Genomic DNA, 72089 nt, shown 5'->3' with positions numbered 1-72089 from the left:
TCTCAATTTCAATCAGAAGTGCTGCAACATGGTCGAAACCAGCTTGCAGTTCATCAGCAACTTTGTTGTTCTCTTGTTTCATGTTCAAATTTCACCTTGGAATTTCACTGCTTGGTAACTTGTGAAGGTGAAGTCATCGTCTTCAGCACTTTCTTTCAAAGCCTTTGTTATCTCTTCTTCAATTTCACACAACAATGAAAACCGCTTCTTCAGTTCTTCTTTCAGTAATACACTGTTTTCCACCCAGAGATTCAATTCGTTCTGTATTTCTGACAGATGATTGTATAATGGTCGCGCATCTGATTTTATTGTAGATGTTCTAGCGGTACTCTCCTCGTGCTTTTGTCTTTCTGCAAGTTTTGATACCTCAGCCACTAAATTTCTGCACCTCATGAAATGCAGTGCTGAATCTAAACCAGAATTCCAAGTTCTCTTCTAGCAGTAAATCAATTTTCATCCTGAACTTTTCTTCAGTTGCCGAAGTAGCTGGAGACTGGTTAACTAGCATCAATCCAACATCTTCATCCTCTAGTGGCAGTGTTGTTGAGGTTTCAGTCACCACTGGTTTCTCGGAATCAGTACTGTTGTTTTCACCAATACTTGTTTGTAAAAGGCTTAATTTCTGACGTAAGGATCGAATCTCTTCATCTTTCATGGAAACAGTGCTCTTCAGTTCCTTTAGCTGCGACATAATCTCAAACAACATATTCTGGTTATTTTCCTCTACTTCCACGAACGTATTTTTTGTGTCCTTGTATTTACGAAGCGTCATTGTATATTCTGTCAATAGAGTCTTCTCTCTGTCTCCCATTCCTTTGGAGAACAACTGCTTCCAGTCTGGCTCATCTTCCTGCCCTCTTTCCTGTTCTTTTGATTCAGCTTGGGCAAGAGCAGCCACTATCAGCAAAGGAGCTTGCTTATCAGCTTTTTCCTCTGCTATCAAGTCTACACATTTCTCTGAAGGCTTACAAGTTTCATGGTGAACACCTTCATTTGTAGAAGTTTTAATAGAATCATGTTGTTCTGTGTCCTCCTTTTCTAATTTCGGGTCCTCTCGTGCTTCTGATTCTGTATCCTCACCCTTTGCACGACCGGCAGAATGAACAAGCTTTTCTCCTTCATCTTCTGATTCTTTTGGCAGTGCTACTTCAATCACAGTGTCCTCTTCTTTTGATAACGAATCCAAGGCAACAACGATTGCTTGATTTGCAGACTGCATATTTTTTAAGCCATCACTTGCATCCAGATTCCTCCTCTCTTGTTCTTCAGACTCTTTTGTGGATTTGACTTCAGCTGGAGAAGTATCCCTTCCTGATGCATTAGCTATCACGAACTCCTCGCCTGTTTTCACCTCCTTCGGGATTTTGTCATTATCTTCGATCACCTCTTCCTTTGATGATTTGGCTTCCACCTTATCCACAGAGTCCTCTTCTTTTGATAATGAATCTGAGACCACAACCATTGCTTGTTTTGCAGACTGCAGATTCCTCCTCTCTTGTTCTTCAGATTCTTTTGTTGATTGGACTTCGGCTGGAGAAATATCCCTTTCTGATGCATTAGCTATCATGAACTCCTGGCCTGCTTTCACCTCCTTCGGCATTTTGGCACTATATTCGATCTCTTGCTTTGATGATTTGGCTCCTACTGAAGAGCTATTCTCTCTTTCAAGCACCTCATCTGGCTTCATACTATGCGCCTTCTCTAACAGGTGATCAATATTACAATGTGCTTCATTAAAATGAGTTTGGAGATTGTTGTTTTGGTCTTTGAAATTCTGATTCAAAACCTGAATCCCACGAAAGTTCTCCTCCATCTCCATTAGCTTGTTCTTCAAATAATTTTTTCCATCAACCAATGTGGCCTTATCCACTTCCAGGGACTGAATCTGGGATTGAAGCTCATCAGTCTCTGCTCGTAGTCTCTGAGCGGTCTGAGATGAAATCGCATTTTCTAAGCCGATTACCTTGTTCACGAGTTCATCAACCTTCTGCACCATTTCTGTTACAGTCAAAGATTCGGAAAGGCCAACCTCAAATTGTGCCTTTATATTTTGGATAGTACCACTCGCTTCTTGTTCGAATATTTTGGTCTTTTCTGCTACTATTCCTGAATTATCTACATCCGATGGTTTCACCTGACCGGCTTCATTTAAGAGAAACTTGTTCTTGAGAGAATCCAGTTTCTCCCTGGCATGCTTGATCTTTTTCTGCTCCACTTCTGCTTCCAAGACTGATCTCTCCTGCTTCTCCTGCTTCTCCTGCATCCGAGCTAATGTCTCTCTGCATGATTGTAAAGCTGTCGCTACCATCATGGTTCGAGCTTCATCATCTTCAATGACCCTACCTTCACCAAATTCATCTTCGAAACTGTAAACTTTCTCTTGTAATTCTTTTATCTCATCGCACATTTCCCAGTACTTTGCTAGCCCACTCTCATAAGATCCCTTAACAAACTCTTTTTCAGTCTGCAATGCCAGGATTCGTTTATGAAGCCTATGAATCTCCTCAAGTCCCTCAGCCTTGGTCCAACAAGATTTAGGAACAGCATCGGTAGCGGCTACAGTCGATCTCTTCGGTTCCGTTTTCCTCGTAGCCGGTGTTATTAAACCCTTCAAATCTTTTACAGGAAGGTCCGGAACCTCGGGTACATAGCCTTCAGAGTTTGCTTGAGACTTCTTCGAGAATGTGGGTGGACCATCATCTTCTTCTTCATCATCCATTGAAAACTGAGCTTGCTCCGGACAAACAGAAGCAAGAGTATTGTTTGCACTCTGTAGCTCCGTCGATATGTGGTCGTACCGCTCGGCCAAGGCGCGGTAAGCTCTGTAAAATTCCTCCACAAACTGAATCAATTCTGGCCTCTTCTTGTAATACATCTCTGCTCTCTTGGCAAAGGAATCTCCATCTTCTTCAATCACTTTAAGCACTTCCTTTACCTTTTCCTCCATATCTGCGATTCAAATCGATAGTGTTTCAAAGCTAAACCCTAGTTCATCAAATATATCAGAAAAAAACAGGAAACCGATACCCAAATAATTCAACTTTCTTTCATAAATCAAAAAACCCAATCAAATAAAACAAAGATATCAGCCAGAATTATATGTTTTCAACATTTCAGTGAAAAAAAGGGAAATAAATAAAACATATAAATCACCTTTAAGGCTTTGCTCCATCCATTTTGACTGCTTGGTTCTGATATGGGCAGCCCACCACCATGAATAAGCATTGCTAGCGGCTCTTTGCAACAATTTTTGTTTTTCGAATCTTTTCCTCTTGAAGCAGGAAGAAGATAAGATATAATTTCTTTGCAGACTGCGTTTAACTAATTGCAGAACGAGGAGAAGACATGGGAAGCATTAAGGAAGAAAGAGAAAGGAAAATGGGTTGTTGGTTTTGACAGTTCATGAAGAACTGGAAAAGAAAACGAAATCAGGGTTTTGCTTCGATTTTGTTAAGGGGGATCATGGAGAGGAGCAAACTTGGGAAGAATATTTTGTTCCTTGTTCATATTAAAATAAGCCATGATAACCCCACTCTCATTGCCATTGTTTTCTTTTCAAGAAAATACAGTTCAAAAGCTTCAACCAGTGTCTGTCTCCACGCGGCATTCCCCCTTTCACCATAGTGGGTCTGGGCAACATACGTTATGTTATAAAAATAGGATAAATTACAATTACATTATTGTTCAATTAATTTATTTTTTTATTTTATTCATCGTAGTTTTTATTTTTTTTAATTTACTCACTAGATTGAATCGTTTTGTTCACTCTGTTGTCACCTCTCTAACGTTGTGATGACATGTAATTTTTTTATTTTTAATATAAAATAATTTAAAATATAAATGGTAAATTATATCGTTTCTTACTGAACTTTATTTTCTTTGCTATTTTGCTCACTCAACTATAAAAATAAAAATAGAAGGTGGTCGGATGCCACCGTCGACCGCCGTAGATGGTGACTGTTTAGTCCCAATTTCATGGGTCGCTTCACCTTGACACATTGACTCCGAATCCGACCTTCATTTTGTCAGAACTTGCTCGAAAGTCCACAAATTGGAGATTGAAAGTGAGGAAGTCGAAATATTTCAGTTGAGATTCACATATTTTGGGACATTTTAAGATTAAACAACCACCAGATTCATACTCAAGAGGTCGAGACGAACCGAAAAATGAATTTTGAGATCGAACGACCATAATCATCGATGGTATACAGTGGCCGGAATAAAGAATGATGTGGTGGCCGACAACGACAACCAGTCACCTTATTTGCAAAGTAAAGAGAAAATGGAGAGAAAGAAGAGGATTAGTGTATATTTGAGTTTTTCAAAACGACGTTTTGATGCTTGTGCCATATTATAATACCGTTAAAAGGTTAACGACATAGTGGGCAAAATGATTCAATATGTAAAGTTCAATGGGCAAATTAGAAAAATCAAAAGTACGGTGAGTAAAATAAGAGATAGATTAAAGTTCAATGAAGAACAATGTAATTTAGCCTAAAAATATAATATTTTCGATTGAAAAATAATTTAAAATGTTAGCTTTTTTAATATTTTTAGTTTAACTGAAAATATTATATATTTTTATACTATTTTAGATTAACAATCGAAAACATTATATTTTTTATAATATTTTCAGTTTAATCGAATATATTATAAAAAATAATATTTTAGATTAAAATGTTATATTTTTTTACTCTCTCCCTGTTTTGTCTTCCTTTTTCTTTCTTTCTTTTTTTCTTTGAGTTTGTATCGTTTTTATAAATCATATCAATTTTTTCTTCTTTGATTTTCTTTAGTCGGCGACGACACCGACTTTTATGTTGGTTGTCGACCGTCGGTTCTCTTTTTTCTTTTGTCTTTTAATAATAATTATTATATTTGTGTTGCACGTTTATCTCTTCATGTGTTACACGTTTATCTCTGTCTTTGTGGCACGTTTATCTCTGCCTTTGTGGCACGTTTATCTCACGTTTTTCAATTTTTTCTCGGTCGTTTGTCCTTTCTTTTATTTATATTTTCTCATGGTTGGATTTGAAGACGCCACGACTGATCAAGATGACGCTTATTCGGAATCTTGTTGATCTTTTATGCTATGAATCTTTGGATTGAATTTGGATGCGTGATTTTACATTTGTGGATAGTTTCTCACGACGTTCGGCTCTGATCTGTAGTTCTAGGTGGTCTTTCAATAACTTAATTTCCTTTTGTGGTTCGTTTGCCGATGCAATCATATTTATTCGTATCTATTTTAATCTCATGGTTGGGGTTTTAGTTTTTTTTCCATGTATGGTCCTTATATGATCTAAAGTGACTAGTTTCAATGTTATAGGAAACATCCAAGTTATGTATTTAATTTAAGATGATAGTTGTAAACTCTTATTATAACTTCGGATATTTTTACTTTTTTAATAATACTAGCAGCTTCTATTAAAAAATTTTGATATAATTTTACAATATTTTTAGTATTAGTATTTGATGTATAGTCATTATAATTATTTATACGTCAATTAAATATGATTGATGGATGATAAATTTGACTTTAGTAAGTCATGTAAATTTGTTAGAGATCAAATTAATAGGTAACAAAATTTAAAAAAAGTTAGATGTTCTCTTTATGTCTTCTAAAATTTTATATATAAAAAATATCTTTGAAAACTTTAGATTTTAGAACACATGTTTGAAAATATTATACAAAAAAATTTAGCGAAGGTGCAATAACATAGGTGGCTACCCAACGAGCGCAGATATGTTCGCGAAATAAGCTGTTAGGATTTATGAAGCTCGATCGATCTTCCTAAATATGCCAAGAGGGGGTGAATTGGCTTTTTGAAGTTTAGAGAGTAACGAATATAAAGATAGGAAAATTTGCTCAATGATTTATAGTGATTCAACCCCCTCAATGAATTCTACATCCACTACCTAAGCTCATCACTTAGGATTTTCCAACAAATCTATTAATTTTTTTATTTATTGGATAAAGAGATAATATTTACAAACTCCCGAGCTTTTCAAAGGCATAGCTAGAACCAAAACCACTTTACAAAGGAAAAAAAATTGTAAACAAGAAAACCTCTAAAAAGGAAGGTGTTTACAAATTAAAGCTCGCAAAAACAAAAATATGTACAAGAGAAATAAAATAAAGAATGAAAAGATTTTATCTTGTGTTTGAATGCTTGGATAGGTGTTGTGTAACCTTGTTTAAGTGTCTTGAACTTGTTGGTATATGTTGGAATGAGTTACTAGCCCTTTCTAGCAGTTTGGGAAGGTTTGGAGCCGTTGGAAGACTTTCTGCACACAAAGTTTCAAAACTCTTCGAAAGAGCCGTTGGAAAAATATGACCATTGGAGCCAAAGTATCGAAACTTTAGGGAAAATTTAGAAACTCTTGAGATAGTTTCTAAACTCTTGAAAAATATCGAAACCTTTTGGGAAACTGTCTTGGAAAAATTTTGAAACTCTTGTAGAAGTTTTGAAATTTTTGGTCAACATACTCATTTTAAGGTTTTGATTGGACTTTGAATTATTTTTGAAAACTTTGAATAAATTCAATTTAATCCAACAAACATTTTTTCCCTTATTTGTTATATCAAAAATATAAGTTTTTACAATCTCCCCTTTTTGATATAACAAAACATTTGAAAAATAGTTTTTGACAAAAACTTCCCTTTAATAAAACATTTAATGAAAAATAACAATATTTGGAAAATATTAAAGTTCCCCTTTTTCATTCTTGAAATTGAATTTTTCAAACCCATGCTCTTCCCCTTTTTGTTATATCAAAAATAATTTAAACATTTAGGTTCAAAAAAAATAAAATGGAGAGTAAGTAGAAATTTTACATTAAAGTTCATTTGAAAAAGCAAAAACTCCCCCTCAACAAATGCATTAAAAAAACACATTTTAGCTCAAAACTTAGACACTTCAAAAAGTATTGAATTTCCATAAATGAACAAATATGTTAGTAGCACATGAAATTCAAATATATCCAAATCTAACTACTTTATGCAATATCATAAATAAGACATTACAGCTAGTATGCATAAAGCATTTCAAAAAAATGTTATGCATTCAGTATTGACATCAATTGTTATAGAGATATCATAGACAATAGAATCACATGCATAAATAAGGTCAAAAATTAAAAAATTTAAAATGTTGTTTCAATGCCCCTTGAATGTTGGTATCCATTAGATTTTAAAATTTTAAAATCACATGCATAAATAAGGTCAAAAATTAAAAATTTTAAAATGTTGTTTCAATGCCCCTTGTTTTCACATGCATCAATTGTTTTCAATGCATAAAATTTTAAATTTTAAAAATTTTAAAATCACACACCTACAAGAGACATTTAATTAGATTTTGGTATCCAAATTGCTTTGGATCCTTGAATGTTGTTTCAATGCCCCTTGTTTTCTTAGGAACCCATACTTGTCTAATTTTAAAATGTTTTCCTTTCTTTAAAGGATAAGTATATTCCAAATGACCATGAAAATGACAATGTGAGCATTTTGTCATTTTTTAAACATAATGAGTTGTTTTTAGAAATTAATTCTTTTTTTTGTTAAGCATTCAAGCTTAACTTTCAAATCAAAATTTTCTTTTTCTAAATCATTGATTTTGATTTTTAAAAGCTCTAAATCATTTTTCAAAGTTTCATTTAGTTTTTCAAAATCAACGTTTGCTTTCAAAATCAAATCATTTTCAACTTTAAATTTTGAAATTAATTTCTTACATTTGGAATTCATGGTCTCAAATTCCAAATACAACTGATCATAGGCATCTTGTAACTCTTTAAATGAATAAGAATTTAAATCACAAGAGTTAGAAGTTACCATTGAATCTTTTTTTATGGCCATGAGACATAGATTGGCTACTTCATCATCATCAGAGTTTTCTTCATGAGTCCAAGCCGCCACAAATGCCTTCTTTTTTGCTTGATCCCTTCATCTTTAGGAGATGACATTTATACTTGACGTGTCATGTTCTTTGGCACTCAAAGTATATCGAGGGACCTTTCTTCTTGCTCGATTCATTATTCTTGTCTTATTTGGATGTCATGAATCGTTTAAATTTCTTGAAGAACTTGACTATTATTTCTTCTTCTTCACTTAAGGTGCTTTCATCTAGTAGATGATTTTAAGGCAACACCTTTTTCTTTCTTTTCTTATTTCTTCTCTTCTTGTTCTTCCTCATTTTCCATCATCTCATGAGTGAGAAGGAAGCTAGTAAGTTCATCAAGCGATAAAGTTTTTAAGTTCTTCACTTCAATGATCAATATCTTCTTTGATTGCCAAGATTTTGAAAGAGAATATATCATCTTCCTAACAAGCTTATCGTTAGGGATGATCTTTCCATATCCCTTGAGACCATTGACAATCACTAAAAATCTATCCGTCATAGATTTGATGTCTTCATCCGGTTTCATCTTGAAATTTTCATAGCTATGATTGAGAAAACCGATTTTTTCCCTCACTTCATCGGTTCCTTCATGAGTAACATGGAGCTTGTCCCAAATCTCATTGACATTTGAACAAGAGGAGACTCTTCCATATTCATCTGGGCCTAATGCACAAAACAAAATGTGCATAACCTTAGCATTGAGTTGGAACTCTTTCTTCTCTCTTTCTCTATTATGCCATAACTCTAGTTGGAGTAGAGTGATCAGTCAAGATAGAGCTCCAACCATCAATATCGGTAGCTTGAATGAAGAGCATCATCCTATTCTTCCAATAAGCATAATTTGCTCCATTGAAATATGGTGACTTATTAACCGGTTGAGAATCTTCGATGTAGTAAGCACCGGAGGAAGAAACCATCTTCTCGGTTGCTTTGGGAAATTGATATAGAGCTTCAAGAATCTTCACAAGGTTGTTAGACCTTCGATTTGTGATCCGCTATGATACCAATTGTTGAGAATTATGAAGCTTGATTGATCAATTGAAATATACCAAGAGGGGTGAATTGGTTTTTTAAAGTTTAGGGAGTAAGGAGTATAAAGATAGGAAAATTTACACAATGATTTATAGTGGTTCAACCCCCTCAATGAACTCTACATCCACTACCTAAGCTATTCACTTAGGATTTTCCAACAAATCCACTAATTTGTTCTTTCTTTTTCAAGGATAAAGAGATAACATTTACTAACTCCTTAACTTTTCAAAGGCTTAGCTAAAACCAAAAGCCCTTTACAAAAGAAAAGAATTGTAAACATGAAGACCTCTAAAAAGGAAGGTGTTTACAAATTAAAGCTCACAAAAACAAAAATATTTACGAGAGAAAGAAAATAAAGAATAAAAAAATTCTCATGTGTTTAAATGCTTGAATAGGTGTTGTGTAACCTTCTTTAAGTGTCTTAAACTTGTTTTTATATGTTGGAATGAGTTACTAGCCGTTTCTAGCTGTTTGAGAAGGTTTGGAGCCGTTGGAAGACTTTCTGCACACAAAGTTTCAAAACTTTTTAAAATTTTCGAAACTCTTCGAAAGGTCCGTTGAAAAAATATGACCGTTGGAGCCAAAGTATCAAAACTTTAGTTTCAAAACTCTTGAAAAGTATCGAAACTGTCTTGGAAAGTTTCAAAACTCTTGTAGAAGTTTTGAAAATTCTGGTCAAAATACTCATTTTATGGTTTTAACTGGACTTTGAATTATTTTTGGAAACTTTGAATAAATTCAATTTAGTCTAACAAATATTTGTTATATTTTAAGTAAGACTACTGATGAGGTTGGATCCTCTTCTAAGGAAACTCATTTGGCAGTTGCTGTTAATGCTACCATAGAAGTTACGGTCGAGGAGTATGATGACAAGATTGATGATGCTGAAATAAATGAAATACTTGAGGGTGATACTTGATGGATGAAGCGGCTTTGGCAATTACAATGGAATTATTGGGATTCATTGATGCAGGAGTTCGCTGCCATGATGAGTTTAGCAAACGATACTGGCATGGTGATGGAAATAGATAGTATGGATAAGACTGTGTCTGAACCACCTACTTCGGTCAAGAATGGTAATACTGGTTTGAGTAAGGCTAATGCAGACAATGATAGGAAGACTGGGAGCTCGAAGAATGACTCTGCAAATAAAGATGATTCTGGTGGTAAAACGTCTAAACGCCAGCTTCAAGACAAGTGCAAAGTTAGTAATCCTATCACCACAAAACGATTACAGGTGTCCTCTACTTTAAAAGTTGGGGTTGGGGCATCAGGAAAGAATAAATGGATATCGGAGGAGACTGCAGGGCAGCCCCGCCGGACGCCATAAATCTGCTTTGCTGGAGCTGTCGGGGTTTAACTAATGCTTCGACAGTTCATTCTCTTAGACATTTTTCTTTTTATCGTTCTTTTATTTTATTTTTTTAAGTGAGACAAGGCTTCAGCAAAATAAAAGTGATTGTATTAGATCTACTTTAGGTATGAAAGGGTGTTTTACGACAGATTGTGGTGAGCGATGTACTGGTTTAATGTTTCTTTGGAATAATATTATTACTATTTCAATTTTGTCGTACTCTAATATCCATATTGACACCATTGTTCAACATGGGCAAAATCAGTTTCGTTTTACTGGTATGTATGACCATTCACAAGTTAGTCTCAAGACACAAACTTGGTCATGCATCGATAACTTGAATGGTGTATCGAACACAAATCGATACATTTAGAGACGTATTATAACGTAATAATCTAATTATCTAAAACCTTCTAAAGCGTGGTTTACGTGGATGTATGGTGCGAAAGATAAAGAACCAATCTTTGAACGGTTGGATCGATTTGTTGCTTCCAAGCATTGGACTCAAGCTTTTCCATATTTTCGAGTTACTTCTGAGAGTGCGGATACATCAGACCATTGTTATCTGACTTTGGACATGAATTGGCATACACATTCTAATACTTACCTATTTTTAATAATTGTTTTCGGTTCGATACTTGTTGGGCATACGAAATAGATTGTAAGCAACGAGTCCACACAACTTGGAATTATACAAATGGTAATGCAATAAATAAAATTGAGGCTATTGGTGATGCTTTGAAAGATTGGCAACATGATCGCATCAGGGACAATTCTGCTCAAATTAAGGATTTACGGAGATGGGTAGATTTGGGCCTACGATTACAACTATCTAGTATACGCTTAAGTATTGGGAGAAACGGTCCCGAGTGTAGTGGTTAACACATGGTGATAGGAATACAAGATTCTTCCATGTAAGAGCCACACAAAGGAGGAAGAAGAATTGTATTGTCTGCCTGCTCAATAGTTAGGATCAATGGATGACGCATCCTGAGGATTTGAAGGATATAACTTACAAATATTTTGAGGCACTTTTCACTTCGTCTGATTCACCTCTTAATAATAGTGTCATTGATGCGATTGAGCCAGTGGTTACGAAGGCTTTGAATACATAGTTGGGTTTTCCCTTCTCAAAGGAAGAGGTATTTGTCACTCTCTGTGACATAAGCCCCCGAAAAGTACCATGTCACGATAGGCTACCAGTAAGCTTTTATCGCTTACACTGGGATTTTTCAGGGGTTGAGATCATCAATGTGTGTCTTCAACTTCTAAATGGCACTTTGGATATGGCGGTAGTCAACAAGACGATTTTAGTGTTAATTCCGAAAATGAACGAGCCATAACATATGAAACAACTATGATCGATAAGTTTGTGCACTATTGTTTATAAAATAGTTTCAAAGGTTTTGGTAAATCGTTTAAAGAGTGTTATGTCGCTATGTACTAGTGAGAATCAAGTTGCTTTCTTATCTGGGAGACAAATATCGGATAACATCTTGGTGGCGCATGAATTACTGCACTATTAAATTCATCCAAAAATGGTGTAAAGAAAGGTGCAACGTTGAAATTTGATATTGGAAAGACATATGATCGGGTGGAATGGAGTTTCTTGAGGAGTGTCATGCTTAAACTCGATTTTAATGGTGTCTTTGTACACATGATTATGCACTGCATAACTTCTGTCACGTTTTCGGTCTGAGTGAATGGTTTCCTTACTTTAGAATTTTCACCGTCTTGCGGACTTCATCAGGGAGACCTGCTTTCACCATTTCTTTTCCTGTTTGTTACGTAAGGTTTATCAACTTTACTTCATAAGGAACAAAGAGATGGTCGGTCCGAGGTATTCTAGCCTGTCAGGCAGGGCCATTTGTCACATATATACTTTTTGCATATGATAGTTTGGTCTTTATTCGTTTCACTACAAAAGTGAGACAACTTAAGGATATCCTACGGGTTTTTACCGATGCTTCGTGATAACATATAAATTTAGAAAAATCGTCCATATATTTTGACCCTAACATTGTTTTAGCACACCAATTACAATTAATGGATATACTTGGAATACAACAGGATGACTCGATGGGCCATTATCTTCGATTATCTATTGTTTTTGGCAAAAATAAGACGGCAGCGTTTGGCTTTTTAAAGGAGAAATTGGCAGCTCAGGTTATTGGATAGATGAAACATCTCATATCCTATGGAGGGCATGAGGTTTTCCTAAAATCAATCACTCAGGCACTACCACAATATGCGATGTCCTCTTATCTTTTGCTAGAATCTTTACTTAATGATATAACTTCTGAGGATGTTATTATTTGAGGCTATTATGATTCGGGTGTATACTCGGTTCGGTCCGGGTATTGGTGGCTACAACGTCAGCAACACTCACCGGGCCGCACATATCCTGTTTGGCAAGTCATTGCTGAATTACCGATTATTCCAAAAATATGTATATTTATGTGGTGCTTGGCGCATGATGGATAGCCTATTGGTAAACGTTTTTGGGAAGCAGGTTTAGGATTTGGATTGTGTCCTATGTGCCAAGCTGATGAGGAAACAACTGCGCATACTTTGCATGGCTTTCGGTATGCCCAGGCGGCCATGCAGGAGGCTATTTTTCTAGGGTACCTCGTTTCACACCCGGAGAATCTAGTTTAAGTTAGGTAGAAGCGTTATCGCAGTTGTTCGCCATTGAATGTTTCACTAACTTTGAGGTTCTACTTTGGAATATATAGAATGGGAGAAATACACTAGTCCATGAGGATAAACTTCAACCTCTGTGGCTTATAGCTTTAAATGCGTAAGTGCTCCAGAATGCGTTTAAATCAGCCAGGGAAATCCACTGTTTATGGAGCTGCACGCACAACTGCCGGAGTTCTATCGTGACAGGCGTTGACCAGTGTTGCCCAACAGAAGTGGCGTCCGCCTGACCCTGAATTTGTTAAAGTTAATGTTGATGGGGTTTTTGATCCGCAACGACGAATGGCGATAGTGGGTATAATAGCTCGTGATGCTGCTGGGTTACCCCTGAGGGGTATGGCAGTCTCAACACCATCTTGTAGGGAAGCTGGGATTGCTGAAGTACATGCAATTATAGCTGGTTTGCGTTTTTCTATCGAGAACCAAAAGATGAATGTGGTATTTGAGTATGATTCTGTTATTGTGGTGAACAAGATCTGGGATAGACCACCTGATGTTTCCACTACATGATTTCACATGAAGCCCGAAATTTGTTTGATTGTAATGCATCGTTTGTAATTCAGTTCATACGACGCGAGTGCAACAAGGTAGCACATACTTTGGCTACCTGGGCACTACGGTCGGGTAGTTGACAACCGCAATTCCGGAAATCATAAAAACTATAGCAACCGCGTAGGCCAACACATTAATCTTTAAAGCAACATTTATTTTATCATTTTTTACATCAAAAGATCAATTAGCATTGACACAAATGGTTGAGATTCAAGAACTTGAGTTTGTAAGGTCAAGTTCAAATCCTATCATCGTCACTCTTGGTGTGCAATTTATAAATTCTTATGTAAATCCCAATTGAGTCTTAGGTATGCCATCCAACTAGGGGAGCCATCCCTAACCTAAACTTTTTTGTACAAAAAAATTATACATAAAAAGTTTTATCATTTAACACGAACTAAACGATTTCAGTGAGATTGTTGTTATCTCAATAAACTTTGAATTTAAGTATGACGTCTGCAAAAATAGTTAAATCTTTAGAACAAATATTATGTTGTAATCAATTCAGACTTTTTAATACTCGAACAAAAATGGATCCCTACAAAAAATTAATTAATATAAGATAATATTTATTCAAAAGTAACCATCAATCATTTAATATTAAAATTTCACTTCTCTTACCAACAATACCAAGTGATGGCCATGTCACACCCCAGGGCCTAAAATTTTTCGAGGAATAAATTTATTTATTTATTCATAGATTCGGGAGCAAAGTGAAATTTTGGATTAATATTGGATTCAAATTCAAAGTATCAAAAGATTAAGAACCTATGGCATGCTTTTTTTATTTTCCTTTTTAAGGGTTTATATAACCCCAAATTTGACGAAATGTTAATGAATGATTTTTTTTCTCTTTCTTCAATAATTTCCTATTACAGAAGGAAACGTTTGATTGCCGATTCATCATTGATCATTGCTCCGTTTTCGACACTTCCCGCACCATCGTATTCATTGCGTCGTCCCGAGTTCACCGGTGCCCTTATTGTCTCCTTGCATCGAGAATTATGAACTGAGCTTGGTAAGTGTCTCAAAATCCCTTAAAATAATTTTAGAAATTTTTGTGGAATTTTTCCGACCCTCTAAGGCCGCCACCCCTAAGAGTGGGGAAAGTCCACCGCCTGGTGGATAAATTGAAATGGGTTACCCGGATACGACCCGCTGACCTGAACCGCTAACTTGACCCGCCTGATCGACCCGATATGACCCGGTCCAATGTTGACCGTTGACTGTTGGTCGTTGACCGCCGTTGACCGTTGACTTTAACTAAAAATTTAAATTTTTGAAAAGTTATATCTTATGTTTTTCGACGTCCTGATTCCGATTCCGAACTCCGTTTCGCTAAATTCAAACCAGGTAAGTTATTTTTCATTGATTTACCACCTGATTCGATAATTTTTTCGCAATTAAGCTCCTTTTTTTAATGAATTTATGTTGTTATGTATTTAAGGAATTATGAGAAGTTGAATTAAAGATCGAGAGCATTCTAATGGAGTTTAAATGGCCGATCATTATGACACAGAAATCGAGGTTATACTTTACTACCTCTTTGTATGCTTTATGGAACATGTGATAATGGAAAAATGCATGGATATATATGATTAGTCTATTATGTCTGTTTGATTATGGATGGACTCGAACCAATTACGGTTTAAGTGATGAATTAGAAAAGACATATTGATCCGATAATACTATTGATGTGTATAGGAAATACTAGTTTTGCTTAGAAAATCTGGATAACTGATTTATAACCCCAAGATGGCTTGTACAAGATACTAAAAATTTGATAAGGAATCATTTCAAGTTCATAGATTATCCGAGAAAGCAGTTAACCCTAGTATATCTAAATTATAATTATCTTTGTTAAGAATTTTAATGTTGAAATTACCAGGTTAAGAAATTACAAAAATGCCCTTTAGAGGTAAAAATAGTCCAAGTTGACCCTGAATGAGAAAGTACCCTGAGGATTCGTACTTAACCTGATAAATTACAGATTTAATTGTTAAGATCCTATTTTGGTACAAAAAATTTCTGATAATCCATTCGTAATATTTGAGAAGGCAATTGACCCGAAAATCTCTGAGTTAAGAGTAAATACATGAATAATAATTTATTGAGGGTGTTTTTTTGTCAGAATTATTTGAAATGACTGGAATATATGATAAGTTTGAATTAAATAATAAGATTGAATAGAAGGAAATGATTGAAGTACCATGTATCTGTAAAATAACCAAAATACCCCTAGAATGCAAATGACCCAAGAATTTTACCAAGCCTAAGAAGAATTGGATATCCTCAAGCATGAAATGACGGGAATAACATTGAGAACCAAAATAACCAAAATACCCTTATGACCTAGAATAAGTAAATGTCATGGATTAATTAAGTAATCAAAATAAACATGGATGATGTATTGTTCATATGGGTTATGAACAACAAATCAAGTACGTCGGCATTTCCTGATATTGTTGAAGTGTGAAAATGAAATAAAGACCAATGGAAGATCTATTCTGCGATGATTCCAAAGATTATCTATGGACAATAATTTTTAGTATTAAAGAGTGAATACCCTGGAAGGGAAATGAATTGACCATTCGAGAGACATCAGTTCTGAGAGTTGTTCAGCTCGAGTTGTTCGATAATCTGATAGATTGACACAAATTATAAGTGCCCCAAATCTTTGTTTCTCCCTTATCAGATCAAATCACTACGATCATATATGAAAACACAAGTAACTCATATGCAAAGGATTCTGAATACCCCATTTGGTTTAATTGGACTAAAATCTTATTAAATCAATACATACTCCCGAATACCCATATTGTTGGGTAACATAATCACTCTTAGTAAATCTGAATCTAGAATTATTTTCTATAAAATTTCCTGAACAATTTCCTGATGCACATGAATCATAGTGTGATTCTAAAGTATCAACCTTAAATGTCGGATTAGATCAGTTAGCAATTGATTCCCTTCAATAGGACCTCATTCCTGAAATTCGATCAAATTACATCAGTTTCATGTTATCCATTCTGATACTATCAAGTGTCTCTGAGAAATACTTGGATATCCTAGTGTGTTCCACTTGTACTACATAACGATTTTATATGCTTTTAAACGAGTTTCACCGAAATTATTGATTTATTGGTTTATGAACCATGACAACATGTTATATGTTTGCCGATTATGGTTTTCACCGAAAAATATGAATTATTCCTTATTTACGACATCATGAAATCTACTGGTTTTATGATCTATGGTTACCTGAAATATGTTATCGGGTTTTCCTGTTTTCACTGGAAAATATGATTCTGATAAATCATATACTGAATATTTTTATGAGACAATACCCAATGTTCTAAATACAGTTTATTTTGATATCCGATTTACCAAATATTTCTGATATGGTTTCTGGTTACGATATTTTTGTACCTGATTTCTAGATATGGAATATTTTTCATATTTTAATTGATTAATTATCGTTTTCAATCCAATATATACATGTTTATTATTGTCATTGGGGGTATGATTGGAGGAAGTATTTCAGGCTCATCTGCTATGCGCAAGGGTAAGTCCTTACAGTTTCCCCAGGTTCCTTTGCTGTGTACAAGGGTAAGCCTTACAGTTTCCCTAGTTTCCTTTACTGTGTGCAAGGATAAGCCTTACAGTTTCCCCAGGTTCCTTTGCTGTGTGCAAGGGTAAGCCTTACAGTTTCCTCAGGTTCTTTTGTTGTGTGCAAGGGTAAGCCTTACAGTTTCCTCATATTCCTTTGCTGTGTGCAAGGGTAAGCCTTACAGTTTTCCCAAGTCCTTTGTTGTCTTACAGTTTCCCCAGGTTCTTTTACTGTGTGCAAGGGTAAGCCTTACAGTTTCCCTAGGTTCATTTGTTGTGTTGAAGGGTAAACCTTATAGTTTCCTCAGGTTCCTTTGTTGTGTGCAAGGGTAAGCCTTATAATTTCCCCAGGCTCCTTTACTGTGTGCAAGGGTAAGCCTTACAGTTTCCCCAGGTTCTTTTGCTGCATGCAAGGGTAAGCCTTATAGTTTCCCCTGGTTCATTTGCTGTGTGCAAGGGTAAGCCTTACAGTTTCCCCAGGTTCCTTTACTTTGTACAAGGGTAAGTCTTACAGTTTCCCCATGTTCCTTTGCTATGTGCAAAGGTAATCCTTACAGTATCCCCAGGTTCCTTTGCTGTGTGCAAGGGTAAGCCTTACAGTTTCCCCAGGTTCCTTTGCTGTGTGCAAGGGTAAACCTTACAGTTTCCCCATGTTCCTTTGCTGTGTGCAAGAGTAAGCCTTACAGTTTCCCCAGGTTCCTTTGTTGTGTGTAAGAGTAAGCCTTATAGTTTCCCCAGGTTCCTTTGTTGTGTGCAAGGGTAAGCCTTATAGTTTCCTCAAGTTCCTTTGCTGTGTGCAAGGGTAAGCCTTACAATTTCCCCATGCTCATTTGCTATGTGCAAGGGTAAGACTTTACCGTTTCCCAGGCTCTTTTACTATGTGCAAGGGTAAGACCTTATCATTTTTGCATGCTCTTCTGCTTTGTGCACAGGGTAACTATGTTTTAAACTGCTAATGTTTTAAAATGATCTGTATCTTTTCACTGGTTTTGCGAGAACACACTAGATAACCTATTCTAATCTCCTGAACTCAGTCATCCGAAATATTTCCATCTGAACTGAAAACTTACTATCTGTTACTACCTGAGATATTAGTGGGACCTCAGCTTAGTCTAAAAATCTGTAGATGTCTGAACCAATAAGACAATATATGTCTATCTGTATTTGTATGTTCTTCATCATCATCTTGTAGTATTGTATTACTGAGCTTCCCAAAGCTCACTCTGTTACTCACCTTTTTAGGTTACAAGAATCATATCAGTGCATCTATCGACATTAGTATGGGAGTTCCTCCGGCGTTGCTTGCAGAGTATGGTACATGTGATTAGGGAGCATGTAGGTTGTATTTTGTTTTATATACGGGTCTAAAAATCTATTTTATTTCTGAATATTGGTAAATTTTACTTTTGTATTTATAAATGATTCTATGAGTTTACATGTTTTAATAAAAGTTTTAAATTTTCTGCTATTTTTATGGTGGATCGCTCTAGTGGCCTTAATGTGACACTCCAGATCGGATCGGGTTACCCGCATCGGTCTAAGGGGGTTACAGGCCACATACCTTCAGCAGAGCTAAGCAACCAGCCCAAGGGGCAAACAAATGCAGCCAATAAGCAATGGTTATGATGTTACCAAAAGGATATTATCTTATACGATAATCGTTTGAGATACGATATTCGTTTGAGACCATGAGATCATATTTTATCATATCTTAAACAATATATTAACATTTAACTCATATTGCCATCAATTTTTTAACATAAAAAATAAATTTGGAACATAATGAATAGTCGGATGACCATTTTATAATATTTAATAGACGGAGACTCAACAAAACAACATCTTATAATCGAATGATTATTTTGTAACTTTTAATAATCGTGTGATTGAACAAAATAGAATTTTATAATCGGAGACTCAATAAAGTAACATAAAATGAGTTGGCATATGTTTACAGTTAATTTATACCATAGGTTTTGTGGTAAAATCTATACTGATATTATAAAATAATTTAACAAATTGTTGAAGGAAATGAAGAGATAAAAGAGCCTGAAGTGAAGAATTAACAATGAGCACTACAAATTTCCATCAATGCTCTAACTAATTGTGCGGAGCTATACTATAGTCTCCCGATTATAGGATATTATTTTATTAAGTTCATTGATTATTAAAAATTATAAAATGATCCCTTGATTATAAAAATTTGTTTTATTGAGTCACTCAACTATTAAAAGTTACAAAATAGTCACTCGACTTTTCATTATGTTCAAAACTCGTCATTTTTCATTAAAAATACGATAATATTAGTTGAGCGTTAACATTGTGACTGAGATATGATAGTCTTTTAAGATTATGTGATCAGATTTTATCATATCTTAGTCAGCATGTTAACATACAATTTAGACCATCGTAAAAATTTTAACAGAAAATGATGAGTTTTGAACATAAAGAATAGTCAGGTGACCATTTTGGGCCATTTTAATAGTTAAGAGACTCAATAAAGTAACTCCCTGTAGTCGGAGAATCATTTTATAACTTTTAATAGTCGATGACTTAATAAAATAATATCTTATAGTCAGGAGACTATTTATATACTTTACCATATTATGGGTAAATATGATGTACAAGTGCACACTTCTATAATAAGTAATATACTAATAAGTGAGTTTCATCTCCATAAAAATAATGTTGATGACAAAGAGTAATGCAAATTGTAATCTAACAAAGAATAATATATTTTATTTTTTTAATTTTTAAAAATGCTTTTATATATCTAAATTAAAATCCACAAATAAATTATATTAATTTTTATGATATACTCAATATTAATACTTTAATAAAAATATTTTATGTATAAAAATATTAATTTATTCAAGTTTACTTTTAACAATAATATTAAATAATTAATTCTTGAATAACACCTTTTAAAAATCAAATTCTAAAATAAACCATTTTATAATCTAAAATCCTAGCCATTTTCTTCCTCCTCATCTCTTTTCCCTTTTTTTCTTCTTTACAACTTGTGTCAATTTTATTGATCAATCCAATTTTTTCTTCTTTAATTTTGTTTAACTGGCAACGACACCGATTTTAATTCTGGTTGTCGCTCATCTGTTATTTTGTTGAGTTAATCGATTGACTGAATCGGCCAAGTGGGGGGTGAATTGGCAATAAAAATTTTGGTGGAAGCTTTTGCAGAAAATTGAAAGAAATTGCACAGCGATTTAGAGTGGTTCGACTTTATCAACCAAAGTCTACGTCCACTACCTTAGCTATCCACACTAAGGATTTTCCAACAAATTCACTAATTTGTTCTTTCTTTTGAGGACAAAGAGATAACCTTACAACTCCCTCAAGAATATACCCCAATTCTTGAGAACACTCTTTTCTCAAAGAGAAATACAAATTTGCAAACTTACAAGAAAAACCTCACAAGGCAAATATGTTTGCACAATTCTAGAACAAAGAAAGAACACTCAAAAATAAATACAATTGAGCACAATAGGTGTTCTTGAAAGCAAAATGAATATTGAATGAAAAATAGGCTTGAAATGCTCAAACTTGAGGTTTGATGCTTTCTCTTTGATTCTCTCTTGATTCTAATTGCTTGATGTTTCTTTTTTTTGATCAATGGCTTCTAAGCTTGCTTAAATACACCTTGAATCACTTCTGAACGTTGGGGATAATTAGAGAAAATAATATATCCGTTTTAGTGTGAAAATAATTAATAAAACAGTTTGGAGCGTGGGGGGAATCGGTACCCCCTATGGGGAATCGGTTCCCTAAGTGTAAAATTCAAATATTTTGATCATTATACAAGGGGGAATCGGTACCCCCTGGGGGGAATCGGTTCCCTCCGAGCATACTGGAATTCTCGGAGCCAAACCATTCAGGGGGAATCGGTACCCCCTTAGGGGGAATCGATTCCCTCTGAGCAATCTGGAATTTTTGGCTTTGAAATGGTTCGAAATACTTTGTAAAATTATTTTGAAATTGTTTTAAGATTAAAACTTAATTTTACACTTTGAGTAAGGATTAAAAATGATCTTTGAAAGATTTGGAGTAATGTTTTGATATTTGAATAATTCTATCGAATATACTTAGAAAATCATTTGGAAAATATTAAAATTCATTTAACTTAATTTGTTATATCGAAATATCAAAATGTTTTCAACAATCTCCCCCTTTTTGATATAACAAAACATTTTAGTAATTTTAAGATTTTGAAATCAAGTTTTTTTTGAAATTACTCCCCCTTACTTTAACACTTCTCTCATTTATCATTTAAAAACACTTTAACACTTCTCCCCCTTTTTTGTTAAATCAAAAAGACATTGTAAAGAATTTAAACAAGGTTTTGAAATCATTTAGCCAATTGATTATATATAATATAAGCTGCTAAGATCACAAGCAAGAGAAACGTTAGCCATTAGTTTCATAATCAATATTCATAATTAATGTGAAATGGCAAAATTGGTCATATATCTAATCATGAAGTAAATGATGCAATAATGAATAAATTTAATTACACCAAATAGATAATTTCTAACCGTTCATAAATCCAAACAAATTCAAAGTCAATCAATCCACAAATTCAAACATTCCAAAAATATTCAAAATGTTAAAACAATAAGTTTGGAGTTCAAAGCAAAACATTGAATCACATATCCGGATCAGGAGGAGGAAAACGAGCTCGCATAGCGGCCATTTCGTTTGTGAGGTCATTAATACGTGCGTTGGTTGCTTCATTATTTGCACGCATTTCCTAAAGAATTTCTAATTGTTGAGCTCCCATTGTGGATAAATGGGACTCTATAGAAGTAAAGCGCGAATCCATAGTAGCGTATCGAAAATCGAATGTCTCCATAAATGATTGGAAATATGGAGGCATTGGATGCGTTTGTTGTGCTTGCTCTTCGGGCTGCTCAGGCTCATCTTCGGCTTAATCGATGTCTCGCATTAATTGCTCAAGCTCGAGATCTTTGTCAGCTTCGGGTGGAGCTTGTGAAGAACTAGCTCCCGGAGTATTTGCAGAAGATCGAACCCATTCATCGGTTTCCTTATCCTTAATCCATCCCGCTCTCGTTAAGGAAAGAATGTTAATTTGTTTCTTAAGGGGGAAAACGGCATCTAGACCGACTCTAAGCTCAGCTTTGGAAAACATATTACTCAAAATGCAACCGTAAACAAGAGATGAACAGAGTTTTTTGTTAGGAACAAGATTTACGGTTTCAACAATTTCAGCAAAAATAATCTGAGGTAGGTTGATTTTAATATTGTTTTCGAAACAATGTAACCACCAAAGATCTAAGGCTCTAAGAGTAGAATAACGACCTCCGGATGGTCGAAACCACCAAGAAATCATTAAATGAAGAAAACGTTCATGAAGGTCTAGGACACTTGCACTATCCCTTCTTTTATAACGAGATCCTAAAACATGTTTTTCATTTGAAATACCATCATTATCTAATCCGAATGTATTGGCTATGTAAGCTGAGTCAATATATAAGAATTGTCCTAGAAGGTAGGAACGAATTCCTATGGTTTCGATTTCAGTTTGGTTTTTAACATAAAAGGCATTAGAATAGAAAATACGAACAAGTTGATGGTAAACGATGGGTTCAAGGTCAAAGAGTTTATCAAATTTCCACTCTTGTAAAAGAGGAAGATATTTAAAATTGATAGCTAACATAGCTTGACGAGAAGGAATACGTTCTTCCCGGATTTTGTAAGAGTCGAAATATTGATAATACCAAAAACGATGATTTCTAGGACCAGGATGATTGAAACACGAATTTTGGATAGTCAAATTAGGATCAATGGGATTAGGATTAGAAATTGGAATAGGAGGAGGATTTGGAGGTGGATTTGGTTGACGGTGTGAACGACTAGATGAAGACCTAGAACGTTTAGGATTGGACATGGTTTAGGAAATCGGAATAGAATTGATAACCTGCAATTTAGAAAACACATGTTTGCAATTCAATCAATCCCAAAACTCAATTGAGTCCTCAATATTTCAAGGTTCTCTAAATCAATCCTAATGGTCAAAGTTTTTGAAAAACTTTTGAAAAATATGGTTTTTGAGAAACAATATATGTATAGTTTTCATAATAACAACATAATTTAACCAAAACACAATAATTTGAAAAAAAATTATTTCAAAAATTTAGAAAATTTTGAAAAAATCTTGTGTTTTTGATGAAATTAGTTGTAATATCTAGTTTCTAATCACTAAATAATCAATGCCCGATCAAAAATTCAACCTGGAACTAATTAAAACTAGTTCTATGTTCATAAATTGATAAAAAGAAGTTTTTGGAAAAATACCTTGAATGATTTCGGATTTGAGTGAGATTAGATGAAGTTTGCACGTTTTTGATGATTCCAACATGTTTAGAGGATGATATTTGAAGTGAATTCCGATTAAAAACGTTGATTTGAGGCAAGAATGGAGATTTGAGTGCTTAGAGGGTGAGAAACGGTGGAAGGAAAAAAATAGAGGGTTTTTGAGGATTTTGAAGGGTTCTGCCCGTGTATAACCAGAACCCCAGGGGGTATCGATTCCCCTGTGGGGGGAATCGGTTCCCCTTCAAAGGGGGAATCGGTTCCCTCAAGGGGGGATCGATTCCCTCTGCACCAAAATGCTAAAATCCGATTTTAAACACCCAAAATGCTAAATTAATTTCCTCTAGTGGTATTGGCAACTCATATATTGAAAATTAATCATGTTCAAACAATTCAATTAATCTTTAAACGATATTTGAATATAAAATTAATTTTTCATCAAGAATCATAAACTCCCCCTAACTAATAGTAATGAATGCAATCAAAAATTATTATTATAAGCATTTTTCATTTATTATTAAAAGTGCTAAAATTATTTTAAACACTCAGTGAAGATAGATTGGTCAAACCTAATTCTCTCATAAGTGTCCAAAATTGTTCCTTGTCTAAAGGTTTTGTAAAGATATCCGCTAATTGGTGCAAAGTATCAACAAATTCTAGAACTACATCTTCCTTAGTGACATGGTCTCTAATGAAGTGATGTCTTATTTCAATGTGCTTAGTTCTAGAGTGTTGGATGGGATTTTTAGCGAGACAAATAGCACTAGTATTGTCACACTTGATAGGAATGGTACCTACTTCAATTCCATAATCAAAAAGTTGTTGTTTCATCCATAAAACTTGTGCACAGCAACTACCAGCTGAAATGTATTCGACTTCAGTGGTAGATAATGCAACACAATTTTGTTTCTTTGAAAACCAAGAAATTACCATATTTCTAAGGAATTGGCAAGTACCGGAGGTGCTTTTCCTATCTAATTTGCATCCTCCATAATCCACATCAGAAAAAGCATGCAAGCTAAAGCTAGAGTCTCTAGGATACCAAAGTCCTAAACTAGGAGTGTCTTTAAGGTATCTAAAGATTCTCTTAACAGCTAGTAAATGTTATTCCTTAGGACATGATTGAAATCTAGCACATAAGCAAACACTAAACATAATATACAGTCTACTTGCAGTTAGATAAAGTAGAGATCCAATCATTGAACTATATAATTTAACATCTACACATTTACCTCCTTCATCTAAGTCAAGCTTTGTTGAAGAGCTCATTGGAGTGTCATGAGGTTTCCCATTTTCCAGTCCAAACTTCTTGAGCATATCTTTGACGTACTTAGCTTGATTGATGAAGATGTCATCTTTTCTTTGCTTGATTTGGAGTCCCAAGAAAAATGAGAGCTCCCCCATCATGCTCATCTCAAACTCACTTTGCATTAGCTTAGAAAATTCTTGGAAAAGAACATCATTAGTAGAACCAAATATTATATCATCAACATAAATTTGAACTACTAATAAATCTTTACCTTTATGCTTCAAAAACAATGTAGTGTCAACCTTCCCTTTTGAAAAACCTTTTTCAATTAAAAATTTGACAATCTTTCATACCAAGCTCTAGGAGCTTGCTTTAAACCATAAAGAGCTTTTGTCAATTTTAAAACATGATCCGGAAAATTTGAATCTTCAAAACCTGGAGGTTGTTCCACATACACTTCTCCTTTTATAAAACCATTTAAAAATGCACTTTTAACATCCATTTGATATAATTTAAATTCATTGAAACATGCAAATGCTAATAACATTCTAATTGCTTCCATCCTAGCTATGGGAGCGTATGTTTCATCATAGTCTATGCCCTCTTCTTGAGTATACCCTTGAGCAACAAGTCTAGCCTTGTTTCTCACTATATTACCACTCATCAAGCTTATTCCTAAATACCCATCTAGTACCTACAGTAGATTATTACTAGGCCTTTCAACTAATGTTCATACTTTACTTCTCTCAAATTGATTTAACTCTTCTTGCATAGCCATAATTCAATGTTCATCATTTAATGCTTCTTTAATATTCTTAGGCTCTATGCATGATAAATGCAACATAATTACAAATATTTCTAAGAGAAGATCGAGTTGTTACCCCTTTTGATGGATCACCTATAATTTCACCATCCTTGACATAGTTGTACTCTCTTGGAAGATACTTCATTTTCTTCAATGGTTGGATTCTCAAGAGGATCATGAGTTTCCTCATTTTTCGTTTCTTCCTTTGATGATGGTTCTCCAACGTCATGTCTAACGTCATTTGTATTTATAATACCTACATCATCATTCACACAAGAATCCTTCATCGGAAGGGGATTATCATCGAAAACAACATGTATAGACTCTTCTACAACTAAAGTTCTTTTATTAAATACACGATAGGCTTTAGAATTTAAGGAATAACCCAGAAAAATTCCTTCATCACTTTTAGCATCAAATTTGCCAAGGTTTTCTTTACCGTTGTTTAAAACAAAACATTTACATCCAAAAGGATGAAAATAACAAATGTTAGGCTTTTTATTTTTGAAAATTTCATATATGGAGTTTTCTTTAAAATTGGCCTAATCATTACTCGATTTATAACATAACAAGCGGTATTTGTGGCTTCCGCCCAAAAATATTTTGGAAAATTATTTTCACAAAGCATGGTTCTAGCCATTTCTTCTAAAGTTTGATTTTTCCTCTCAACAACTCCATTTTGTTGAGGGGTTCTAGGTGCTGAAAAATTATGGCTAATACCGTTAGAGTTACAAAATTCAATAAATCCAAGATTTTCAAATTCAGTTCCATGATCACTCCTAACACTAGTTATAGAGTAACCTTTTTCATTTTGGATTACTTTTGAAAACGTGATGAATTGTTCTAATGCTTCATCTTTAGTATTTAAAAATAGAACCCAAGTATATCTAGAATAGTCATCTACCAAGACAAATGCATATTGTTTTCCACCCAAGCTAGTAGTTCTAGTTGGCCCCAAAAAGATCTAAATGGATCAATTGTAAAACTCTACTAGTTGATACATCATTAATGGATTTAAAAGAAACTCGTTTTTGTTTTCCTTTAGCACAAGCATCACAGATTTTATCATTATCAAATTTAAGCTTAGGCAACCCTCTTACTAGGTCTCCTTGAATTAACCGTTGCAAAACACTCATACTAGCATGTCCTAGTCTCCTATGCCATAACCAACAATCATGTTCATCCTTAGCAACTAGGCATAAATTAGTCATATCAAAAGAATCTAAATGCACCATGTATATGTTTCCTATTTTATGACCAACAAGCATAATCCGATTAGATGCAATGTCAATGACTTTACAACCATTAATTTCAAATAAGACATTGAAACCTTTATCGTATAATTGACTAATACTCAATAGATTATGCTTTAATCCATTCACATATAAAATATTTTTAATTTGTATGGAAGAGGTATTACCTATTGTACCAATACCTTCAATGTGACCTTTTGAATTGTCTCCAAAAGTCACTTCTCCTCCATTTTTGACGTTAAGCTCAATGAACAGGCTTTTGTCTCTGGTCATGTGTCTTGAGCATCCACTATCAAGGTACCATGAATTTGAATTTGTTTCCCGTGCCTTGTAGCAATGCTCCTTTCCCTATAAACATAGATTAATTTTTGATTTTGGTACCCAAATTCTTTTGGGTCCATATTCATTAGTTTCCAAAATCCTAGTCCCCTTAGGTATCCATTTGTGTAGGATATTTTTATCTTTAGTAGTAATGAGTTCTTTAGGAATCCACATACTTCTAACGATTTTTCCATTAGAGGTTCTTTGGGGACCTCTATGATTGTAGTTTCTAAAACTTTTTCTAACAAAGTTGGATTTTGAATTTCCACATTTTTCAAAATGTTTTGTTCCAACTTTATCAAAAGAAGTTTTAAGATCATCAATTTTCTTTTGATGATCATCATTGATCTTTGAAAGTAAATTTTGCAAATCTAAATTTTTCTTTTCAAACTCTTCTAGTTTGATTTGTAAATCTTTGATTTTACTTTCAAGATTGTTATTGGTTTTGGATATGAGTTTGTTTTCATTTTTTAATTTTAAAACATCATTTTTATATTTTAAAAATAATTTCTCATAATCCGAAGCCAACCCATTATTTCTCTAATAACTCATCATAGGATAAATCATCAAAATCGGATGAGTTAGAGGTTACCTTAGAATCTTCCCCAAATGCCATCAAGCACAAGTTAACTACTTCTTGTTCCTCTTCATCGGAACTTTCTTCATCGCTCCATGTAGCCACATGAGCCTTGTGCTTATTCTTTTATTGACCCTTTTTCTTCAATTGTGGGCAATCATATTTGACATGCCCTGGCTTTTTGCATTCGTAGCAAATGATTGGGTCATTCTCTTTCGGTTCATTTTTGAGGCCTTCATTTCGTTTGAATTTTCTTCCTTGATAAGGTCTCATCATTTTTCTGAACCGTTTTGCAAACAATGCCATTTCCTCGTCATCGTTATTCAAATCACTCTCATCTTTTGTGGATTTGAGAGCAACTCCAATGTTTTTCTTCTTCTCCTTCTCCTTTGGTGTCTCGTCAATTTTGTCGAGGTCCACCTCATCTTCGAGCATCATTTCATGAGTGAGGAGTGACCCAATTAGCTCTTCAAGAGTTAAGGACGTTAAGTCCTTAGACTCGATGATTGCCGTCTTCTTTGATTGTCACGATTTTGGGAGGGAGTATACTAACTTCCTCACAAGATTTTCATTTGAAATGATCTCTCCATATGATTTGAGACCATTGACAATCGTTGAAAATCTATCCGTCATAGCTTTGATATCTTCATTTGGTTTCATCCTAAAATTTTCATAGCTATGCGTTAGAATACTAATTTTAGATTTCTTTACCTCATCGGTACCTTCATGAGTGACTTGAAGTTTGTCCCATATTTCTTTGGCGGTTGTACACGATGAAACTCTTCCGTATTCATCTGGTCCAAGAGCACAAAAAATGATATGGATGGCTTTGGAGTTGAGCTGGAACATTCTTGTCTCTCCTTCACTCCACAACCTTGGATGAGTGAGAGGTTTGATGTATCCTTCTTCTACAGCATTCCATGCTCCCATGTCACTTGCTTGAATGAAGTACATCATTATATTCTTTCAATAGGCATAGTTAGCTCCATTGAAGAAAGGAGGCTTGTTGACGGGCATCGAGTCGAGACCGGAGTCGAAGTTTGAAGCGGAGGCCATTGATGACTTTGATTATCGATATAACTCTTCCCGAATCGACTCAAGAGGCAATTAAACCTTCAAATGAGGTAGGCTCTGATGCCAATTGTTGAGTTAATCGGTTTACTGAATCGACTAAGAGGGGGTGAATTGGCAATAAAAATTTTGGTGGAAGCTTTTGCAGAAAATTGAAAGAAATTGCACAGCGATTTAGAGTGGTTCGACTTTATCAACCAAAGTCTACGTCTACTACCTTAGCTATCCACACTAAGGATTTTCCAACAAATTCACTAATTTCTTTCTTTTGAGGCCAAAGAGATAACCTTACAACTCCCTCAAGAATATACCCCAATTCTTGAGAACACTCTTTTCTCAAAGAGAATACAAATTTGCAAACTTACAAGAAAAACCTCACAAGGCAAATATGTTTGCACAATTCTAGAACAAAGAAAGAACACTCAAGAATAAATACAATTGAGCACAATAAGTGTTCTTGAAAGCAAAATGAATATTGAATGAAAAATAGGCTTGAAATGCTCAAACTTGAGGTTTGATGCTTTCTCTTTGATTCTCTCTTGATTCTAATTGCTTGATGTTTCTTTTTTTTGATCAATGGCTTCTAAGCTTGCTTAAATACACCTTGAATCACTTCTGAACGTTGGGGATAATTAGAGAAAATAATATAGTCGTTTTAGTGTGAAAACAATTAATAAAACAGTTTGGAGCGTGAGGGAAATCGGTACCCCCTATGGGGAATCGGTTCCCTAAGTGTAAAATTCAAATATTTCGACCGTTATACAAGGGGGGAATCGGTACCCCTAGGGGGGAATCGGTTCCCTCCGAGCATACTGGAATTCTCGGAGCCAAACCATTCAGGGGGGAATCGGTTCCCTCTGAGCAATCTGGAATTTTTGGCATTGAAATGGTTCGAAATACTTTGTAAAATTATTTTGAAATTGTTTTAAGATTAAAACTTAATTTTACACTTTGAGTAAGGATTAAAAATGATCTTTGAAAGATTTGGAGTAATGTTTTGATATTCGAATAATTCTATCGAATATACTTAGAAAATCATTTAGAAAATCTTAAAATTCATTTAACTTAATTTGTTATATCGAAATATCAAAATGTTTTCAACATATTTTTTTTTAGTTTTTTAATAAGAATAATTATGTCTTTGTGATATGTTCTCTTCCTTTATGACACACTTATCTCTGCCTTTGTGGCATGTTTTCCTCTACCTTTTGGTAGCTTACGATTTTTTGTCGTTGTTTACAATTTTTTACAGTTGTTTTTATTTATCTTTTTCCTCAGGGTTGGATTTGACATCGCCCCGACTGATCAAGATGACGCTTATTTGTTATCATGATTATTTTGTCTGTTTTGGACCCTCGAATTGATTTGGATACTCGTTTTGCTTTCGTGGATAGCTTTCTCACGTCGCTTGACTCTGACTTGCGATTTATCGATGGTCTTTCAGTATCTTCGTCCCTTTTGTGGTTAGTTTACTGATGGAGTCAGATTTGTTCGTATATTTATTTTATTCGAGTTTTTGGTTAGGTTTTATAACCTTTTCTTTCTTTGGTCCTTATGCGATCTAGGTGGCTAGTTTTTATCTCAATGGTAATAGAAAAATGTCATGATTATATTTTAGGTTTACGATTATGCTTGTAAATCTTCATTGTAATTTTTGATATTTTCTATTTTTAACAAAACTAGCGACTTTCTATATAAAAAAACCAAATTCTAAAATGACCCTTTAATAAACAATTACAAATTTCAAAGATGAAACCATAACCCAACCAATCGAGAAAGAAAAGAGAACCAAAATAAAATATTAATAAAAAAGGGTAAAGTACATAAATGGTCCTCGACTATAGGGTATTAATTTATTAAATCCTTCAACTATTAAAAATTATAAAATGATCCTCCAACTATAGAGTGTTGTTTTGTTGAGCCCGTCGACTATCAAAAGTTACAAAATGATCACTTGACTATTCATTATATTTCAAACTCATCATTTTCCCTTAAAAAATTATGGTATTCTGAGTTGAACGTTAACTTATTCACTATGATATGATAAAATCTAATCCTAGAATCTCAAATGACTATCACATTCCAGCCATCATGTTAGTGTCCAACTTAGACAATCGTCAATTTTTTAACAAAAATGATGAATTTGAAATATAATGAACTGTATGGTGACCATTTTGTAACTTTCGATAGTTAATGGACTCAACAAAGCACCACTCTATAGTCAAAGGATCATTTTAAAACTTTTAATAATTAAGAGACTTAATAAAATAGTACTCTATAATCGAGGGACCATTTGTGTACTTTAACCTACAAATTTGGAAAGGAGCTGTCAAGCGTTAAAACACGGTGACTTTGAATTAACGGTTTAACAAATGAAGAACAATCTTTAGTTTTTTAGCGTTTGAGTGTTTCTTCTTCAATTTCCCTTTCAAGACAAACCCCAAACCACAAGCGACTCATCGGAGATCCTCAACGATCGGAATTTAAAGGCAAGGAGAGATGTGGGTATTTTACCTGATCTCGTTGCCTTTAACCCTAGGCATGGTTGTTTTCACCTTGAGGTACTTCGCCGGCCCCGATGTCCCTCGTTACGTCCTCTTCACCGTGGGATATACTTGGTTCTGTTCCCTCTCCATCATCATTCTGGTGCCCGCCGATATTTGGACGGTGAATCCTTTTTCTTTTCATAATTCCATTTTAAATTTTGGTTTATCTTAATTAATCGCGTTTTGTCTTTCTTTCTTATGGGTAAGATTGGGTTACCGGAATTCGAAACTTTTCTGTTAATTTTTGTGCAGACGATATCGAAGCCGGAAAATGCTAATGAAAATGGAGGAATTTCGTTCTTTTGGAGCTGGTCTTATTGGGGTACCTTTCTTCTTACCTGGTACGTTTAACTTCTATCATTTTTGGAACTGAAATTCTTGCGGAAATGAAAATTTAATGTATTCTAGATTAGTTTCTTTAGAATCACATTTGGTTAAATTTTCTATAAATTTGGCAATCTCATTCTTTGGGATGGATGTGTTTCTTAGATTTATTTACCTTTTGTTCTCCTCTGAATGTCAAAAAGCTAAAGTCTGTGTTCATATTGTCGTTGCTTTGCTGCCGGTTCTTCAGGTGGGTTTGAAATGAATGAGTTAATGTTGTACTTGTACCTTTTGTTGAACTGTCCATTGTGTTATTGTTTCGGGATGTTTTTGTTGCAAGTAGAGATGATTCTTGCTGTTGGTTTTCTAGATTGTTGTGCATTTCCTCATATAATTAATTATGTTATCTCTAAGCAGGGCTGTGGTGCCCCTTATTCAGGGTTTTGAAGATGCTGGAGACTTCTCTATGACTGAAAGATTGAAGACTAGTGTGCATGTCAACTTAGTTTTCTATTCAGTCGTGGGTTCTATTGGCCTTGTGGGACTTATTCTCCTCATCACAATGAACAGGAACTGGTACATTATTCTTTCTTTATAAATCACTGATTTTCTTTTGTTTTATAATAGGCTATAGTATCTGATACGACCTTGATTGTCTTATAAAGATTAAGATTATACTGGAAGTTGTTTCAAGTTCTTACATCATCTCTTAAGTATCTGGCATCTCTTGCCTCTCTGTTTGTATCCTATGTGCTTTTATGGATCAAATATGTATGTTACATGAAGATGCTTTCCAAATTATGGGTTCTGCGAAGTGTAGAACAATGGACAGAAAAGATTTTTCTTGTATGCCAACTGACACATTGTTCTTATAACTTGTTACTTGATAACTTTATCGTGTCAGGAGTGGTGGTATCCTTGGTTTAGCTATGGCCTTGTCCAATACGTTTGGGCTAGTTACGGGAGCATTTCTTCTTGGCTTTGGCTTGAGTGAAATTCCGAAGACCCTTTGGAGAAATGCAGATTGGACAACCCGCCAAAAAGTTCTCACACATAAAATTGCCAAAATGGCTGTGAAGCTTGATGAAGCTCATCAGGAGCTTTCAAATGCTATTGTGGTATTTGCTATCCCCATTATTTTTTGTAAATTCTTTCTCATCTTCACACCCACTTTCATAAAAATGATCCTGTGCATATACAAGTCTATCCTAGTAGAATAATGGTGTTTGTAGAGGCTCATATGCATGTCAAGACCTCACTTTCATTCATTCTTAGTCACATGCGTGCATATAGGAATGATCACACACACATTTGTTCATTTTTACATTTGTGCAAGTGAATACTTTGGAGATTCCACATGCTATTAGCAATCAGTTTGTTAGCAGTTAGCAATTTATTTTTATCTCGTTTTTTCCTCCATGGCCAAAAATTATTCAGCTATTTTTAGGCTCATATGCATGTCAAGACCTCTCTGTCATTCATTCTTAGTCACATGCTTGCATGTAGGCATGAACACGCATGTATTTGTTCATTTTTACATTTTGGCATTTTTGCAAGTGAATGCTTTTGTGTTTCCACTTGCTATTTGTGACCAGTTTAGCAATTTATATTTATATCGTGTTTTCATCCATGGCGTTGTTCAGCTAGTTTTATGTTAATTGTAATGGATTGTTTTGTCTAACTACCCATTTGCTTTATCAGGTTGCCCAAGCAACATCCAACCAGATGTCCAAGCGTGATCCTTTGAGGCCATACATGGATGTCGTTGATAATATGTTGGCTCAAATGGTATTTTCTGTGTTTATTTGCAAGATTTTTTTATGAACAAGGATCCTTTTTATGGAATAGTGCATGACATTGTATGCTTCATATATTCTCCAGTTTAGGGAAGACCCTTCTTTTAAGCCACAAGGTGGTCGGTTGGGAGAAAATGATATGGACTATGATTCAGATGAGAAATCAATGGCAACGCTCAGACGTCATCTTAGGCTAGCTCGTGAAGAATATTATCGCTACAAAAGGTAAACTGATTGCCAATTTTACACTTTCAATTCCACTTGATCCAAGTTGTTTACCATCTTCAAACTGCTTTATATGTTCTGGAAAATGGTTTTTTTTTAGATAGAGGAAAGTTGTTATTTTAATGCTCTGGTTTTGTAATAATTTTAATGATGTCCTATGGGTGTAAGTAACTACGTTTCTTCATTCCTAGATTTGAATAGGGTGCATATAAACTTTCAATCTGACCTTGTATTCAAAACTTTTGCTTCTTCGTATCTGAAACATGGTTGGTTTTGCAGTGAGTATATGACTTATGTCTCAGAGGCACTTCAGCTTGAAGATACAATAAAAAATTACGAGCGTCGTAGTTCAACCGGATGGTTTTCTTCTAACCTTGTTTTCTTCTGTCTATATTAGTCTTATGACATTCTGGTTGCTTTTCCTGTATCATTAATGTTCATATTTGATGTCGTTTCAGGAAATATGTATCAAGTTTCAGACCTGGTCGCTCTGGGAAGATAGGAACCCTCTTAGATACAATAGGTATGTAGACCTCTATTGACTTTGTGTTGCACAAACTGTATATCTTGTTTCATGATTCTTTACTCTTGTTTCGTTCTTTGGGAGACCCTAAAACCTTTTGTTCTTTTACTTCGCCTAGTTTCTCTAAGAAGAGTTGCTGGAGACATCATTTGAAATCAACACTTCATATTATCTTCCCGTTTGATTTGGATTATATGGATGTGTTATATTCAGTTCATAAGTATTGGCAGTATTCTGAAAGAATGCAGTGTTTTGTATGGTTCTTGGATGTGTGTAGGTTCCTTGAGGGATGGATATAATCCTTTTCTATCCATGAGCAAAAGTTTTATTATAATAGTTTTTAACACAAATGATTGTTCTTTTGCAGAATTTATTTGGCGATGCATCTTATGGAAACAACTAAAGAAGGTCTTGGCTGTTATACTTGGCATCATTTCCTCAGCAATTCTTTTAGCTGAGGCTACACTTTTACCTAGAGGAGTTGACCTCTCTCTTTTCTCTATCCTTATAAATTCCGTAAAGAAGGATGAGGTGCTTGTACAGGTAAAACTTTTGCATTTTTCTCCTGTGAAGAGATTCAACTCGTGCAATTTCATAGAGATTCTGTAATCTTGATTCAATTACTTGATTGGGAATCTGGGATAGAAATTAGGTCTTGGAAATCTTCAATTTGGCAATTCTGTAGTTATATTCTTTCTTGCCTTGTGCATGTTTACACTTCAAAATTGCCTCACTGTTGCATGTAGTTGATAACTAATGCCATTGAGATCTCATCTTTTGTGCTCTCTTCTGGACCATCCTCTCTTTTTTCCCCGACTTTTATGCTGATTACCTTTTCTTCCAGGCCTTTGCTTTTGTACCTTTGATGTATATGTGCATCTGCACATACTATTCCTTGTTCAAGGTTGGAATGTTAATGTTTTACTCATTAACACCACGGCAAACTAGCTCAGTCAGCTTGCTCATGATATGCTCGTAAGTTTACCTTGGAGATCTATTGTTTTTGACTTTCGTTTTTTGCCTTTTAATTAATTAATTTGTTTATTTTCATTTTGGTAATGAAAATAATGATAAACATGTTTTCTAGGATGGTTGCTCGATATGCTCCCCCAATTTCTTACAACTTTCTCAATCTCATTAGCCTTCATGGTAAAAAGACCATATTTGAAATGGTAATTATTTTACTTCATTCTTCAGCTGTCAAACATTACACGCAGTGATTTCAGTGCTTATGGAAATTGCAAGAAAGATAAATATGGCTTGGTCGTGTTGATGACTAGATTGGCATTTCACGTATCATTTGTAATGGACAAAGTTATTGGAATAAGGCAGCAATTATTCTTAATCTGTTTCGAAATGTTGATCCTTTTTGGCTTAGAGGGGGTATATAATATACTGTTCCTATGTGTACTTAGTGCTGGTTGTCACTGTTATCAGTCATGAGAAAAAAAAATTATTATCTTTATTTGTTTCTAAATGTTACAGTTTTTGGTTTGTAAGGTGAAAATGCTACTATTGTTTAGTGTCTGGTTTGATGTGCTAATTTGGTGTCTCACTATTAGCCACCAAAAAAATAGAAGAAAAGCTGCTTTGGCTTTTCAGTGACCTCTTGAGTGGACAGTTATCTTGTGGTATTTGGATTTTCTGTTAAGAAATCAGGATGCTTTCACGTAACATTAATATCTTTTTAGTAAAGCAGCTTTTGGTTCCCACTATCTTTTTTGGTTGGTTAGCTGTCATATAACTTGGGAATTTTTTGTCTGATCTGAATTCTGAAACTTGTTTCAACCTCCAGTCCCCAAAATTTCACAAACACAATATATTGCACTGTAGCATAATTGGTCCATTTTTTAATGTTTATATTTTATTTTTTACTTTGCTGCCTTGTTATCGAACTAGACACGTGTTCCATTCTTTTTCTTCCACTTCATGGTTTTTGACGATAATCTTTAAACTTCTCCTTGCAGCGAATGGGGAACATTGATGATGCTGTACCTTTCTTTGGAGAAGGGTTCAACAATATTTATCCAATTATTATGGTTTTTTACACCTTGTTAGTTGCTGGCAATTTCTTTAATCGCGTAGTTGGTTTCTTCGGGAGCTGGAAGAGACTGAGATTTCAAACTGAGGCAGATGATGTGGATGGGTTCGATCCCTCGGGATTAATTATCCTGCAAAAGGGTAAGGATGCCAATACTCCGTTATTCTAACTAGTAATCACTGTAAATAAACTCTTTTAACTTTTCTAGTCTTTCACAGGTTGGACATGCACAATTTAAGAAGTGTGTTCGACATTTGCATGATAGGACCTGTTATTATAGTTAGTGATCGTGCTTTACCTGTTAAGGTTGCAATAGTAAAATAACTAATTAAGGTTGCAATAGTCTAATTTTTAGTGTTGTTTTATTTATCACTTGCATAGCTGGTTGCGAATTTCTTGATGAAATCAACGGCATAGATGTGTCCGTGACTCCTTCAAGAGATGAGGGGCTGTCATGTAAGAATTTTCCATAATTACTGCCGGTCTCAGTTTGGTGATGACAATATGTATATGGTTTGGAATGACAAGTATTATAACGAGGGGAGCAGCAGTGATTCGCGAATTATGCAGAGATCCAATCTTTATCATGGTTAAATTCCTTGCTAAGAATTATTTAGATACATGACCAGGAGTTGATAATTTTTTTTTACTCTTTACAGAGCGATCTTGGCTTGAGCAAGGATGCCAGGTTGGCGAACAAGTAATTCCATTGGCGAGAAATTTTAATGGCGGCGATATCGAGCATGGCAACAATAGTACAGTATGTAATCACCCTTAAAATATATATGCAGTCTTTTTATAGTGCAACTAATCAAAGATCTCATGAATTATAATCCCTCTTCTTTCTACTCTGCAAAATGTTTTCTTTTTCACCTAAAGCCTATGGTTATGTTCATTTTCTAACTTATGTAAAATGCTCAGGATAGGACTGTTGGAGAAATGAAGGCAGCTACCACTTCGGCCGCCGGTGGTGTGAAGGATTCTCCCTCAAGGCCTATGAAAGAAGAGACCCGTAAATATGCCTCAAGCAGAGAAGCCATCAGCAGCAAGTACGCAGCCATGAGAGAACTGGGTCGACAAATGTCGAATCCGAAACCAACGGAGAGTAACATAACCTCTGCTAAGGTCTCACTGCTTGAAGCAAGCGACTCAAATTCCGGTAGCCAAAAGGGATTGGCCTCAACATGGAGGTCAATGAAATCCGGATTTCAAAGTTTTAAAGCAAATATAGAGGCCAGAAAGTTTCTCAATACACGCCAGAATCAGGAAGCCAAACTCATTCCCTCTGTCGGCTCATCCGAGTCCCTAGATGAGATATTCCAGCGATTGAAACGACAGTCTGTAGGCGACAGCGATGAGAACGAGAACTGATACAGAAGCCAAGATCAAGGGTTCCACAGGAAAAAAAATGTACTTGGTGTTGTGTAAACTGTGATACGGAATGTACAGATCAAATGGCCCATTGAATTTTCACAATAGGGGGAGGGGGAAATAATTTCCCATATGATTTCTAGCTAATTTTGTCATTTGAATTGAACATGTAGACTGATCTTTTCACGTGATATAATAGTACAATTCTAGATGGGGTGTAAATGAACCGGGTTTAAATGAATAACGTTGTGTTTGTATTTGTTTGTTAATTTTTTTAGGGTGTTCATGTTTAATTTGTGTTCGTTTAAATTGTTAATATTGTGGTTGTGGTTGTTTGTTTTTTAAGGCGGTGGTGTTCGACCTTTTTAGCGTTTGCAAACACATTTAACATTTGCTAACATGTTTGTCTACATGTTCAGAAATAGTGAAATTATGACACTAGTCTTTAAATTCTTTAAACTTCACATTTTAAACTCTAAAGTTTATCCTATGTTTAATTTAGTACATCCATCAATACTTAAAATACAAAAAAATATAATAAAAGAAAAAAAGCGAGGCAGGTAAACGAGCTTATAAACGAGTTTGTTTGTGAATATAAATGAGTCGATAAACAAGTTTATTTGTGAACATAAACGAATCGAACAAATCTATATTGTGTTCGTTCATTTATTAAATGAACATAAAAGATTTGTTTGTAGTAATTTATTTAACTTAATAAATGAACATAAACGAATTTTATACAAACGATTAACAAACAATTCATCAAACACTCTGTTCATTTACTGCACACATTTTGAAGGATGTGATGCATAGACAGGGGTGAGAGGAAAATGAGGAATTTTATTAAAACTGAATCCTACTTCACTCCTGGAATAATTAATCTCATACTTGTTGAATGCGTCAGCACATCCTTCTTCTCCTTGAAATGTACCCACTTTGACCAAAACCCTTTCCTCTTTTTCTCCTTTTTAACCTCCTCCTCCTCCTCCTCCAAGTTTCTTGGAGCGAAAGCAATCGATCTACTCTTCTTCAAACAGTTACCATTACCAACCTTCACCCTGGAAAAAGACAAGGACATCCCCTTGATTCCCATCACCCTCACGACGTTGAACCGGAGAGGCGAAGTTCGAAGACGAAGGCGAGTCAACATGACAGAAATACAGTGAAGAAGCTTATTTGCGTGGGACACAAGTAAGATGAGATAATCTCTCTCTAAGACAACAAGGACAAACACCTTGATTTTCCTGGTGATTTGAGTGCTTCCTACATCCTTCAGAAAAATCCATGAGAATTGACACTTCAAAAGATAAAAATAAATCTTTTAACCACTGAAATTACTTAATTCGTATTAGCGTCATATTTATGTTTCTGAATATTAATATAAAATTGAATGGAAGAGAGCGCACGTGGGGAAGTCTCCTTATGGATGACCACAACTATTGGAGTTCCAGAAAACATCCTGATTCCATGGAGCAGTATCATCATCTCCCCTACGTCTCTCTTGTCTCTATAATAATAAAAAAAGGAAAATGAATAATGCCAAAATTAGTCCCCCAACATTTACTAAAATAGTTATTTTGCCCCCCTAATATATTTTTTGGAAGCATTTTGGCCGCAACGTTTCATTTTAAAAGAAAAAGGCAAGCCTAGAGTAATAATATTGTGTTAACTAATGATTTTCATCTATAGAGGGAGCATTTTGCTCCAAAGTGAAACGTTGGGGCCAAAATATTCTAAAGAAAAAAATAAGAGCTAAAATTACTATTTCAGTAAAAGTTGAGGACTATTTTTGGCATTATGCCTGAAAAAAAAACGTGGTAAGATTTTGTTGTATTATTCATGGAATGAATCCAATGCTTTTGTTTCATGGTGTTGCTCAATTACGTATGTATTTTTAACTCATTTTTTCAACCAAATGTTCGCTCCATGCGTCTTGTTTTTATGGCGGTAAACGAGACGAGACATATCGTGATCTATTCGAGATCAATTCGGTTAAACCTCGATAAATACTCGACTTGAATGGACTCGATTCAAGAACGACTCGAATTCTTAATACCGAAACGAGCAACTTGATGCTCGACTCGAGAAGCTCGCGAACAACTCGAAAATAAAATACAATATAAATTTTTTATGTATTTAAGATTCATGTTCGAGCAATTTCTCCAAAATAAAAGCTTTTGCTACGATAAATCAAGACACTTTCCAAAACTCCTAAAAACCCTAATTCGAGGTTTTCCATGGGGAAATGAGATTAAGTGTGGAAAGTGGAACCAGTTCTAGATGGGAATTCAAAGGTGTAAATTTTAAAAGTTATGGTAGAAATTTATGAGAGAAAAAACGACGATTGAAAGGTTTAATTACATTAAATTTAAAATTTAAATATCTTAAAAAAATAATTAAACCAAATAAAGTGAGGCCATGATTTCTTCTATCAATTTTAAAACGGTTGATGTCATAAAAAATATTATAAAAAAAATTGAGGAGAGACAAAAGCTTAATTATAATAATATCAAAACTATCAGTCGTCTAAAATGTAATTTGACCATTAAAGTTAGGGCATTGCCTATCCCGCCTATAATGTGTCTCCATCCCTGGTAGATGTGAAATTATAAAATTTCAAGAGTACGAAATTATATTATTATTAAAAAGTATTAAAAAAAGCTTAAAGTAAAAATAAATACTTAAACTATTTTTCTTTTTCCTTTTTGGTACTTAAACTACTTTTTGGTCAAATTAGGTTCTTAAACCATTATATTTAATTATATTTAACTATATTATCCTTATTAGGATGGACATAGATCGAGTTGGGTCGAATTTTCAATTAAACTGACCTGACTCAATAAAAATACACCATTCATCATAAACTTGACTCGATCTGATCCAGATAGAGTGTCTTCACTCACCCAAAATCCTAACCACCTTTGAAGATAAAATCCATACCCAACTCGATCCAAAATTTTAACAATCATTTACTTTAAATTAACTATTTAGTACCTAAACATTAGTTTTGGTCTGTTTTAGTACCTAAACTTTCAATTTTTCAAAACTTAACGTTAAATTTTGAACGGTGTACTAAAATAAAACAAAAACTAATGTTTTTAACGGCGGGGTATTAAAATGAAACAAAAACTAAACTTTAGGAATAGTTTAAAAAAAATTAAAAGTTTAGATACTAAAATAGAATAAAACTAATAGTTTAAATACTAAACACGTAATTTACCCAAGCCCCCGTTAATATCATTGCATCTTATTGGTCGCTGAAACGTAAAACAATAGCAGCGTGTCCAAATCATGTTATAATGATGTTTAAAACGATGACGTTTAGCTGTTTCAAAGGTAATAAAAGATCTGAAAATATTAGAGTCAAAACAATGGGAAAGCATGTACTTTCTGTGTGTAATGTGTACTATGAACAAAAATTTCTTGGGTAAACTCCAAGTGTAGTACTTAAATTATTACTTTTATTTTGTTTTGGTACATAAATTTTATTTTTTTCAAAACCACACCTAATGTTTAGTTTACTCAAATTTCTTCCTACAATGCCATGTATTTCTTTAAGAATGAAATATGTATCTAATACTCTCAATCATTTTACAATGAATGCTCAATCACCCTGCTACAGTCGCTGGTGTTCAAACCTATGATCTCTAGAAACAACAACGATTCATTTAACTACTAAGGTAAATTGATTCGTGATTATCTAAAGCCATTTTCAACCAATAAGCCAAAAAACGAGAGAGGCAACTCGATGAACCCTATGAAATATTCAATTATCGAGAACGGAATTGCTATCCTAATGGAAGAAAGCACCAGTGTTGAAGCCATTACAGGCCATGAAGCAATCTCCATGAACAATGGAATTTTCTCCGTTTGAAGCAAGTGGTAAATCAGTGTCTGCATCAACAGCCCTTCGATAAAATACGTCGATCGAAATAATATCGAACTCAATCAACTTTAGTTACTGTAATAAAACCAACAAACAAAAGTGTTGCCACATCACACAGTGTGCAAACAGGATCGTTCCATAGGATGAATGATAACCCCGTAAAAAGATTGTATTTTGTACATTTTTACTTAGGTTATTGGTTGTTTAAAAGATCATTTCATGCATTTTGTTGCATTTAGGGTCATATAATTGTATGTGGTGGTAAAGTTTTGCTGCAACATGTTTTTATGTCAAAACCGATGATGCTGAGGGAAAGGTCTTGCTCTTTTGGTGTTGTGCAGGTGACAAAAGCTTAAGGAGAAGATGTGTCTGCTGTAGCATTCAGGAGAAAGAAGTACCACAACAAATGATGGATGATTTATGTAGCATGCTGGAGAAAAACTCGTCGAAGCGAAATATGGACGGCAGATTTTGGAGTAAAAAAGACAAAATAACAAAAAAATATCTTTGCCAAGCTGTCCAACCACACATGACTCACTGCCCTTGTTGCAATTTTTGGGACCACATGGCAGCCTAGCCTCCCATCCACATGAAGGGAATGAGACCTAGGGTATAAAAGGAATTTTGGCATAAAACCTTAGAGATTCCCTTAGTATAAATAGATAAGGATACCTCATTTTTAAGGAGTTTTTAAAAAAGTGAATTAAGCAAGTAGGCAACAGCTCGGCAACCTTCCATTTCCTTATTCATTTCCTCATTTTTCTTGGTTTCCTCCATAGCTGAGCTACAAAGGGGTAGAGGCTAGGGCTTTGAGAAAGGCTAGCTTGATAAGGCGGTCCATGGCGGTGGAGCTAAGTGTCACGGCAACAGTTCGTTGAGAGTGTTCTTCTCCTTGTGCTTTTATTTTTCTATCTTATTTGGGCTTGTACTTAACTAGAATGATCTTGGATGAACTTATCCACACCATGAACTAATTTATTTGGCGTTGGATTTGTTTTGGTTGATTTTATTTTTTGTTAATGGATGATTTAATGTTTTTATGTTTAAATGTTGTTTTGCTCACTGTTTGTATCTTTATGCGCTGTAGCATTGTAAGAGCTTTTGAGAGATTGTCATTTTCTAAGTATAAATACCTAGTATTGAGAGATCTAGGTTAGATCTATGTGAGCAAGGGAGCCAAATTGGGATGGGGAGGTTCTAATCCACTTTAGAAGTAAGGAGAGGGTTTCATTCATCTAAAATGGATAATACTTCGTCGATATGCTAGTGTTGCAGTTCATGCTGAGATGTATTGTCGTAGCATTAGTTTTATAAGGTTCCTTGTTTGAGAGAGTTTAGGAGTATTTTTAGTAAATCTTGTAGGGTGACATGCTCATAAGAGCAGAAACTATTCGTAGCATAGAATATAGTTGCCATAGCAAATCCATGCCATTTACCCCTAGAGAAGCTTGATTCTGTGAGGTTCGTGATTTCTTAGAGGTTTGTGATGCATTTCAGTAGCAAGGCTTAGTGGCAACTTAGGAGAGCTCAAGTGGATTACAAACTATGACAATCAAATTTTTTTATTCGAGGCTAGGAACGGGGAGGAGAGCTCAAGGCACATTTGAATTATATGTTAAGGACTCAGTGTTCGCCCAATTTTCTTCTATCACATATATGTTGAAAAACTTGCAACTTTCCAGCGAGGTGAAAGAAGTAAAGGTAGCCAGCTCAACATGTATCTTATTTCGTGGTAGTCATCACGTAAGCGAGTGCAATAAAAACTATGAGTCTACCAACTATGTGGGGAACTTTAATAGGATCAACGATAACCCCTACTCGAGCACTTACAACTCAGGGTGGCAACAACATCCTAATTTTTCATAAGGAAATCAATGAGCCAACAATGTCAACAGCTCGAATCGACAATATAACATGACTGAACCCCTAGGTTTTCAGAAAAGTTTGTTGAGATACCTCCAAATAATGTTAAGATATCTCTATTATAGTGCGGCTCCGCCCTAACTGTATAAATGTTGAGGCACCTCTGTACCAACAAGATCGTGAGTTAGTTTCGAAGGGCGTAGAACATTTACATTGCCTCTCAGACTCTGGTCTACCTGAGGGGTTGAGATACCTTCACTTTGACGTCTAGATACCTTTGTCTAGACTTTACCTTTGGCAAATAAATCTTTTCTCGCCAATTGGATTTATCCGAATGTGAAGAATTTCTTTCTTTTTTATTGAGGATTTTGAATAATCTCTATCTTTCGGTATAGTGACTCTATCACTCCTACCATTATATAGCTGAAAGATTTGAGGTATCTTCGTTATCCGCCATAGCATCAAGATACATGCATCATTCCCCTCACTACTCATATAAAGTGTTATCCGGGACATCACTTTCCGTGTGACATGTTATCTTTCGCACGAGACATTGTGCTATACAAGGAACATCACTCTCTGCAAGGGTCTATATCAAACAAGGAAATATTATACTTCATTTATAAAAAAAAATTGAGATGTTTCTAACTTTTTCTCTAGTCAAAAGAATCGATACATTTTTGCCTTGGCAATAAGAAAAAGCCTACTGTCAACAAAATGTCAAAATTCCTTCATCAACGAAAAATTATCACGCCTCCTAAAAAGAAAATGAGCAACTTTTATCCCAAGAGTGAAAGCGTTGAGACGTCTCTCATATATAACAAAATTAAGAAAGGGTTGTAAGTTTTTGGGTCAAGTCACTTTATGGTATGCCCTCGATCAAGGTGAGACAATTTGTTATACTTCCAGAGAATAACCTTTGTAAACTACGAGTTCTCCATCAGTCAATACCTTCATACATGTTTTCGTTTATTAGAACCTCCAAGGAGCCTGCATCATTCGGGCACAAACCTTTAAGTCAACTATAGTGTATAGACAAGATCTCTAACATGTCAAGATAACATACCAGAACGAAATCTAATAGTCTAACTATCAAATCTATTTAGCTATTTAACCTACGAGTAACCATAATAACCTTATATCTAACATCACCAACTAGAAGCACTATAAATACTCAACGACTATGACTAGAAGATGTATTTGATCACTTCATTCTTCTTCACCCTTAAACTACCTTGTAACGACTAGGTCAACCCAAGACCCATAGTTAGAGCCCAAGAGACCTATTAGAATAACTTGGACCAAGTTTATTTGGAATTGGGTTGAGTTGGGCCCAAAAAAATTAATGAATGGTGATGAACATTTTATGAAATGGGAATTTCAGGGATCAAAAGTACAATTTTCCCCTTAAGGTTTTGAAGCTAAAAATCCCTCCCTTACATTATGATTTCACGTAAACTAACTCCTCAAATATCCTACCAAACCTTTTTCCTTCCTTCCATCATTTTCTCTTCCTTTTCTCTTCCAAAATCAAGATTTCCAAGCATTTCAAATCTAGTTTAGTTAATCCAAGGTAAGAATGTTAAACCTTATCATCCTAGCTTCAATTCAAGCTCCATTTCTCAAGTTTTTAAGCTTGAAACCGAAAATGGGTTTTTGAGGGGTTTATGAAAATCTTTAGATTCTAACACGTTTTTAGTAAGATTTAAGTTATAGCAAATGTTTTCAAACTCAACCTAAGAATCTAGTTGAGTTAGTAATCCCTTTTCTTGATATTGTTCAGTGAAAGAAGTGGGAGAAAACTCAAAAGCTAAAGGAAAAGAGAAAGCACCTCTTGAGTGAGTTGGGCACTTTACCTTTTGTCAAGAAAGTCAAGGTAATCACACTTACAACTCTTCCATACTCTTTAGTGGGTTATTTGAAGTGCATGATAGTATAAAAGTTGAGTTTGGAAGCTTAATGAGCATATTCATGGTAGAATCTAAGTTTTCATGTTATAAGCATGTTTAAAGCTTTATTTATGACCCTACATGGTTGTATACAACACTAAGAACATTTGGGGACCTCAAGGTAAAAATGTGAGTGAGTTTAAGTGCTCAAATTGGGCAATTTTGGGTAAAGGGATATGTACTGGAATGATCAGTACCAATAATGTTCTTGTTTTTTGCTTAAAATTAAATGTTTGTGAGGGCAGTATCGATACCCTTAGAAGGAGTATTGATATTGAGGGTTTGGTATTGAGACTAGGGTTCTTGGTATCGAGACCTATTTTCCAGCAGCCATTTTTGGTATTGATACTCATGGGTATCGACACTCTCAGCAAGGTATCGATACCACATTTTATTTTCAAACATCAAACCTAATTTTTGTATAGATACCTTGGGTAGGGTATCGATACTCAATAGACGATATCGATACTGTAAGGCCAATATCGACACCCAGAGAATTGTTTGGGCTTCAATTTTAGAGGATTTGTAAAGGCTAGTGAGGTCTCCAAAAAGCTCTAATTACTCTCAAATAAGACTAAAAGTGAGAACTATAATAATGCTTAATTAGACCTAGAAACGAGAAAAATTAGGGTAACATAAAACTAGCCTTGATTTATGCTCGAGAAACGATCAGGACACCCGAGTTCCTTTAAAGATGTTAAGGGTGTTAATATATAAATTCAATCTGGACATCCTTATGTAGTGCGCAAGGCACTTCAAAATTACTAGCTAGGACGCAAGGTCCGACATTCGCAAGTGGTAGGCTAGTCGAGGGTGTTGTGTCCGACGCAGAGATCCCGGGCCTCATCCTCAGTAAACTAGAGGAGTGCATGAGCTCTGAGATGCAGAATTCTCTTAGCCGCACCATGATGTCTACCATAGAGTAGAGAGTGAGTATATGAGTATACCCACTATATTATTTTATCAGTTGGCTTGAGCATGTAAATAAAACCCTTTTAGTATGATTTAGTTGTTAGTGTGACATTGGGCTAGTTAGCTCAGCGTTTGTAATTTGTCTCCTTGCGCAGATTAGGTGAAGAGCAGTAGAGGAGCTTTTTGACCAACAGCGATCCAGACCAGATTTCAGAGTAGAGTACGTCTCGAGTTCTTTAGATGGCATATATATTTTGAAAACCTTATTTTGTATACTTGTAACCTTGTTTTGTTTTGTATATCGAGTCGTAACTCATTTAAATTTTATGGTTATATATTTTAATTTATTATTTTTTGGAGATCTCGATTGTAAACTGAATTATGTAAATGTTATAATTTATTTTATCGTGACCAATTGCAAATGAAGATTTTCAATTGAGTAAGTTTAAGAAAAATTTTGGTAAGTCACCCCGGTGGTTCCGTGTGACATTCTGATCGATCGACTGTGTGTTGTACTGGTTTAGGATGTTACATCCCCGTTATGATCAATTCTCTCTCACACAAAAAAACCAAATAATAACTATTCTCTTACCGACAATAATTTTTCATCTAAATCAAAAGGATTAAGTCATCAATAGCTTACGAAATAAACTTATTTCTATCCTCAAACTCTACTAAAATAGGTTACAAAGTAACATTCCTATTAGACGTGGTACAAGTATACACAAAGTACATACAAGTTATTTGAACATAAAAGAAATTTGTATGAAATATATAAAAGTTAATTGAACATAAAAGTGGTACAATTATACATTGTATGGTGTAGTTTTCGGTATTTATTTTGTGTATCCCATACAGGATAAGAAATTAATAAGGAAACCCATATCAAGTATAAACCAGGATGATAGCCAGTTAGCCACCTCTGCTCCCTATTTCACCATCAAAATCACCCACTTGTCCAAAACGTACACATTGTAATAAATGACGCCACCGCTATCCACCATCATGATAAGAGGGGTAACGGTTCAATTAATTGAACTTAGTTCGGTTCAATTAAATTTTTTTAAAAATATTCAATTCGGGTAACGATTAAAAAAATCGATTAATGATTATTCAATTCGATCAATGACCTACAATGATAATAAAAGTAGATGAGTAAATACATTTAATAGGTTAATTAAACTGTTCATCTTTATTCTTTTATATTTTCATAAGTCATATGTTTTAGATTTATTAGGAGTGTTATCTTTCGTTCTTTTAAAATTTTCTTTTTTCTTTGGATTAGATTTATAATTTTTTTAAAAAATTTAACAAATGTAAAAATATTTTGTTATAAATATATATATGCATAAATTAATAAAAATTATTTTATATAAAATAAATAAAAGTAAAATTTTAAAGTAAATATTATTAATAAAATAGATAATTAATATTAAAAGGATTTAACTAACACACGTTGGTTCAAGTGGTGAACAACTTAATATCGGTTAAGAAAGTTTTCTAACTCGAGTGTTTGTGTATGCAAAAAAAACTCCACTAGAAGACTCACTTATAAAAATTAGATATAAAACCTAAATCGAATCGAATTAATTAAGGCGAAGTCTTAAAATCAGGAATTCGATGTAAGAAACTTAAATTTCAGAATAAACCCATGTATAAGTAAGTATATTTTCTCCCCACTGACTGTCTAGTCTATTTTCCTTTATTCCCATTGTCCACAGCTCATATCTGCTCACTCAAAGCACATTCCCACTGCCTAAGCGTAACCATTAAAGTTCTCATTCTCCAAATCCTCGATTCCATTGTCCCTGTCCCCGATGCTAAACCTCGGCCGTTGGATTTTCTTTTTTATAGTAACCGTCGTTGTAGCGGCGGCGCAACCGGAAGTGTCGCCAAGGGGAGAGTCGGAGTCATACGAGTTTTACCCTCACTTCGATCCCTCCATCAACTCCATGACGATAATCGTTATGGTCATCGTCTGCGTTTTCTTCTTCGTTGGCTTCGTCTACATCTGCATCATCCACTGCAACGAATCCATCGATATTTCAACGGCGGCTTCCGCCGTGGAAAGTCCACGGCGTGAAGGTCTAGATAAGGCTGTGATCGAGAGCTTTCCGGTGTTCGAATATTCTCGTGTGAAAGACCTTGAAACGGGGAAAGAAGCGATGGAATGCGTGGTTTGTTTGAGGGAGTTCGAAGACGATGAAACTGTGCGTTTGATGCCCAGATGCTCTCACGTTTTTCATCATGATTGTATCAACGCTTGGTTGGCTTTCCACGTCACCTGCCCCGTTTGTCGAGTTAAACTCAGTCCCGATTCCGGTGTGCTGAATTCGAACAGCAACACCGAGTCGGGTGCTCCGACAACAGAAGGAAATGCGTACGTGGTGATTCAAGTAAATGAAGTAACCCAGCGGGGGAAGTTTCAACGTTGTCACTCGACGGGTCACTCAGTGATTCAATTGGGAAGATGATGAAGTAGTAGTAATAAACGGAATTAAATTTAATAAAGGTAAAATTCACATCATTTTTCAACGAACTTTACCCTCTTTTATTTTATTTACGGTATTTTTAATTTTTCTAATTTAATTATCGAATTACCCTTAATTTATTAGACGGTAAAAGTTACCTCGGAGGCAAATCATGGTCATGTAGGTATGGAGGCAATTCAACAATTTTACAATTAACAAACGGAGATACCCTTAGGGTGCGTTTGGTTCACGGAATGTAAGATTACCAGTGGGAATGTAAGATTGACAGGGAATAGGATTACTGAGAATGTTGTATTTTGTGTTTGGTTGGCTTAGCAGGAATGTAAGAATACCGTGTTTGGTTAAAGGAATAAAAGATTATTGTAATGTATATTTGATCAAATTGTTCTTATTATATATTTGTTTTTTTAACAAGTTGGAAAATATTTATATATTTAAAAAAAATTAAATTCATAAAATTTATATTTGTTTTTACAAAATTTAAAATATAAAAGGTTTAATGAAAGGGTAAAATTTTATTTTAATCCCTGAACTTCATATAAAATTTTAATTATAGATTTTTTTTGTAAATCTAAAATAGTTTAAGAATAAATTTGTAATTTAACATTCATATAATTTTTATTATTCAATGACAAAAAAGTATATTTTTGAAATAAAAAAAATTTAAGGGCATTTTAGTCCAAAACGTCGGTAATCCAACAATACCTAAGGAAAGGGAGATAATGACATTCCCGGTAATATACCCCAAAAAATCCACTATTGGTAATCTTATATTACCGGGAATGAGATTCCCGAACTAACCAAACGGGGGAATGTGGATTCCATTCTCATGGGAATCCCACATTCCCCCATCCAAACACCCCCTTAGGGATGAGTACGGGGTTGGTGCGGGGTGGGTAGAATTTTAGGTCCATCAGACCAATCCGAAAATTATAAATCCTTCGCTCGACCCGATCTCGACCCAAAAAAATACATCTTTCACTCGATCAGAACCTAATTTGATTTTTAATGATAAAATCTGAACTCGACCTGATCCAAAATAATATATTTATTAAAAAAAATATTATTTTTATTCAATAAAAATAGCATTTAATTGAAAAAATAATATATAGAATGATATTACTGTAATTATCTCTAAATATAAGGTAAAATTATAATTTTTTTGAGGTCATATTAGGTAATGTATTTTTTACTTTAAACCTGAAACCTACCCAACCTGAACATAACCTTACAAAAACTCGAACCGAACCCATATTTTTTTCAAAAAATAAACTGACTCGATCGGGTTGGATCGAGTCCGAACCCGTCGAGTTCGGGTACTATGCCCATCTCTAAATATCATTGCGTTCGGAGGCATGTAAAGATAAACAAGTTTTTGTTGGGCACTTGTCTTAATGCAGTGGCATTCATCTCGCTCTAATGAAATATAATATACTTTCTAAAAAAAAGGAACACCATCAGGTAATGGTCCACATGGACCACAATTTTCTGCATTTTCATCCCAAGACGAAAGAGAATTACAAAGAAGGTTGTACCTACAGGGAAACAGCAATTTACAAGCATTATACTATAATTGTCAATCAAAATTCAGCAGGCAAAACGCCATTCGGATCACGATAATACTTTTATCATATATCATTGCATGTGTTGAACAAGAGCTACATCGTCTCCACCCACTTCTGCACGTGCATGCTTGCTTTCTCGGCCTGAAACCCCCCCCCCCCACAAAACAAAACCAAAGATTCATATGAATGATCTACGTAAACGATGCATGATTTTATGTCGAAAACACGAAACTATAAAACTAGATCATCGATAAAAGATGCAACGAAAACATCGAAACACGGTCCATCCCTAGCAACCAAGACAAGAGAAAAGAAAGCTCAAACCTCCTTGTCCCAATTACAGCGCATGGTAATAATAGCAAGTATCACTGTCTGAACCGCTGTCCCTCCGAAGATCATTCCAGCCCAAACTCCCTACCAAAGCATTGCATTACAGCCTATTTGAGTTTCCCAAAACAAAAACCCTAGAAAATTATCATAAATCATTACCATTACACCAAGGTTGAAGCCCCATCCCATCAAGAATCCAATTGGAACCCCTACGAGATAGTAGCAACCCAGGTTTATGTATGCCACGTAGGATTGCCATCCAGATCCCACTGCCACTCCTGAATTATCAAGTTTATGATGAGTAAAATTAAATAATGATGCAATAGATTTATGGGTAAAGTACACAAATGGTCCCTCAACAATATGATATTATTTTGTTGAGTTTTCCGACTATTAAAAGTTATAAAATAGTCCCCTGATTATAAGACATTACTTTGTTGAGTCTCTCGACTATTAGAAGTTACCAAATAGTCACCCCACTATTCGTACATTTCATACTCTTACTTTTCATAATTATCGATAAACTCAACAAAACAATATCCTGGGAGATCATTTGTATACTTTACCCTAACTTTATTTATTACCAGATAGAACTGGCTGGACACTGTTGAGCAAAATGGTGAAGGCCAAGAGAAGAGAGAGCCTGCTGACAGCTTCAAGAACAGGTTGGCTTGTGGAGAATATAAGAGCAATGCTATCATGAAAGATCATAATTAACAACCAGAAGAAGATTCCAATTATAACTGACGTCACCACTGATACTGTGGTTGCAAACTTTGCTCGTTTCCCATTTCCAGCACCAAGCTCATTTGCCACTCTCACTCTACATGCATGCATCACGTATTAAAATATAAACTAATTTAATCGACTAACGATTTTCATCCATTCAGAAACATTTTACTTAACGGAAAAAAATAAGAGATAAAATAACCATCTATAACGTGTTATTGAAGGTAATTTTATCATTATACCTCGAAATAAATGAGTGCAAGTCCTACCAACAAGTAGTGTTGTTAACATCAAATTAAGAGGATGAAGCATAGCATTTTGACACGGCACTTCATGGGCTAAACTCACGATATAATGCACTCAAAATAAATAATTCACGAAATAACGTTCTCCCAATATTATTTGCTGAAATAGGGCGAAATCAACAGTGGCCGTAGGTCGCCATGCACTCCCAGCGACCTCCTAGGTCGCCATGCACGTCCGGCATGAACCGATGGAGTCCCGGGAGGTCGCCGGGCGTGCATGTGTAGGTCGTGCATGTGTAGGTCGCCATGGAGTCCCGGGAGGTCGCCGGGCGTGCATGGCGACCTAGGAGGTCGCTGGGAGTGCATGGCGACCTATGGTTGGGAAGCAAGCCACTAGGTCGCCCGGAAGGCATGGCGACCTACGGTCACACTGTTGATTTCGTCCTATTTCAACAAATAATCTTGGGAGAACGTTATTTCGTGAATTATTTATTTTGAGTGCATTATATCGTGAGTTTAACCGCACTTATGTGTTGCTAAAATAGAATTATTCGATTTGCTGTCATTTAAACGTTCTGCATGTGTTCACAAATTGACTACCGAAAAAGGACAAATTGTGTGCTAAATGATGGAAGAAAATAAGTGGCCACAATAATGAAAGTGAAGAAGATTACCCCGTTCCAGCAAAGAAAGCCAAAGGTACCATCATTTCCCATCCATTAATCGACATGCTGTCAAAATTGTCAGTGCAATTAAATCCTATTTTTGACAATTCATCGGTCTAAAATAACAGGAAAAAAATAAAAGTTCTCCGTACTTAAAAATAATTGTGATATTGTAACTCAAAAAATAAATTAATTATAATTTTTTAATTAATAATTTTTGTCGTTGATTATTATAGTACTAACATATCAATTTATGGTATTGACGTAATAGTTTATTTATCATGTTTAAATTATTAATTTAGTCAATCTATCATATCATCTTTAATTCTGTTATTTTATACTGTTATGTCAGTACCGTAGATTGTCATGTCAGTCAAGGATGGATAGATGAAAGATTTTATGTTAAAGAGCAAACTTAAACTTATAAAATTCTATGAGGCAAACTTTAACTTATAAAAATTCAAAGGGTAAAAACATATTTTCAATATAAAATACATAAAAAAAATCTAAAATATATTTTAAAATTTCAGAGAACAACTATCCTCAACCGTCCTAGATTCATCCCTAATATCGATATCTCCAACTATTATATCAACACTATAATGATCAATGACGAAAAAAGACAGATTATATTTATTTTTTGATTTAAAGGATAAAAAAAATAATACAATAACTACGGTTGATCCCGTCCAAAAACAAAAGTACGTATGCCTTATTACCAAAATAATTGCCGTAGATTCATACCATATGGACAAAGCATCAACGGCAATCTCGGCGTTTTTGAGATTTCCGGTCATCAAAATCAGTATCCTATAGTACCAATTCTCCAAGCTGTAGATTTTCAACAAAAAAGGAAATTAATTTATACGATTCAGATGAGGAAAAAAATTTAATTGAATGTGTACAGGTGGTGAATACCAGAGCATAACCCCAGAAGCGGCGGAGAGTTTGACGAATTCCCAGAGGCCGGAAAACGCCTCCACGGTGAAACCAGTCCAAGTAAGAGGACAGCCACCGCACACGGTGTAAGCAAACAGTCCGACCACCAAAACCCACCAAGAAAAATTCAAGGTGGCGGCGGTTCCGACCACACCGAGCTGAAACCTATACACGAACAACCAACTGACGAACACGTGGACCAGTAGAGCCACCAGCGAAACCCACACGATCACCGTGTTTTTGAGCTGGCTCTGCAAGAACCGTTGCAGCGGGAACTGGAACGCGAAGCTGAAATGAAGCGGCAACATCCACATGGACACCACCCCCGACAGCTCCGCCACGTCTTCCGGCTGCCCAAACAGCTTCAACACTGGCGAAGCAAAGAGATACAACGGCAAAAGCAACACGCAACACAGGAAAAGAACGATCCACGAACGCTGCATGTATAATCCCAACATGTAGAACTTCTTTGCCCCAAACGCTTGCCCGCATAGCGTCTCCAAGGCACTCGCCATCCCCAACTGACAGCAACAACAAAACAGTTGGATTAAGACAAGTTTTAGTGGTTCTGTAAGAAATAAGACAAATGACGTGTAGTTACGGACCAAGAGGCCAAAGTCAAATCCGACGATGACATTATTTGCAATGGAAATGGCGGCGAGCTCGAGATCGCCGAGATGACCTGCAAAAGCTTGAGTGATAACCAGCATGGAGTACGAAGCAAGGCGGCTGAAAATTGCAGGACCGACGATCTCCCATAGCTTCTTTGATTCAACCCATACCCTTTTCGTAAGAGCTTGATTCCGATCATCTTTTTCGGCTTCGAGTAGTCCCGCCGGTGATAAATCTCCGATCAGAGGAACATTTGCTTCCTTTAATACACCATTGCTCGACATATTATTGGATAGCTTCTGGTCTATCGGTTCAACCCTTTTCCTTTGAGTGGATTCTACGGCGCAAATGTGCCTGTACATATATAACGATTTGCATTTAGGGTAAATTACATCAATGGCCGTTAAAGTTTGGATGAATTTATGTTTTCACTATTAAAGTTGGAAAATATATCTTAAGGTCATTAATATCACGAATTTATAATAAAATGACCACTCAATCGTTATATCAACAGTTTGACGTGGCGTATTAGGTCAACTGACACGTTATTTTATTTTATAAATTAATAATCTTTAATAAAAGAATAATTATTTTATTAGTGAAAAGAATTAAGAAATTAATATCTTATAATGATTAGTGAGAAAGTAAAAGAAAATATAAACTTTTAAAAAAAAAGAAATATGGATTATAATGGTAGATAATTAACTTGAGTCTCTTGGGAATAAAATCCAATATCGTATCACTACACCAAAATAGAGAATTATGGTATTATGAAAAAAATATTATTTAAATTAACATATAGTTAAAATTAATTTACAATTACTTAGTGAAAAATATACTAATTATAAGATAAAATATAAAATATTTGTTAATAAAATTATAAAATATATACTATTTATATATTTCAAACTCGTCATTTTCTATTAAAAATTGACGACAGTCTGAGCTGGTCGTTAACCTGTTGACTGTGATATGATAAAAAATGATATTAAAATCCCAAACAATTATCATATCTCAATCAAACAGATTAAAAGTTCAGTTCAAATTGCCATCAAAATTTTAATGAAAAATGACTTGTTTAGATCATATGAATAGTCAAGTGACTATTTTATAACTTTTAATAGTCGAGAGACTCGATAAAATAATGACATATAATTTAGATATCGCTTTATAATTTTTAATAGTCAAAATATTCAACAAAATAGTGTGAAGCGATCATTTATGTACTTTACCTAAACAAAATTAGGGTAAAGTGCACAAATGGTCCCTATTATATGATAGTATTTTGTTGAGTCCCTACTATTGAAAGTTACAAAATGGTCCCCTAACTATATCATATTACTTTGTTGAGTCAATCAACTATCAAAAGTTACAAAATGATCATCTGACTATTCATTATGTTTCAAACTTATTTTTTTCTATTAAAACATTAATGACAGTCTGAGTTGGATGTTACTCTAATGCTTGATATATGATAGTCATTTGAGATTTTATGATAAGATTTTATTATATCTCAAATAGCATATTAACATCCAACTCTGATTGTCGTCAATTTTTTTAATGAAAAATGACAAATTTGAAACGTAATGAATATTTAAGTGACTATTTTGTAAATTTTAATAGTTAATGGACTTAACAAAACGATATTCTATGATCATGATACCATTTTATAACTTTTAATAGTAAGAAAAACTTAATAAAATAATATTATATAGTTGGAAGACTATTGGTATACTTTAGTCATAAAACTATAAATTCCATGTTGTAAGTGTGGGTATCCTTCTAGTACGTATTCAAAGGTTTCACGTTACCTAAGTAAAATTAAAGGTTTGAATCATGATTATTACGTATGAAATAAATTGAATTAGGGTATCTTTATTTATATAATATTTTATTCGAAATAATTATTTAATGAGAAAATAACTTCAGTGACCGAAAATACCTTATAATATACGATTTTAACAAACGTTTTTTGGATTTGCGAAAATGACCAACAAATTCGCAACACGAACTCCAATTTCGCAACACAGGTTCCAAAATCGCAATGCGAATAGTTAATTACCTATATAGGTAATTAGAGTTACAAAAATGAAATTCGCGTTTCGAATTACCTATATAGGTAATTAGCGTTGCGAAATGAAATTCGCAACAAGAATAGTTAATTACCTATATAGGTAATTTGTATTGTGAAAGTCAAATTCGCAATGTGAAAGACAAATTCGCAACGCGAATAGTTAATTACCTATATAGGTAATTAGCGTTGCGAAAATAGAATTCGCGTTACGAATTACCTATATAGATAATTAGCGTTGCGAAAATGAAATTAGTAACGCGAATAGTTAATTACCTATATAGGTAATTAGCGTTTCGAAAATGAAATTCACGTTGCGATTTTTTAAATTCGCAACGCGAATAGTTAATTACCTACCTAATTACATATATAGGTAATTAACTATTCGCGTTCCAATTTGGAAAATCGCAACGCAATCTACATATTCGCGTTGCGAAATTGAAATTGGGTTGCGAAATTAGAATTCGCGTTGCGAATTTGTTTGTCATTTTGACAAATCCAAAAAAAATTAATTAAATTCGTATATTATAATACATTTTTATCACTGATGTTATTTTATTTTATTTAATAGATCAGATAGATCATTACGAAAAATTTCACGGTTAGGTTGATTTGGATGTGTATGGCGAGTAATATCGTCATAATTTTGAGGATTCGATGGGCTGGAAAGTACGGAAAGGTGTTGATTAGAGGTCTTGGTGGTTGTGGTTAATGTGATTTGGGTGGTCCCAAATTGGGACATGACATCCACAATTATTTCAGCCTCTGTCTGCAATCTGACAATACTTTCATTGATTGAAAGTGTGTCATAAATATAAAATTAAAATAAGACATAAATAACTGTAACCGAAAATATTATTAAAATTATAATTATTTATATCAAACATAATAATACTATATGTTATAGTTAAATACATCATTTTTCATTAAACTTTATTTTCTTTCTTATTTTATTCAACGTACTTGTTATGTTCTTAATTTACCTATAAATATTTTGAATTACTCATGTTTTGATTATTTATTATTATGGTTTGATGTGACATTTTTATTATTTTTAATATAAAAATCATTTAAAATATAAAATAAAAATATAAGTTGACCATCCATTGGTTGTCGGTGTTGGAGGTTACTACCGACAGTCGTAGATGGTGGTCGTTCGATCTCAAATTTCATCGGTCGATTCAAATCAAATCACTAAGTCAGAAAATTGAAATGTCGACAGACATCGACTGGCATAGATGGTGTCCATTCGGTCTCAGATCTCATGGATCGTTTCGTCTTGATCCATTGAGTCTGAATCTGACCTTTATTTTATCGAAATATTCTTTAAAGTCCACGAATTGGAGATCGAAAGTGAGGAAATCGAAATATATTTTTGTCGATATTCTCTAGTTTTAAGACATTTTTTTTGTGAAACAACCACTAGATTTGGACTCAACATGTCATAAAGAGTCTCTCAATACAATTTGAGATCAAACGACCGTCGATTCAAAAAGTCGATGGTTATGAGAAGGAGTGAGTCGTCTATAGGGGTTGGGATAAAGAAGATAAAGAGGTTAGGATTAGGGATATTATTTTATTATTTACTTTAAATTATCCTTATATTAAATAATAAAAATGAAACTCTATAGAATAATAATAATAATAATAATAATAATTCATTTGAATCAAAATATGAATAATTCGAAGATTCAGTTAGAAAATTGAAAAATTAAAAGTAAAATGAGTGAAATAGAAAATAAAAAAATTAAAGTTTAGAGAGAAATGGTGTAGTTTACCTTTTATGTTAAATTGAAAATATTATTTTTTTTCATAACATTTTTAATTGTAATTAAAATTATTACAAATTATATAATTTTTTAGATTCAACCTAATAAAATTTAGATTAAAAATCACCTGAAATTAAATTGTTACACGAATAAAATTATTTTCATCATTTGCCTTTTTTTCATTTTCCCTTAATTTTGGATTATTATTTCAATTACTCTCCAAACAAAATCTTCCTAATTCATAATTTTACTATTTTATAAATTATCACCAAAAATATTGTCTTGCCTAAAAAATAACTTCAAACTTTATCCATTAATAAGGACATGTAAATAGTAAAGAATTTATATATAAATTTAATTAAATAATTTTAATTTTTATATAATGTTTAATTTATATCTTTTTAAATAAAAAATAATTTTATATAAAAAAAACATTTAAATGCTGTCAAATTTATATTTTTTTAAATATTACATCAATAATTATGTTAATCGAGTTAAGATTTATTTTGAACATGTTCAATCTTTAGATTTATTTACATCAATTTTACTATTAATTTGATGTTTGCTTGAGCTGAGATTTTTCATGTTACTACGTCTGTTGAGTTGAAATATGATGATTTAATTTTTAAATTTTGACATGTTTTTGTATGGTACATGTGAAATAACATAAATACCCCTATACATGTGACCTAATTTAGAAAGACTATTTAATCAAAGATCGGATTGGGTCGTTATAAGTTAGGTGACCAAAATAGAACCAAAAGCGATAGTTGGGTGACTAAATATGTAATTTACCTAAAATTTAATAGTTTTCTCTGGGATGTTAATGAGCTGAGCTTGAACAAATAAATTTGTGTTCGTTTTCATTTGTTTATGTACTTTTTAAGGTGCCTGTGTTTGTTTATTTAGCGTTTACATCTTTGTAAACATGCTCGTTTAACGTTTGTATACATATTTGTTTAACGTTCGTTTATATGTTCGTGAACATATTCATTTTTAGCATTTGTGAACGTGTTCATTTGCAAGCTAAAATAATGAAATTATGTCACTAATGCCTAAACTCCTTAAGCTTCATAATTCAAACTTTAAATTTCATCATATGTTCAATTTAGTCTCTAAATTCATCAATATTTAAAATATAAAAAATAAAAAGTAAATGAGCTTATAAACAAGCTTGTTCATAGCATAAACGAACAAGTCAATGAATAAGCTTGTTCGTGAATATAAATGAACCGAACATATCTCTATTCATGTTTGTTTACTGAATGAACATAAACATTTTGTACATACTCGTTTATTTAGCTTAACAAACGTTATACGAACATATCATCAAACACTTTATTCATTTACACCCCTAATTTTCTCGACAAACATGTCATATTGTACTTCAATTATCCTTTTCCAGGTCATTGTCCATTGTTGTTATCTTGTTTTAATCGTCCCATAACATCTACATTTCAAATAAGTATCCAATATCTGTTAATTTAATCATAAGAATATATTTTTAATTTTATAACATAAATTATAAGAAAAATGTTTCTCAATTTTTATTGAGCACCTCATCATCTCAAAGATGCTCATGAAATTTCTTTTTTTATTCACTTAATAATTATAAAACCTTTAGAAACAAGCAAAGAACAGCAGTGGTCCTCTGCCAGGCCGTTATGGCAGGATGGCAGAAGTCGAACCAGATGCCAGACCAACTACACCTCCAGCAACCTTCATTCCCCTTGACAGCATCCTCACGGGGATATATAAAATGCAAGCAACAAGCCAAAGTGGGAATTTTCTCAGAAAAAAAACGAGGGCTTGGAGATGAAAAAAAGGGGATAACAACAACAAACCGAGGAACTCAGAACCAAAAAAAGAAAAGAAAAAAAATCCATCATTCGATCCAAAAAAACGAGAAAAGATGGAGAGAATGAGACGGAGATAGGTGAGCTTCCTTTCCCGGCGAGAGGAGAATTCCAGAGAGATTTTTTTTATTGTTGTAAGCCGTGCATGAAACAAAATGAGGGCTATGTTTTCTGAAACCCTAAATAGGCATATATGTAAGCCATGAAACGCCGTCGGTTTGGTCCGTTCCCAAGAAGGGATTCACGTGTTTTGGGGAGTGGAGTTATAACAATTTAGGTCCCTGTTTCCTTTGTAATCTTCCTCTTCTGTCATCAATCGAAAGTTTTGTTTTTTAATTTGTGCCGTTGATTTATTTTCGTTTACGTTTTAACCCCTGTTCATGTTAATTACTGGCTTAGTATTTGAGTTTTTATATATATAATGTTTGGTATATTTTCTTGTTTGGTCCTTAGCATCTCTGTTTAAATGTGATTTGACCCCTATTTTAAATGGGTAAAGTATGCTTTAGTCCCTGTACTTTTTTATTATATGATTTAAGTCCTTTTTTAAATACATATGCACATATATAATTTTTTAAGTAGTATTTTTTAATATATGGTTATACATATTTAGCGATAAATAGATATTTTATTAAAGGTGGTATTTTTACTTTATTACATATGTATAATATTTTTTATTTTATTTTTTTAAAATATGTCTTTTCAATGCTTTAGTATTTATAAGATCGTTAATTGTTCAACTAACCTATAGAAGGCCTCTAAAAACCTGTAATGCCCTTCCTAAGGTTATTCAAATAAAAATGTTTTATCATTATTTATTATTTATCTATACTTTATATTATTTAGAAAAATCTTTATAAACATATTTCATTTAGTTTTAAATAAAAATATCTTTTTATACGTAGTTATTTTTTTATATAATAAAATTATTTTAATTTATTTTATTTTGTGATAATTGTCTTGAACAAAAGTGTTCCGTTGGAAAACCTTCAAATACTTGGAGTGTGATTCCTTAAGACGCACGAGTGAAAAATATTCCACCAAGTTTTTAGGTTTTAATAAATATAAATATTGAATATGTCTTCTTTATTTTATTTTATTTATTTGTTTGTAATTTTTATCCGTATGATATATTTGATATTACATTCATCCTATACATTTGTTAATGTTGCATTCATAAATCATACATTCATTTTTAGGTTTTCCAAAATAATTATGGGCAATGTTGTCTTGCGCCATGGTTAATGGAATTGCACCCAACATGACCGAGTTTCAATTTTCGTTAATTCACGTAGTAAGAAGACATCTCTTTTAAATAAAATTGAGTGAATTAAATTATTTTTAACAAGTCAATTGTTTTAAAAGGAGATTCACTCGTTCTTTAATGAAAATAAAAGGATAGTAACTTAAATCTTGAATTCAAAATTGTAAAATTCCACTTTTTAGACAATGCATAATCGAAGAGTACCAATTTTGGCCACTGTGGGGTTGCTCACCCTTCCCCACACGTAACTGACTCTCGAATCCTTAAAAATGAATTTCTGATTAAACACATACCAATTTTGTCTTTTTAAATAACTTTTCTTAAAATTATTTTAAAAGACATTTTAAGTGTTTGACCTACTTAACTCAAAGGTCGATAGCGACTTCAAACTCATTTTCAAAATAAAACCCAGATTTTCCTAAAACATATAGTCGAGTGGCGTTCCCGAGCTTAAGGATCATTCCGACTATTTTCATTCTTGTATGATGGATAAATAGCTAAGATCCAATATAATATATAGATGAAAAGTATAAGTGATTATCAAATCCAAAAATATATTAGGAATTCCATGTTCACTTATTAATTAAGCATCTAACAAATCCATGCATTTGAGAACAATCATGAACGTTACATTGCCTTTCTTTTTCTCAATTCACGCCGTCTTTAAAATCCAAATCCAAATACACAAATGCCACCATAAGGATCTTATGGCAATAAGCAAATAAGAGCTATGAATTTAGTCCAATCTATGGTCAGGTAATTATTGAAGATTTAAGACAGATTCAATGGATGCTGGTCTGATTCTTCAACAGGAAGATGAGTGATATCTTTCGCAATATCAAATGAGCTAGCGTATGGCTAAGATTGAACTATTGTTGTTAAGCGTGTTTGCAGGGAAACTACTTTGGGCTTTCAATGTTTTTCAAGCCAGGTTTTACCCTAGTGGTCAAGTTTAGCCAGTTCACAGACTCGTCATTTGCTTCATTTACATGGAGCCAGTCATCTTTATAATAGATTTCGATAAATTTATTTTGTCAATCTACTCTATCGCCTTATCCCTTTCCCTCTAGGTCAAGAATTCAATGAGGTGGATGGAAGTCCCTATCACGTGGCTCCGGAAGTGCTGCTGAAGCACTATGGTCCAGAATGTGATGTTTACAGTGTAACGCCCTAGACTAATACGACACACAATCGACCGATGTAAGATGCCACATGGAAACATCCGAATGCTGAGCAAACTAGCTCCGCACCACACTAACGACTAAAACATACTAACTGTAATTCACTGAAAGGCTTAAACATTCAAGTCTACTACTTTTCTATCTGGCCTACTGATCTTTTCTGACTACTTTAGTGAGTATACTTGTATACTCACTCTCTACTCTATGGTAGATATCATGGTGCAATTGAGGGTTTTGCATCTCGGAGCTCATACACAACTCTAGTCTACCGAGAATGTGGCCCCCAGAATCTTTGCATCGGACACCACACTCTCGACTAGCCCACTCCTTGAATGTCGGACCTTGCACCCAAACTAGTCAGCTTTAAGTGCCTTGTGCACTACCTAAGAATATCCAGACTGATTCTATATTTTTGTCTCTGCTATCTTTTATAAAGGAACTCGGGTGTCATGGTCGTTTCCCGAGCATTCAAACAAGGCTAGTATTATTTGATCTTAGTCTATTCTTGTTTCAACGTTTGAATTAACTTTCTTATCGTTCTCACTTGTAGTCTTATTTGACGATATAATGAAGTGTTGGGGTACCTCAAGTCTAATTCCCTAAAAAACTGACATTTTTGCCCAAAACAGACTGAAAGTATCGATTGTAGCCCAAGAATATCGATACTCCTGCAAAAGTTTCGATACTTTATGTAAGTACCGATATTTTTAAACATTCTATTCAGCCCAGTTTCGAAATTTTCTGGGAGTTTCAAAACTATGACCCAAAGTTTTGATACTCTTGAAGGGTACCTCAAGTCTAATTCCCTAAAAAACTGACATTTTGTGCCCAAACAGACTGAAAGTATCGATTGTAGCCCAAATATCGATACTCCTGCAAAGTTTCGATACTTTATGTAAGTACCGATATTTTTAAACATTCTATTCAGCCCAGTTTCGAAATTTTCTGGGAGTTTCAAAACTATGACCCAAAGTTTTGATACTCTTGAAAAAGTATCAATACTCTTGCCCAAAAACTCACAAATTTGCCAAAAACGAAGAACACATATTGATACTATCCCTATAATATCGATACTCTACCTGCATAAGTCATAATACAAGTACGAAAAACTATATTTCTCAAACCCAAATACCTTAGTGAGGTCCCCAAACATGTTTTAAGTTTTATTTGAATACAAGGAGCATAAATAAGACTTTATATCATGCTTATTGGCTTGGCAGCTAAAACAACTAGGAGCCACCTTACCTTCAAGAAAAACCCATTTTAAAAACAAAATCTAAAACTCACAAAATGGAGCTTGAAACAAAGCTTGAAGGATGGAGAGAAACATTCTTACCTTAGCTAAACAAATCTAAGATTGGAATGCTTGAAACTTGACTCTTAAAAGGAAGAAGAAATGGAAACTAATGGAAGGAGGAAGAAGAGTGGGTGAGATATTATAAGGAGTTTGGTTACGTGAAATGATATAAAAAGAGGGGGACATTTTTCAGCTTCAACAAAATGGATAAACTACACTTTAGGTCCTTCACCTATTAATTCACTTTAAAATTATCTCTTAGCTTTAACTCTTGGCCTACCTAAGGCCCAACACCTATATAACTTGGTCCAACTATCTTGGGAGGTCTAATTGGCTTGACTTAAAGGTCTTGGGTTGACCCAAACTACTAACTCGGGTTTCAGGGTATTACATGTAGTGCTGGACTGATCATTTATATTTTACTCTGTGGATCTCCCCCATTCTTGGATGGTGAGTGTTTTACTGCTTGGTGGTTCATGAATCGGTAAATGCTTCAGGACACGGTTAAATTACATCTCATTTATTGGCACATATGTTATATATGTCTTTTGGCTTAAGGGCCTTTACCCTTGTAGTAGACCAAATTCATAAACCCTTATCGTATTTTCGCATCAATTTAGCCCTCAAAATTGTTTAATTACACCATTCTATACCATTCTCCTGACTTAAAACCCTAAATTATAAATTCTAAGTTAGTGTTTAGAGGTAAAATATGATTATGGTTTAGGATTTAGGGATTATAATTTAGGGTTTTAAGTTAAGGGTAAGGTTATAGAATGATGCAATTAAGCAATTTTGAGGGTTAAATTGATGCGAAAATACGATAGAGGCGAAAGTGATAAATTAGGTCTACTACAAAGGTAAAAGTTACCCTTTTGCCATGTCTTTTTCTATCAGAAACAGAGCAAGGGGCATTTAACCAGGTTTTGATAGGTCAACCCGACTTTACCACAGAGCCATGGCCTAGTATCTCTAACAGTGCGAAGGACTTGGTTAAACGAATGCTCGTAAAGGACCCTAAAAAGTTACTGGTGGCAGGGACAGAGTTAGGATTTTAGTTCAATGGGGCAAAATATAACTAACAATAGAAAATGGGAAGGGGACAAAATCAAAATAAATCAAAATTTAATGGCATAAATAAGTAATTATCCATATATTTTTTAATGGTAAAAAAATTGGGAGGGACCGTGCCCCCAAAAGACCTACATGACTCCGTCCCTGATTTACAGCATAAGAATGTCTTTGTGAGTATGCATGTATCTTTCTCTCTCTGGTCATTCTGTTATTTGAAGCACAAATGGTCAACTTCAATATTATTTTATCTTGAAAGCCTTGATGTTGTTCTGTCTATAGCAATAAGCAAATAAGAGCTATGAATTTGTCTCAGTTTTTGTTGATCACTTTATTACACGCAAAATATTTCTCGATTTTTATTGAGCACCTTGATATAATGACACTTGTCATCATCTCAAAGACGTTCATGGAATTTCTTTTCTTTTTTTCATTGAAAGTTCACTTAATAATTATAAGAGAAAATAACCTCAGTGACCAAAAATCCCAAATAATATACGATTTTAACCAACTTTTTCCGGATTTGCCAAAATGACCAACAAAATCGCAATGCGATCGTTAATTCGCAACGCGATCTCCATTATCGCAAATCAGTTTCCAGATTCGCAACGCGATTATGACTATCGCAATGTGATTTTCCAATTTCGCGTTGCGATTTTCCCAATTCGCGTTGCGATTTTCCTAATTCGCAATGCGAATAAGTAAATCGCAATGCGATACTGACATCGCAACGCGATAATACAAAATCGCAACGTGATACTGACTTTCGCAATGCGATTCTGCCTATCGCAACACGATTCTGACTATCGCAACGAGATAATACAGAATCGCAATGCGATTTTCAAAGTTCGCAACAAGTTTTAGTTTCGCAACACAAATGTTTTGGGTATATATCTATGCAGCAGCAACAACTCATAACCTAAATCCCTAAATCGCAACTCATTCCATCTTTATCTATCACTCTCTCCGACGACATCCGTTCCTACATCCTTCCCCATCCGACAATAGGTTTTAGTTTCGCAGCTCGTTTGTTTAGTAAATTAATTTACAACCATGAAATCATCTAATGTTGATCATGTTGTGATAGATTTGTGTTTTGGAGGGTCATGGGAGAATGTTCATGGTGTTTTACAATATATGCCTTTACCCATGAATCTTCAACTAAAACTGTCATTAAAAAAGTTAACTTATGAAACTCTAATGTTACGTGTTTCAAAGAAATTGAATTTAGAGCCCCTAAGTGGATTTAGGCTATCTTATCAGAGAAATGGTAAAGTTTATTTGTTAACCGAAAATGAAGATGTTGAACGATTCATTGCTTACATTAGTGTTTCAAGTGATGATGTTACATTGCATGTTGTTGAACCTAGAAGTAGTATTATTGGGTCAGTAGTGGGTAGAAATCAACTAAGTTTTTCTCAAAACCCACAACATTTCTCTAATCCAAATACCAATAAACTTTCAGCACCAAATTCTGATTTTCGTATTGACCAGTTAGACGATGATGAGCCAACAGAAAAAATTGTGAGTACTAGTCAGTATTCGAAATTTGATCTTGGTCAATACCCGGACTTTGATCTTGGTCAATACTCGGATTTTGATGATGTTTCAGAAGAAGAAACAGACCCTGCGTGTAATGATTTTGATATTGGTCAATACCCGAATTTTGATGATGAAACAGCCGTTGCCGAGGAAGATGTTGTTGATGATAATGAGGAGGAAGTTACGACTGTGAATGAACATGTTGAACATCCATTCTGTAATTCATATAATCCTGAAGAAGAAAAAGAAGAAGAAAAAGTCCCCGAAGAAAGAAAAAGAAGAAAATGCCACGGGAGTATAACTGGAATATGCTAGAATTACTTCAGATACCGGAAGAAGAGTTGGTAAATTATTACACAAAAGTTATTCGTATCAAGAAATATGATTGTTTTGATACAAAGGAAGACTTGAAGATAGCTTTGTATACGAAATGTATGGAAGATGTCTATCAACTAAAAGTTAACAAATCAAGCAAAGATCGTTTCGAAACAAGGTGTATGATTGACAAAAATTGTATGTGGCGTATGATTGCAAAGAGGATAAAAGATGGCGAAATGTTTCAAGTTAGGACTTTTATTGATAAATATACATGTTCAAGAACCCAAGTTTTTCCTCACCATAGACAGGCAAACAAAAAGGTGTTGGGTGGTTTTCTGGCTGAGTTAATGTTTTTGAATGACAGAGTATATCGGGACATGAAATTATGACTGACATGAATGCTCGTTCAAGATTAGTATATCATATTCTCAAGCTTGGAGAGCCAAATGTTATGCCTTGGAATTGTTGAGGCGTCGCCAGAAGCATCGTTTGCCCAACTGCCGGCTTATTGTCACAATTTAAAGCTGAAAAATCCTGGGTCGGTAACTCATATCAAAACAGATAGAGATGGATGCTTTGAGTTGTTGTTTATCTCTATTGGTAATGCGGTTAGTAAATCAATATAATTTTGTTGATTGATTTTTGTTAGTTACATGCATTTCACATTTAAATGATTATATTTCTTGTGTATATTATTTTGTAGATTCGTTCGTTTATTACTTGCATGCGCCCAGTTATTATAGTTGACGGAGCACATTTGAAAGGTCGATACCTTGGAGTAAACTTAGCAGTAGCCATGGATCTAACAATGGGATATTGCCAATAGCTTACGGGGTTGGCAAATCTGAAACCTCTGATTCATGGACATGGTTTATGGGGCATCTTAGGGATTGCATAGGTCCTATTAGCAATCTGACAATCATATCCGAAAGGGCAATCTCAATTGACAACGCTGTTAGAAGGTGTTTCCTAGATGCTTTTCATGGACTTTGTGGTGTTCATTTGTATAGAAATCTAAAATCAAGGTCTGCTGGTATAAAAAAGCACAAATAGACATACTGGAAGGCTGTAAAAGCTTATCGGGATGTGGATTTCAATAAGCATATAAACTATTTAAGACGTGTTTTGCCTCAGTATGCTTAAACACTAGAAGATGTCGGGTTTGAAAGATGGTCAAGAGTACATCAACTTGGAGCAAGATATGGTTTCATGACGTCTAATAGTGCAGAATCAATCAACGCTCTAAGTCGTCATTCCCGGAAATTACCCATTACTATGTTAATGGAGTTTTTTCGAGCCTCTATTCAACAGTGGTACTACAAGAAAAGAAACCATGCAGGTATTATTTCTTTGAATTCGTAACTTATCATATATTTTACTAAGTATTATTTATTTAAATTTACAGGAACATTGGAACATCGTGTTACACCATGGACTGAAAAAAAGATAACGAAACGTGTTGTGAAGTCAACGTCATGGAGAGTTGAACCATGTTCAAACACTTTGTTTGAAGTACTAGATAATAACTTAAATGGGCTTGTCGATCTAAATGCAAAGACGTGTAGTTGTATGAAATGGCAAACATCTGGTTATCCGTGTGGCCATGTTATAAAAGTTGCTCATCATCTAAACCAAGATGATTCAAGCGCATACGCTATGGATTGCTACACTACAGAAGTATATCGACAGACTTATGTCGAGATTGTCTACCCTATTCCACATCCTTCTGAGTGGGACATACCAGATGACTTACAAACAGTTTTGCCACCAGCCATGGACAGAAGGCTACCTGGCCGACCAAAAAGTCACGATCGTATACCGTCTAAGGGTGAAGAGAAGAAGAGATCGACATGTAGTCGGTGCAAGGAAAGTAGTCATACAAGGTTGATATGTGGATCACCAGTGACATCACAATCATCTTTTCCTCTACCAAAATATGGATCCTCATCAAAATCCAAAGCTCATATGGTGTCAAGCAAAAGGCAATCAAAATCGCAATCATCTTCAAAATCCCAATCACAATCGGCTTCACCTTTTGGGAATGTTAACTTAGGTGATTTTTAAATGCAAACGTTTATTATGTGTATTTTATGTGTGCACTTTTAACATTTTCAGTTAGGCATGTATTAGTAACTTGAGTTTGAACATTGCTATGATCTGTTCAGTTGTTATCACTTATTAGACATTCATTTAACTATCGCAACGGGGAAATCGCAACGCAAATATGACTATCGCAACACGGAAATGACTATCGCAACGCGGAAATGACTATCGCAACGCGGAAATGACTATCGCAACGAGAGAATCGCAATGCGAATTGAAAATCGCAACGAGAGAATCGCAATGCGAATTGAAAATCGCAACGTGAAAATCGCAATGCGAAGATGAAAATCGCAACGCGAATTTAGTTTCGCGTTGCGATTTTCATTTCGCATTGCGATTCTCTCGTTGCGATAGTCAGTTTCGTGTTGCGATAGTCTGTTTTACCTTCAACATAATGCAGATTGAAAATCAACAATTACATTTCAATCAAAAACAAGCACAAATAGAAATGTACACATCAATTAAACAAATCAACATTTACTAATCATCTTTACAATCAATTAAACAATCAAAAATAATATAATTCTTATTTCCTCATCAATTATTGAATCAACTTTTGCACCCATACATCCATTTCACGCAGCTCACTTAAGGATTAACCTGCAGAAACCAAACATTTTCTCAAACAAGACTTCCTACACATCTAAAACCTACAAACAGCAAATTATTGAATTCTAGGTACTTAACCAAACATTTTCAAACCAAAAGGAGTATATATGTTAACAAAACTTGCATTTGACTTACCAATTGTTTATGGATACTTTCATAACGCGGATGCAGGTAGGCAGCGTATCGAATATATCGCTCTAGCCATATAATGCCGAAACCACAAGCCTACTGTAGCTCTATCTCTATCGGTGGGAGGTAGAAACTCTATGCTTCCTGTCGTCAAACGCGCCAAGCATATGCATACGAGAGGACCACAATCCCCTCTGGCTCCCGACGATTGTTGTGGGCGGTCTCGTCTCTGACAACTGTAACATTGAACTTCTTTGGCTTCTTGTGTCCAGAATGAGTCTAATAATTAATCGCATCCAGGAATTTAGCCAAATGAGAGCTTCATCCCTTAAAAATAACTCTCAAATCAGACAATGATATGTAATTTATCATGCTGTCATATACTATTATCTTCAGGGATGGGAGCTGAAGTTGGACGAGAAGCCAATTACGTACGTTCCAAAACATGGATAAACACCTGCAATCATAAATAATAATTCATTTATTTGCGCACTTATTTATGAACACCTTTAAAAAATTTAAAAAATAAATACTAACCTTATCGACCTCCCACCATGCAGGATAAAGTTTAGCTTGTCCATTGCCGAACGCAAATGATTCATCTCGTTGATTCTTCAAGTGAACTGCGTGAAAAGACGTCGACATAATTATATATCGCGATTTTTTTTATTTTTCCTAAGTTTCCTTATTATTAGAAGACGTGACACCCACGCATCGATATGCTGTTTTAGAAAAAAAGACATATATTAGTGAATTACATAAATTTTTAAAAAAATTAATCAAAATCATATATAAGAAAAATATAAGACTTACCTCCCCATCGAAATAGCCATTGTCTTCAACCCCTAATAACATACCCCACCAAGACCGATTAAGCAACAAATACATATCATCGTTGAGTTTGCTTATGTCAGTGTAACACCCCTGGCTCCGCTCATGTAGATAAAAATCAACTGCGGTCTTAGCCCAAAGGGTATTATCCAAAATTGTTTCCGGTAGTTGTCTCCTCTCCACTTCAGATACCGGAATGGTACTGGCCGGTAACTTATACGAGAGCCAACTCTCATCCATCATGTCCGACAACGGTGGGGTTTCTCCTATACCCCATGTGAATCGGCTCTGGGCTCTGGAATGGTGGGAGGGACCTCTTCAACGATGACAGTGGCCTCTTGAACGGTGGGAGGGACTCTTGAGGATGATAGGGGCCTCTTGAACGATTGGAGGGGACTCTTGAGGGATGACAGGTGAGTCGGGCTTCTTCTTGCGGAGTCTTCGCACTATTGGGGTAAAAGGAGACGTAATAGCACGTGCACGCCGTCTGATGCGTGAACTCCGTCATGCAAGAAAAACCCGACGTAAAGCATCCATCTTATCGGGCCGCTAAAAAAAATTAATACATAAATCAATAAATAAACAGACATGATATTAAACAAAGACAAATATTTTCGCGAATTTGACTATCGCAACGAGAGAATCGCAATGCGAAATGAAATCGCAACGCGAAACACAAATCGCAATGCGAAACTAAATTCGTATTGCGATTTTCATTTTCGCGTTGCGATTTTGTCGTTGCGATTTTCATTTCGCATTGCGATTCTCTCGTTGCGATAGTCAAATTGCGATTTTGTCGTTGCGATTTTCATTTCGCATTGCGATTCTCTCGTTGCGATAGTCAAATTCGCGCGCTTAGCTATTTCTTTCTGCGTTGCGATGTCATTTTTTGCGTTGCGATTTTAAGTTTCGTGTTGCGAAAGTAAACTAGTCTTCTTCTGCAATTGAAACTTGAATGGATTGCATTACTTCAACCAAAAGACAAAACCAAAAACAAATACTAACTTCACAGGGTTAAAGAATAAACAGTTTAGCAGTATTGACAGCAACCGAATGAATTTACTAAGCAATCTAAGTGAAATGGTTAATCTAAGTGAAATTACGAGTAAATTTATCATCAAGTTAAATATGAAAAATCTTAAACTTACTTCGTTGCGTAGAGTATGAACCTCATTCTGCAACGATGCTACCATCTCACGTAGAGCGGCTACCTCACCACGTAAAGTAGACACCTCAACATGCCACGCACCATCGTCTTTGCGTAAAGTACTGACCTCCTCACGCAAGGCATTGACCTCATCACGTAACTCCCCTAACTCATCCCGTGGAGGTGGAGGTGGAGAACAGGGAGATAAACGTCGTGGCATTTTTGCCGGTCGCCTATCTTGAGGTGATGGTGGAGAAGAGGCTCGATGATGTGACAGAATAGGTAATAGTTGTCGTTGTGGAGGTGTATAGTCGGGTCGATCAGGTGATGGCTCTGGGTGAGGTGATGGCTCTCGAAGTGGAGGCTGCTCATCATCCGTGCCATCAAAAAAACGCTTACTACTTACCACCAATCAGTGGCAAGCTCAGCTTCGTGGGTGTCAGCCTCTGTACTGGAGTGTTGGCTCCTAACGATATAAAAGCTCAAACAAAGTTAAATGTGTACCTCAAATATCCAAATCTAAACAATAATAACAACATAGTAATTGTTAAATAATTAATTATAATTTGGAAACATATATAAAAATTCTTACCTTAAAGACCAAATAAAGCCTGACAAAGTGTATTTGGAACCATCTCATGCAAACTTTTTCGATCATCAAAGGCAGACGATAACTTATTCCATGTAGCTTTCCATAAATACGAACCCCACGGAAACAGGTTCCATGCATTTAGGTCCTCTACCAATTTAATTAGATCATTAGGAATAGGTTGTCTGGCCTCTCTGCCTAAAAAGCCGGCAAAGTGCAAAAGTATTAGAAGGCATACTCGGTACAACATCGACGTTATCCATCCGAGTAAAAACCATCTTTCTTATTCAATAATCTCGTCAAGTCTTCCACGTGTAGATTCGGCTTCTCCATTGACAGCTCAGGAAAAACCCGGGATAACCATGATGGGCGGGTAATATGTCTAGTGTATCGACCTACATCATCGTGTCCGAAGCGTAGACCGGTGATTAAGCAAAACTCCTCCTGCCCAAAACACGTATACGCCGGTGGAAAATCAAACCATATCTCTTCATCACGACGTTGTATAGTCTCTGGTAGATCGCTAGTCA

At 34.7% G+C, this 72089-nt stretch overlaps 2 protein-coding genes and 1 pseudogene across 5 annotated transcripts; 1 reads left to right on the top strand and 2 right to left on the bottom strand.

The window, feature by feature from the left end:
* LOC120123660 overlaps positions 1–3256 on the bottom strand; it is a 10613-nt pseudogene extending 7357 nt beyond the window's left edge.
* Positions 3257–31156: 27900 nt separating this feature from the next.
* Positions 31157–66058, top strand: LOC120123588 (LMBR1 domain-containing protein 2 homolog A-like). Of its 4 annotated transcripts, none has more exons than XM_039142437.1 (14): positions 31157–31436; positions 31568–31656; positions 32057–32215; positions 32544–32757; positions 33341–33427; positions 33521–33660; positions 33940–34020; positions 34119–34183; positions 34551–34726; positions 35028–35158; positions 35271–35355; positions 36151–36368; positions 64451–64459; positions 66029–66058. In XM_039142437.1, exons 1-13 carry the CDS (start codon positions 31269–31271, stop codon positions 64452–64454), a joined length of 1617 nt encoding a protein of 538 aa, XP_038998368.1. In that variant the 5' UTR covers positions 31157–31268; the 3' UTR covers positions 64455–64459; positions 66029–66058. The 4 variants fall into 4 exon arrangements, with proteins under 4 accessions (XP_038998368.1, XP_038998365.1, XP_038998367.1 ...); XM_039142434.1 differs by lacking the exons at positions 64451–64459; positions 66029–66058 and adding exons at positions 36884–36984; positions 37146–37815 and having other exon boundaries at positions 31158–31436; positions 36151–36364; XM_039142436.1 differs by lacking the exons at positions 31157–31436; positions 64451–64459; positions 66029–66058 and adding exons at positions 36884–36984; positions 37146–37815 and having other exon boundaries at positions 31577–31637; positions 36151–36364.
* On the bottom strand, positions 50339–54066 carry LOC120123589 (protein DETOXIFICATION 27-like). Its single transcript, XM_039142438.1, has 8 exons — positions 53776–54066; positions 53150–53691; positions 52976–53062; positions 52241–52297; positions 51177–51415; positions 50752–50870; positions 50587–50676; positions 50339–50403 (listed from the first exon to the last, which is right to left on the bottom strand). The coding sequence occupies exons 1-8, from the start codon at positions 54064–54066 to the stop codon at positions 50356–50358; spliced, it is 1473 nt and encodes a 490-aa protein (XP_038998369.1). The 3' UTR covers positions 50339–50355.
* Positions 66059–72089: the final 6031 nt, after the last annotated feature.

This window comes from Hibiscus syriacus, unplaced genomic scaffold (assembly GCF_006381635.1).
Source record: "Hibiscus syriacus cultivar Baekdansim isolate YM2019G1 unplaced genomic scaffold, ASM638163v2 tig00110402_pilon, whole genome shotgun sequence".
NCBI classification, from domain to species: Eukaryota; Viridiplantae; Streptophyta; class Magnoliopsida; order Malvales; family Malvaceae; genus Hibiscus; species Hibiscus syriacus.
This window is presented reverse-complemented; position numbering and strand designations above follow the sequence as displayed.

Bases quoted from the DNA above. Each gene is read 5' to 3' on its own strand.
- LOC120123589 (XM_039142438.1), bottom strand. From the start codon at position 54,066: ATGTCGAGCAATGGTGTATTAAAGGAAGCAAATGTTCCTCTGATCGGA. The intron at 51,416-52,240 runs GTAATCTTCTTC...GCATGCATGTAG, and splicing joins GCTTTCTTTGCTGGAACGGG to AGTGAGAGTGGCAAATGAGC. The intron at 50,871-51,176 runs GTAATAAATAAA...TTGATAATTCAG, and splicing joins TGTCCAGCCAGTTCTATCTG to GAGTGGCAGTGGGATCTGGA.
- LOC120123588 (XM_039142434.1), top strand. From the start codon at position 31,269: ATGTGGGTATTTTACCTGATCTCGTTGCCTTTAACCCTAGGCATGGTT. The intron at 33,428-33,520 runs GTATTTTCTGTG...TATATTCTCCAG, and splicing joins ATAATATGTTGGCTCAAATG to TTTAGGGAAGACCCTTCTTT. The intron at 36,365-36,883 runs GTAAGGATGCCA...TACTCTTTACAG, and splicing joins ATTAATTATCCTGCAAAAGG to AGCGATCTTGGCTTGAGCAA.